A 72,089-nucleotide genomic window follows, 5' to 3' on the forward strand; every position below is an offset into this window, starting at 1 on the left:
TCCGCTCTTAGCCAGGGAGAAGACGCTCCAGTTCTCGCGAGACTTCAGAGAACTGGAGCGATTTCGTCTATCCGGCTAAGAGCGGAGCGCGCTGATTGGATGCGCTCCGTGCCAGGGAGAAGAGAGAAGGCACGCCGAGGAGAACTTTTAAAGCCAGCCCATTTGAGGCTGGCTCATTAGCATAGACGGCGGGAATTATTCCGGGGGGCATAGCGGACAAACGGGGGCACAGTTTGAAAAAAGAAAAAACGATCAACACTTCATGGGGGCATGTAAGTAAAGCTATGGTCTTAGTTTACATTTTTTTTTTAGGTGAAAGGTTCTCTTTAAGGCCGGATCCGGATCAATGCCTTTCAATGGGCATTAATTCCGGATCCGGCCTGCGGCAAGTCTTCAGGATTTTTGGCCGGAGCAAAAAGCTCAGCATGCTGCGGTATTTTCTCCGGCCAAAAAACGTTCCGTTCCGGAACTGAAGACATCCTGAACGGATTTCTCTCCATTCAGAATGCATGGGGATAATCCTGATCAGGATTCTTCCGGCATAGAGCCCCGACGACGGAACTCTATGCCGGAAGAAAAGAACGTAGGTGAGAAAGAGCCCTTAGAGCCACAAATACATGGATCTGGCTTCTGATGTTGACGTTATGTTGGTCTTTAAACTAAACATAGCCACTTCCCAAGACTTGCGTAAGAGGTCATCTGCCTTTCTTTCCATAGGGTCTCTCAACTGAGAAGAGTCCTCAAATGGAAGAGAGGTCTTTTTATTAACCTTTGCTACCTGTACATCAATTTTGGGAATATCAAATATTTTAGATTCAGACGGGTCAAATAGTAACCGGCTTTTGAATTATTTAGATATGTCCAGTTTCTTTTCTGGGTCAAACCCTTCATCTAGAACCATCTCTTCAATGTTTTCATTTATAGGAAAAACTCTAGAGCACTTGGTTCTTAGGCCTCCAAACATCTCCTCCTGTACTGAATGTGGCTTCTGGACCTCTTCAATACCCATTGTGGCCCAGACAGCCTTTAACAGGTCACCCATTTCCTCAACGGAAAAATTGAATTTTTTTGAATCTTCGACAATCTCTCCTTCAGAAAGGGGACCATCATCATCCCACTGTTTAGAAGAAGTAGTAGAAGCAGCCTCATCCATTAGACCATCAGAATCAGAAGAGGAGTGAGCTGCTAATTTTTTGCTGTTTAAAGGGAGTTTGTCACCTCCGTATGGCCATATACAGTGCTTACATAGCAGACCTATACATGAATGTAATGGTACCTTTGTATTTTTCTTTACACTTGCAGAAGCTGGAAAAACGAACTTTGATTTACATGCAAATGAGCACTCGCAAGTGCCCAGGGGCGGCGTTGACTGTGTTGGAGCCCAGGCTGCTCTGCCTTTTTTCATTGTTTCCCTACCCCAGCCTCTGCCCGCCCTCCTATTCCCTTGCGTCATCCTTCGGTCCAGCCGAGATCCTGCGCCTGCACACTGCCTCGCTGGGCATGCACACTGTATCATTTGCATATGAATTAATCTTCGTTTTTCCAGCTTCTGCAAGTCTAAAGAAAATAACAAAGGTACAGTTACATTCATGTATAGGTGTGCTATAGGACAATGTAAGCACTGTATATGGCCATATGGTGGTGACAGACTCCCTTTAAGGGGTTGTGGACCCGGGTTAATATCTCTTAAAGAAGCTAAGGAAGATTTTACTTCATCACAGATTATGGTCCTTAAAGCCTCATGCACACGTCCGTGGAACACGGACCATGAGATGCCGGCCTGGATTCCTGCTGAGTGTAGGAGCGCACAGCGTTATTGGTTGCTATGACGTCGTGCACTTCGTGCCGCTACCGCTGTACAGATCATACGAGTGTATAACTGTACAGCAGCGGCGGCACGAAACGCATGGCGTCATAGCAACCAATGACGACGTGCGCTCCTGCACTCAGCAGGAATCCAGGCCGGCATCTCACGGTCCGTGTTCCATGGACGTGTGCATGAGGCTTAATTTGTCCATCATAGACGGTTGTTCCTCTCTTACAATGCCCAAAATGCATTCCTTGCATAACTTTTTTGTATACTGCTCTGGAAGTTTTTGAAAACATGAAATGCATTTAATACTCTTTTTGGGCCTCTTCTGAGCATCCCTAGACACATATTGGTAAGAGAGGCACAACATCACTGTGTATCCCCTTTACCATATGTGTATACACATCATGTGCATAAACATGAATGTACCCCACACTTCAACTCAGGGTACTTTCACATTAGTGGCAGGGGACTCCGGCAGGCTGTTCCGGCGAGTGAACAGCCTGTCGGATCCGTAGTGCCGCTAGTTCACATGTGCCCCTGGACTGCTGCTCCATCCCAGTTGACTATAATGGGGTGGGGGAAGAGTTCCGGCAGCGGCACGGCAGCGTCGTACTTTAAGTTCGGCTGCCTCTCGCCGCTGGAACTCCGCCCCCGCCACCATTATAATCAATAGGGACGACGTGGCAGTCCGGGGGCACACGTGAACTAGCGGCAGGACGGATCCAACAGGCTGTTCACCTGCCGGAACAGCCTGCCGCTAGTGTGAAACTAGGCTAAGGCCACAGCCTGAGAAATGGTAGCATATAGAATACATCAGCAAACATAGGCTGCCCAATATTCTCCATGTGGGGTCTTACATTTAATGGTGCTGGAGCATCAAGATCTCTGTTTTGCTGCACTTCAGGGCCAGACATTATCCACACCAGACCTCAGATCTGGACCCTCCGTGGCTTGCCTCACCTGCTTTTAACTGCAAACCAGCCACTTGTGAAGTGCATTTCCGGAAATGCTGCAGCGCCATCCCAGACCAAAAGTAATGTCAGACGCCGGCGCACCGCATGTGGGATCTCCTGGCATACACCTGCTTATCCCACCATGGAGTTCATGAGGAGACACATTAAGTACAGAGGGTGGGGATGTGACTAATCAGCAGCAGCTCTTGTATGCAGTCTCCATTACCACAGCCTGTCCTGTCCATCCTCTCTATACTTCATGTCTCCTCATGATCTGCATTCCTACAGAGATTCAGCTGAAGATCTTATTGGCTGTATTCAGGATCATAATCCCTGACAAGTAGGAGAGGAGGATGAGGCAGCTCTTTACCTCAGTGTTGTGAAGTAACTTGTCATGCTGTGCGATTAGGACAGGATTTGTGTATACTAATAAGACGGCTGCCATTTTAGCTCACCCGATGAGTGCCCCCCCAGACAAAAGAAAGCATTGTCTGGGGGGGGGGGGGGGGGCAATAACTAATGAAAGGTATTTGGGAATATATTTATAATAAAGTAATATTTAAGTATTTTCACTTTCTTAATTTCTGGAGAACCTTTTTCAACATGGAGTCCAGACGCTGAGCAGGCACCATGGCCATCGGGTTTCTGCTGTTTTAAACAGCAGACACCCGGGGTTAATGTCTAATTGGCAAGAACAATTACAACATTCAACCTCAGACATTGTGGTCGACTGCGATTAAGGTGTCTGAGAGGCTATGCCTGGGCCCTGACTGGCTCCTCCGCGCTGAGATCAGGGGAGCTGATAGTTCGCTATGGTAGCCGTGTGCCTTATTCACATGTCAGTGTTTTGTCAGTTATCTTCATCAGTGACTGTGAGCCAAAACCAGACATAAGGTATAAGGGAAAGATCTGTTCTATGTTTAGACCCGCACCTAGTTTTGGCTCACAATCACAGCTGGAAACCACTGATCGAACACTCACTGTGTGAATAAAACATTGGGAAGGCCTGGAGGCTACCACAGCAACAGTTCCTATGCAGCCCTGCCTGCATCGACATTTTCTGACAGCCATAACTCTTGTTTTATTTTCGGTCTACAGAATTCCATAAGGGCTTGTTTTTTGAGGGTACATATAAGTTTTTGATCACTGTTATTCAAATTTTTTGGGGACAAGGAGGCTAAGGCCTGTTTCATACTGGAGTTACTCCTTCCAGCAGGGGAATAGCCCGTCGAATCCGTAACTACCGTGTACAGTTGTGCCCTGCCTGAAGTCTGCCTGTCCTCATTCACTATAATGGGGACCGCTGCGTGGTGTTATTCATTTTAAACCTCCATGTGCCTCACATTAATAGTGACACCATCATTAACCCCATTATATGAGGACATGATGCCTTACAATATTACCGGCATATAGCATGAAGCACATACCTGTAAAGACTGCAGGAAACCTCCTGCAGCAAGATCTTACTGGATGCTGATGAATAAAAGGACCTTTGATGATGTCATCACCACGTGACCAGTAAAAAGTGGATGTTATTGGTCACATGGCAATTACATCATCAAAGGTCCTTTAATTTGGCAGGATTCAGCACCACTAGGACTTGGCGAGTTCCCCTCTCCCCTGCCCTCCTATATTCCCCCCTCAACACTTCCCCATCAGTTCACTAAGTGTATTCACTGGTGGCAGTGTCCTGCTGTGTCACAGTGAGGAGGGAGGAAGGCTCCTGACCATGTTCTCTAATAGTGACTGATACTAAGCTATGCAGTAGTGCAGCTTAGTATCGGAAAAATGTAAATCACGGTATCATATCGAACCGGGTATCAAATTATGGAAAAAGTACTCAGACTTCGAAACCCGATGCAACCCTAGTCAGTATATGGTGATACAAAGGGTGGGTTCACATAACGTTTTTCCGATACTTTTAATGTATACAAAAAACATATGTTAAACGGACTCGGACTGCTGCCATACAGTGGCAAGTGACATCCGTTAACCATAGAGTTCCATGGTTACTGGATTGTGCAGGATACAAGAACATGGTGTTCTGTGTTTTGTCTTTTTTTTCTGCAAAACTGAGACATAAAACATGATGTGAATCCACCCAAAGAAAAACTGCTTTTATGTATTAAAACAAAAGAAACTCCATAAACAAGGCATTGCTGCAATTGTGCATATATAACTGAAGGTTAACAAGTCAGATTTTCACATAGGGAACACCGAGAATTGTTGGGGGTTTTATTATCCAATTCCACTCCATATCGAGGTAAAAGCCACTTTTAGCTGGAGTTGCCACAGTTTTGCAATGTGGTTTTTGCAGATACGGGTAAGGCCGAATGTACACTGCCGAGAGCAGTTCGTGGTATGCCGGGCTGGATTCCTGTTCAGAGCAGGAGCGCACGGCGTCATTGATTGCTATGCCGCCACTGCACTACAGTAATACACTCGTATAGTGACGCCGTGCACTCCTGCTCTGAACAGGAATCCAGCACGGCATACCACGGACTGCTCTCGGCCGCGGAACACGGCCATGTGCATTCGGCCTAATGCTCATGATTTCAATGTGCATACCTGTACAAGCCCTGAAACCAATTTGACTGAGCAGTTAAAGGGGTTGTCCACAGAAGATGACATCAGCGGTAAGAGGAGGACTGGAGAACAGCATTGGAAACAGCAGGGGAGAAAGGGGATACGTACCGTATTTTTCATTTTATAAGATGCACTTTTTCACTCCAAAATCAGGGAAAATGGCCGTGCATCTTCTAAAGCAAATACTAGGGAGTGCTTCCATTATGGAAACACTCACTAGTATGCTTTAGGTGCCGGGAGTGAAGCGTTACAAGCGCTTCTGGTACGCACCTTCCCTGGTCTTCCATCCTGGGGGAGGAGCTGCAGTGTCCTGACCACGTAGTGTCAGGACATAGTGCACACACTATGACCTGACGCTGCACGGAGTCAGGGGACAGTACAGCGCGGGCCAGAGAAGACAGGGGAGTACAACTTCTGCAGAGAGTGCTGGACGTGGAGAGGATCCACAGCACAAGAGGAGTTTTTTTTTTCCATCTGATCTGAGGTCTAAAGGTGTTCTAGCAAGGAACTCTGATTGGGGGAGGGGGGTGACATTGAGGGCTGATCTGAGGTCTAATGGGGGTCTGACAAAGGGCTGATATAAGGTATGATGGGGGTCTGACAAAGGGCCGATATAAGGCCTGATACTGATCAGAGGTTTGAGGGGGGTCTGACATTGAGGGCTAATGTGAGGGCTGGCATGATGTCCCGCTATGGGGGTCTGATCGAATGTCCTGATATTTTTAGGGGAGTATGATCCTCTTAAAAATATTTTTTTTCTTACTTTCCCTCCTCCAAAACCTGTGGTGCATCTTATCAAGTGAAAAATATGGTATGTCTTTCTTCATTATTTTAACATGTTTATGATATGCCCAAGTTTTTATTGAACTTAGACAATCCTTGTCTGGGTAACAAGTCTGGGCTGGAGAATGTCGACAGGGAAGCCATCTGAATATGGGAAAGGCTGGTTTCACCAAAAGGATAGACCCCCCCCCCCCCCAATTATAGAACCTTCACACCCAGCAGCTTTTGTAAGCTCCACACTTATGTTCATTTTATTCTTGTGTTAAAAAAAAAAAAACACGTTAAGGGCCAAGTGAAGCGTTTTATAAACGTTTTTTTTTCTTCCAAAACACAGACCATATATCCCTGTTTGCTATTTGGTATGTATTTTAGTTTACAAAGCTGAGAATGCTGCTGAAAAAAAATGGAATAGGAAAAAAAAATGTCAAGAAAATCTGTTATTCTCTTGGAATCAGCTCTGTATTCATCAGCATTATCCCCTGTGAACATGGCCTTCTTATGTCAAACATTCAGACGGGGTGGCCCTTTCAAATGGATTGCTCACCTTGGGGGTTCCTTGAGACAGATCTCTACCACCCCCCAAACCCCCACCACCACAGTGACCTACAGATGAAATTATACTTGCCTGATCTACCACTGCACTTTTCCGGTTTGGCTAAGGACTTAAGGCCATCATATGCCATGTCACATGACCCCCCCCCCCCCCCCAACAGTCACCGGCTGCAGCAACCACATGACCCCCATCGAACCAGATATAGAGAAGGGGAGCCCAGAGAGCTGTTACAGCAGAGCAAAGGTGCCAGAACCCTGCAGCTGGGATCAAGTATATGATTCCCCCACAGGTCTGCCCAAAATGTCCAGGGGACCAAACAACCCCTTTAAGGCTGGGTTTCAACATTGTGGTTTTCTGATGTAGCTTTTGAAACTAAAACCAGACGTGGTTCATAAATGGAGAGGAAGTATAAAGGCCAGATCAACTCTTTTCAGCCCACTTCTGGTTTTGGCTCCAAATACTGCATCAGAAAAACCTGAATGTGGAACCCCAGCGTCAAAGGGGTCTTGCCATCTTATAAAGTGATGCCACATCCTACCCATATACAATCACTATATTACACAAAACAAAACCCCCTTTGGCTAATTTCTACACATGGCTATAGTTGTTAGGCCTCATGCACACAAACGTATTTACCTTTCGTGTCCGCTCCGTTTTTTTTTTGCGGATTGTATACAGAACCAGTCATTTCAACGGGCCCACAAAAAAAATTATTACTCTGTGTGTATTCCGATTCCATATTTACATATAATAGAACATGTCCTATTATTGTCCGCATTACGGACAAGGATAGTATTGTTCTATTAGGGGCTAGCTGTTCCATTCCGCAAAATACAGAATGCACAGAGACGTCATCCGTATTCTTTGCAGACTGCAAAATACATACGGTCGTGTGCATGGGGCCTTAGTGTGTGGCTACAAAATGCATTCCGCTTGGCTCCTAAAGTGGTCAGACTGGTGCAATAATATCACCCCTCCCCCTTCATTTCCCACCTTACTTGCTTCTTTGTGGTATAGCAGAGACAAATGCACAGCCCTATTTTTTGGATGTCTCCCTCTCAGCTAGTGGATGCTACAAATATAAGGCTACTTTCACACAAGCTTTTCTATTTTCCGGAGGGAGGAAAAAAAAAAAAAAATTCTGTTTTCTCCCCATTGATTGTCAATGGGTACAAAACATAACGGAATGCTCCAAAAAGCATTCTGCCATTTATGGACTTTAACTTTTTTTTTTTTTTTACATTTTTAATGTTTAACATGCAAAAGCTGGATACGGTTTGACGGAAAACACGGCGCCGGATCCAGCATTAATGCAAGTCAATGGTAAAAATGCCAGATCCGGCGTTCAGTCAAAGTGTTCTGGATTTTTGTCCGGAGGTAAAAATACTACATGCTACGGTTTTCTGAAAAGCCTGATCAGTAAAAAAGACTAAACTGGATGCATCCTGAACGGATTGCTCTCCATTCAGAATGCATGGGGATAAAACTGATCAGTTCTTTTCCGGTATAGAGCCCCTAGGACGGAACTCAATAATGGAAAAGAAAAACGCTAGTGTAAAAGTGCCCCAACGGATCCAGCAAAAACACTAGTGTGAAAGTAGCCATAGGCACACATGGCGGGATTCCTATGAAGTTTATCTCAAAATCAGAAGGAGCTTTTATTCTGAGGAGAAAGTGGGGGCCAGGTCGCTAAATACTAGCGTGAACAGGGGGGCTCGCACAAGCCAAGTCACTTTCCACATACCCCACTGCAGCTGTAACAGGCTCCCCAGCAAACCATACCTATAGGAGACACACCATCACCCACGAGGGGTAACAGTGGGTGGCATGCCTGGCCAGAGGTATTTTACCCACACGGTACCTCGAACACACCACTAAAATCATGGTGGATTCAGGCAAGTAACTTAGCAAGCGACTTCAGCACTCCATAACCGGAGCCCCTCAGAAACCAGGCATACGTGTGGGAAAGAAAGGCGAGCCACTAAAGTCATGAAGACAAGCTCGCGGTCTACTAAGAGTAAAAACAGCCCCAAACCCCACGGGTCTCTACTAAATAGTACCCACGTGGGAATCCCCCTACTACGCGGCCATCTTGGAGACGGTGGGAAACACATGGTAAATATACCCAAAATGGCTACGAAAGGCGTCGCGGTAGGCTCGCTCATAGGTCCCTGCGAGCCTCACGATTTCATTGGTCGGAGGTGTGCGTTCCAAATGAGATCTCTCGCCTGTCATTGGTTACACGTTCGCACAGGATCAAAAAGGCGGAGAAAGCGAGGGGCGGCTACTATCCCCGTCGTCGCTTACGGATTGGCTACTGGTAAGCACGTGACACGTAGTCTTTATTAGCGCCTTCTCCAGCTCCTCGCCGCCAGTTGGTTTCTTGACACAGACCACTCGTGTCCTTCCGAGCAGCAAAGGTACATAAACTCCGACATCCACACATCAACTGCCGACATGGTGAAACTAGCTAAGGTAAGAACGCGTGCGAGTAGTGTTTGTGCGGAAGGGTACGATTATTAACGCCTGTATTTTGGTGCTTTTACTTTAGGTCCCTATATATAGGCGCAGGGGGTGCATAGCTGATCGCCGGCGACCGTTGTATAATGACGGTAGCGACGTATGGAAGGTGCATCTGGCTGTGGCCTGGTTGCTTTGAGCGCGGAATTGTGTAGTACGCATGCGTGTGTAAGCCCGCGATCTAGAACTGTTGACGTCACTGTTCCGGCAGTATGCTGGTATATTAAGAGTTAATTATGTGACCACAACAGCGGCTGTACGAAGGCTGAGCGTGGGTTTTCCCGCTCGGAGAGCTACTTCCGAGTCGGCTTATGCTAGGCTGCTGTGCCATGCAGACGGAGGGGGGGATTCTTGGTAGAGGTGTGCGCGGCCCTGAAGGCGCCATTTTGTTTTCCCGCTAGCTGAACTTCTCGCGTGTAGTCCGCGGCTCCCACTTCCGCCCCCACGCTGTCCGTGCACGAACACGTGGTTTGAAGCGGGGAGTAACACGTGGCCCCGGAGGCCCGTACCACGCGAGTTGTCGGGGGAGGGGGGATCAGGACTACCACACGTGTTGTCAGCTAGCTGTTCGGTGGCACGTGTTCCCACAATGGATGCCCCCATGTTGTGCTTAATTCGGTGCCTTATGTGTTTAGCTTCACTTACCGATTTGTACGGATTTGAGTGATGGTTTTGTTCTGTTATGAAGTTTATTTAATTACCTTTTTTTTGTTTCAGGGAGCAAAAGCACAAGGCAAGCCTAAGCCCCCTCCCCCAAAGGAGGTGGAAGACAGTGAAGAGGAAGACATGGAGGAAAGTGAAGAGGAGGTGAGTTACCTGTGTGATTGTAGCTTTATGTAAATAAAAGGGGTTATCCTCATCTTAGACAATGGGGGCATATCGCTAGGATATACACCCGTTTTCTGATAGGTGCGGGTCCCAAAGTAGGGAAGTTAATCGAGGGTGTACGCGCTGCCCCTGTAGCGCTTGGTGGTGGACAGACCCTGGGGCCCTCCAGCATAAACTCTCCCTGGCTCTGTTCTCCAAATTTGGGACCCGCACCTACAAGGAGTATAGAAGCTACAGATTTTATAGGGCTTATCCAACTCACAGCATGGCCTGATAGTGTGGGTGATGGTCCTCGGATCCCCTCTACAGGATCTGTTTGGCTCCAGGGCCAGCAGTTCTGCATCACATGGTAGCTGTGGCCTGTGATTGGCTGCAGTGGTCACATGTGCTACCATCAACAGATGTCCTCAGCACATGTGGGTGAGAAATAGCTGGCCTGCTAGCCCAACGGACCCGATCCAGTAGTGGGGATCAGGTGAGAATCACCCCCACTCTAGGTTAGCCAGGCCTAAGGCCACATGCGCACGGCGCGGAATGCGTGCATAGAAACCACAGCATAGTACAGTACCAGACAAGTGTATGAGATTACACATGTGGATTCTGTCAACTGGTTTACCAGATCTGCAGCATGTCAATTGTTTGTGGATTTCACTCTTTTCCAATGAAGGATAAGCTCTGCAGCGAAAACGCATCTAATCCGCGGTTAGAAATTGCAGACTAGGTGCAGAAACCCAACTAAATCTACACGGACACTTGTGCTGATCATATGTGCGTTAACCCCCCACTCGTGTGCAGTCGCCTTTTATCAGCAGCATGTCAGTTTCTGCTGTGTATTTCTTCTGCTGACTTCACACTTTGCCGTGCAGAAGGTGTAATCTGAGCTAGTCTCAGCATGTAAGTACGACTCGGCTGGACACACTATGACTGATAATGAGGTTAATATCAGGGATGAGCACTTGTAGAAATGCTCATTCCTAGTGATCGGACTGTGTGAAAGGTGCTGACGATCACCCGATGGAGCTCATGCTCGTTCATCAGGTGGTGGTGTCTTTCAGTCGGCACCTAAATCGTTGTTTCTGTGCAGCAGATCGTCCTGTCTGAATGTGGATCTGCTGCACTGGAACAGTTATTCTCTATGATCGCTGTATTGGTTGCTTGTCCTGTACAGCAGAGGTGAGTGCCACTTGTAAATGTAGCCCTGTTCTCTGCTGAGAAGCAAGCAGTTATCTGGAATGCTTGGTTCATTCCTGATAGTTCTCTAAGGGTCCATTCACACGGAACAGGTGCAGACCCATTCATTCGCTATGGGCCAGGACGTGAAGCAGAGGGAACACTCCCAGAACTTCCGGTCCGCAGCTCTGTGAAAGATAGAACGTGTCTTATTCTTGTCCGCAGCTGCAGACAAGAATAGGTATTTCTATAGGGGTTGCTGGCCGGGTGTGTTGCGGATCCGCAACACACCACGGATGATTGAATGAACCTGAAGTGTGCAGCTACATGGTCCAGCAGAGTTGACATTTGTGATTGGAGGGGGGTCACTGCATATATAACTCGTGCTTCAACCTTAATCATTTCTATAGGATCCTGCCACGACCAGTTTTACAATGTACTTGTACCCTAAATGCCACCAAATACAGACCAACATATTTTACCCCTTTCCCATTGAATTCAGTCCCAACTGTTGCATAACATGTGCTTCTGAAGTGTGTTTTAAAAAAAACTAAAATACATGCCTATGCTCAATAGGACTTGTATTTCACATTGAAATCTATAGGAAGCTGTTTGGTATATTCTCCAAACCTTTTCCACAGCATACAGACTAATCCACCCACAGCTTCCCCCCTGCCTTGGTGCACTACAGCTAATGGCTGTGGCTGCAGCACACTGACCTCATAACTACAGCTGCCATTGTTTAAAGTCTTCATTTGTCTTATAACGTAAACCTCCTTTAAAGGGGTATTCAATCAGACATTGGGGGCATATCACTAGGATATGTCCCTGTTGTCTGATAGGTGTGAGTTCCACCTCTGGTACCTGCATCTACAATTGAGAATGGAGCAGGGAAATGCGCAGCCACCCTCCATTCATTTCTATGGGTCAGCTGAAAATAGTGCTGGCTCTGCTATTTCCACCTGCCCCATAGAAATCCTAGTGATATGTCCCCATCTGTGATGGGAATACCCCTTTAACCACTAAGAGCATGTTCCTATCTGTTTGGGGGTCCTCTGGAAAGTGCAGACAAAGTCCTGCATGAAAAGTCTGCTAAAGTAGACACCAGTACAGACTCCATTATAGTTAGTGGGGTCTGTTTAGCTCAGTTGTGTGCCGAATCAGTCACTTCTGTTATTTTCGTTGTCCTGCTCTATTAGGGCTGTTTCCCACAAGCACGTTCAGTTCAGAAATCACACGGTGTATGAATGTGATCCTCCATTCTGGGCACTGCTCGTCTGATTTATAATGCGGTGTCTCTGCATGGTCACAATTTTGTCACTATGATTCTGTAGTATAAATCAGTATAATGCTGAGATGAGCAGTGTCCAGAACTGAGAATTGCTCACGGAACATGATTTCCACACTGCACACTTTCATATTGATTGCTAACATCTGGAACTAATGGTGCAGAAAAATGCCCAAAACCTGTTTGTGAAAGCACTAAGGGTCCATTCACACGTCCATTTCTTTCCTGATCTGTTCCGTTTTTTGCTGAACAGATTTGGACCCATTCATTTTCAATGGGTCCTGAAAAAAAATCTGACACTGCTGTCCGTTTTTTTTCAGGACCCATTGAAAATGAATGGATCCAGATCTGTTCAGCAAAAAACGGAACAGATCAGGAAACAAACAACGGACGTGTGAATGGACCCTAAAGGGGTTTCCTATAGACAAACTTGCCTATGCATAGATGTATAATTTCTTGGTTTTCCGACTGCAGAAAACATCCACTGATAATCTGTGGTCAGTCTCCTGTGTGGACCCCAACAAATTTATTTGCAGAGATTGGTATGGGTTACACCTGTAGAATCTGCTCCTGTCTCCAAAATCGGGCACCCCGAGATTAACCAGTTTCCGATGCCGTATGTAGATGATCGGGACTTCAAATATGGTTCCTGCTAGCGGGGACCATAGCCACCGGGTGCATGCTGTGTTTACAGCAGGCACCTGTGGGCTAATGTCTGCAACCAGCAGTAATGCATATTGTGGACACTAACAGTCTGACGCTGTTGTCAAATGTGACCACAGCATCTGCGAGATGGCCGGGAGCACGTGCTCCCTCCATGCTGCTGAGCCTCCTGCCGTGAGGCAGAGTGTGTACAGCAGCCCCTCCCGAGTGAAGTAGTCTGATTGCATGGTATAGTTCCATAGGGAAACTAAATTGTAAAGAAATATAAGAATTCAAATCACCCTCTTCCCCAAAATAAAAGTTAATAAACAAAAAAATTAAACATCCCAGGCATTGTGGTGTACAAAACGTCCTATTAAGACTTATCCCATGCGACAAACTGCAAAATAAAAACTGCCAAAATCCCTGTAATAAGTTATCAAAGTCATACATGTGAATGACCCCTCACACAGCTATAAAAAGTATTAAACCCCACCAAAAATATGTATCGTTGTAATCGTAGTGACATTGCATACAACCATAAATGGGGCCTTTAGAAATATCGACTTGCACCGCAAAAAAAGCCCACGTATGGCTGTGAAGGGTTAATGGAGAGCACACTGCCCATTTGTTAACGTTTGGATCCAGAAGTGTTGGTCAAGGAATGCTTTAATAAACTCCAGATTCAGTAGTTCCTTTATGAAAATGGATATTCGGCTGGTTCTTACATCTAATTATGTCAACAGGTGGAAGTTCCTGTGAAGACACCATCTAAGAAGGCAACCACTCCAGCTAAAGCAACACCAGGGAAAAAAGCTGCCACTCCAGCCAAGGCTGCACTCACACCTGGTAAAAAGGGTGCTACTCCTGCAGGGGCTAAGAATGGTAAAAAGGCAAAAAAGGAAGAAAGTGAAGATGAAGAGGAGTCTGGTATGTATTTGTCAGAATTGTTTAAATTTGTTAGAGAAGTTTCAGTAGTCCAGATTGTACGGTGCAGATCACATGTTCATGATATATATTTTTTTAATTGTAGAGGAAGAATCTGAGGAAGAAAAGCCTGTTGCTAAGAAGCCAGCTGCCGCTGCCAAAAAACCGGTAGCTAAAAAGGAAGAGTCGGATGATGAGGATGATGATGATGAGGAGGATGACGAAGATGAGGGTGATGGTATGTTTGGTTCATAAGCATTTGTGACTTTTTTTTTTTCTTCATAGGGAACCTGTCACCATGAAATTGCAGGCAGCATGTTACAGAGCAGGAGGAGCTGGGCAGATTGAGTGTTGTGGGAAAGACTCGGTATAAGGCTACTTTCAGATTAACTTCTGACAGAGTATGCTCCTACAATAGCTAGTCTAACGGTATAGAAAGGAGCTAAAATTATATACTTTATTAGAAAATATTAAAATCGAGAGAAAAATGTGTAAAAATTTTTTCCTCAAATTGGATATATTTTAAATCTGGAGCAACCACTCAAAAGTATGCACAAGCCAGATGTGTCAGAAGGTGCTGTAACTTTGAATAATGTTATCCAATAAAGCGATTAAAATGCGGTCACCAAAAAGTAGTCGGGCTGATAGTATGATGGGTGTGGGAAAGGAGGTGATCAGTATGCTGCCCTAACAGAAATATGTCCAGATGAAAGGACACGAGTACAACCTCACAGCCAGGGTATAATATGCAATCACGTGTGCCGTGATCCACACATAACCCTGCCACCCATTACCCCTAATGGCTAACACTTCCACATAAAGGGTCTCCAGAATGGCTCGATGTTTCATCATAAGAATAAGCAGCAGCTAGATATATTAATTGCCTGTGGAGAAAGATGGCTGCCACACTAGTGGTGTGACAGCGCTCCGGCGCTATGACTGCCACATTTTAATCGCTTTATGGTGACATTAACTAATGACCGATTAAATTTGAAAGTAGCCTATCTTGTATTTAAAAAAAAATATTTGAAGTCAAGGAGATTGTCTTTCAAACCCAGAATGAGCAGGAATTTAAATACAATAAGTTTTACAAAATCGTTTCTCACTAAACTATATATCAATCTGCTCAGCTCATCCTGCTCTATAACATGCTGCCTTCAACTCAAACACCATGGGGGAGTCTTATCTCCCTTGCGCCTGAAAAGTGGCTTTAAAAAGTTGCAAACTTTACGCCACCCTCGTCGGTTTTCCAAAAAGGTCAGAAATCTACAGCAGCTCTGTGCTGTCATAGATTTCTGTTTTAGGCACATGGTCTGCAGAAGAATGTGCCTAATTTATCATGACGTGGTTCGTCAGCATAAATGTGCGGCCTCTTCTGACAGTGCAAGGGATATCAAGAACCTTGCAGAAAGTGCCTGTCTTGATAAATCCCCCCCCCCCCCCCCCATGTTCAACGTGACAGGTACCCTTTAATGTCTAGAACTAGCAGTAGTTGCAAAACCTATTTAACCAAAAGCACAAATGATGAATATTTATGGGACTTAATACTGAGGAACCTGTGGTGAAATATTTAACTGATGTGCTGTTCAGTGTTGGCAACCAGGCATCTCATTCATTATTGCAGCAATTTGTGTTCACATAATGCAATCATTATATGGCAGGGATGTTGTCATCTGTTCATGGCTTATTGCAAACAATCACTAGTATATTACTGATCTTATGTATTTCAACGTTGTTAGAGTCTGAAGAGGAAAAGCCTACTGCCAAGAAACCCGTTGCCAAAAACCCCGCTGCCAAACCAGCAGCAAAAAAGCCACCCAAGAAAGAATCTGAGGATGAGGAAGGTGAGCAAACCTATTGCATTTTTAAGTTGGTACACAAAATGCAGACTGTATGAAGAAAGTATAAACTTTCCATGCAGGAAAGCTGTTGGCTAACTTCATGGAGAAAGTGGTTTCTGCTGTTGCATTATCCACTGCCATAATTTTATTAAGGTCTTGTTCAATTGACTTTCTAGTGTGCCATTAGATTTTTCACAAATGGCATACTGACCCAGTCAGGACTGAATACGTCTGGTTTTGTCTAGAGCGGCTGCATATGGCATGTAATATAACACTGAAAAAAACATGCAGTCAATATGCATCAACTGGTGTGGATTTTACACTCCTCATTGTAGAAGAGAAGATTTGATCAGGAAATATAAAATTGACATACTGCAGATTTTAAAAAGTACAGAAAATATCTGCATTGTGCATGACAATTTCAAATTCTCATAGAATACAATGTACATGACCTATGGTGCAGATTTTCCATGCGCAATCCTGATTGCTTGTATTTAGCCTAAAGCACCATTTCCCAGCAGGATGCAGACCAGCCACTATTAGGGAGGTTAAACAATACTGAATAAAATCCACTCGCATCTGTCATTCATGTTGTCTGCCTAGTATCCTTAATGTGAAAGCACACCAGGCTTCTTCTAGGTTCCAATTACATGTAATGCACCATGCTGGTTAACATCCTATTGGTCTCACCCATATTAGATCAGGTCTGCCTATTGTCAACGTGTGCTGACACTGTTCTCTACCTACATCACAAAGCAAGGCTGTATGCATTTTCGTAAGAATGAAGTCTCCATAAAGGCCATATAACTCTTTAGATATTTAAAATTGGATACAAAGATGACTTGGCCATTCACATAAACAGGTAGTACTCACTAGGAGTTCCATGGAGTTCCATGGAGCCGTTTGGGAGCAAGAAGTTTAGGCATATTACTGTGCTGGTGATGGCTGTTAATCCAAGAGAGGGGAACGTACTCCTTGGTTAAGACCAAGAGAGGGGAACGTACTCCATGGTATACAGATACATTTTAGAGGTATGTAGACGCACTATTGAGGCTAGTCAGTAGTTCTAGCAGTCCTGATCCCCCTTTTGATCATGTTGCCTTCAAAGTCTTGTGCATATACATACAGCATAGTTTGACTTATGTTAACATAATCTCAATTTTAATGCAGATGATGAAGAGGAGGCAATGGAAGTGGCACCACCAGTAGCTAAAGGAAAGAAAGCTGTTGCTGCTAAAAAAGAAGAATCGGAGGAGGAGGAGGATGATGATGATGATGAGGATGATGACGACGACGAGGATGAAGAGGATGATGAAGGTTTGTATGACAAAATTTAGGGAGGAGCAAATCAACTTTGGATGAAACATGCCAAGTCTATTCTGTTTCAATACTGTGTGGAGCAGGAGCTCTGTACAGTTTTTAGAATGTATTGAGACTTCGTGTAATTTCATAAATTTCGACAATTTCTTTTTTTTTTCCTGAACTCTGGATATGCTCATCCCTAATGAAATTCCTTTTTAATTGATTTTTGTTTAACCTTTCTCCTGTTTAGAAACTGTAAAGGAATCTGGAAAGCGCAAAAAAGAAATGCCAAAAAATAAAGCTACTCCAGAGGCAAAAAAACTGAAAACTGAAGGCTCAGAAGGTGTGTGTGTGTATCTATCTCTATCAGATTTTTTTTCCTGCCATAGCATTGAGACTGCAATTGTTTTGTATTGGCCAGGGACATGGTAAAAAACACTACAAGTTTAATAGCAGCCAGGTTCAGCTGTCTCACTAGTGGCTCTGACTGTCACTGCACTGGTTGCCCATTCACAATAGAATACAGTTGAAACTCACCTGCAAAACTGTCCACAGTGCTGCACCTAATATAACCTTCATCTTTTGTCTACAACTCTTCCTCTGGATCTGAAGCTCATACTCTTAAAATGAGCATCACTGTAGTTCTATTATTGAGGTTGTGCGTATACACATAATACTAATTGCTGTGCTTTTTAGCTAAATCACATGAACTCACAGGTGACCAGATCGGAGTTTGGCAGATGGCCATAATTGGGGTTGTGTTAATGTATTATGTTTATTTAATCATTGGTGCAACCCCTATTTTTACATAATGGCAAACGCGGAGCCATGTCAGGAGGCACTTTTTTTAAAGGTGTATCTAACAGTTTTCTTTCCTCTTTACAAGGCCTATCAGTATTTGTTGCCAACTTGAATTCTGCTAAGGATTATGATGAGCTAAAGGATGCTCTGAGAGAGTTTTTCGAAAAGAAGAGTCTACCTGTCCAGGATGTCCGTATTGGAGTTAGTAGGTGTGTGTGTTGGAGGGGAAGGTGCTATATATGCTCTTGGGCACTTTAGAGTCTGAAATCTTTCATAGGCCTCTTTTAAACATACTCTATTTGTACTCTAGGAAATTTGGCTATGTGGATTTCTCTACCATAGAAGAGGTTGAGCAGGCACTGCAACTGTCTGGGAAAAAGGTGCTTGGCTTTGAGATTAAAATAGAGAAGGCAAATTCTCCTGCTGAGAAAAACAAAAGTGCTGAAAACAGGAAAGGTATATGATTTAGAAATGTACTTTAATTACGTCCCTGCACATTTAAAGGTTCTGCACACTTAACTTTATCACAATTTTTTTTATGACAGAAAGAGATTCACGTACTCTATTTGTGAAGAACCTGCCCTATAGTGCTGAAGTTGAACAATTACAAGAGATCTTTGAAAATGCCAAAGAAGTTCGTCTCCTCACTTCAAAAGATGGATCCAGTAAAGGGTGAGATGATGAATGTGTAAACGGTGTATATAACGGTGTGGCTATGACAGTTGATCTGTTGAGATTAGGAAACTTAATATGTAAGTCAAATCATTTAATGATGCATGGCTTGTAATCCAAAGCTACTTCATTTGAATAACTGTCGCCATTTTCCAAATTCTGATATATTTCCATTCAATTTGTTTATACTCCATGAGGTCATAGTGCCTCTTTTGTATTTTAATATGCTTATACGCTGCTTCAATCAAAATGTTTAGCTCTAAGCAGAACAAGAAGCTGTTGATTTAATCCTGTGTTTTTTGGTCAGGATTGCATATGTGGAATTCAACTCTGAAGCAGAGGCTGATAAAGCCATTCAAGAAAAGCAAGGTACAGAGCTTGAAGGCCGGTCTATGTTCATCGATTACACTGGAGACAAGAGTAATTCTGGAGGCAAAAGAGGAGCACCAGGTGGAGCAGGTTGGTGCTGAACATACTAACATGACCAAAAATTCCATGCTTACAACTGTTAATCCTTTTTAAGGGATTCCCCCAAGATATCTACTTATCCCCTACCCACAGGATAGGGCATAAGAATCTGATTGCTATGATCTTCATCAATCACTAGAATGGGAGTCCTGAGTCTGCCCAAAGGAATGAAGCAGTGGTTGAGGTGTTGTGCGGTCTTGCCATTAATGCCCTATGAGACTGCCAAAGATAGCTGACTGATGCAATCTGGCATTCCCCAAGAGGGTGAATGGAGCAGCAGATCGCATGCTCCTCTAATTCAGGTGGACTCTGGACCTTGTTCTTGGGATTTGGAATCCAGCCTCCAGACCTCTACTGACAGATTAGCTTTAAATTGTGTCTCAATTTGATATTCCTTACAAAAGGCTAAAAAAACAACTGTTCTGCTTCAAACTCCTTTTTCCTTTCAAAATTCTGGATTGATATTCCTTGTACAGTGGCCCTAAACCTTGTAGTGAAAGACATGTCTTGCCCTTAATTTGAATGAACTTATTGACTAAAATTGAATGTTTTATTTCTCTAGTTGATGTGAAGGTACTTGTAGTAAACAACTTGGCATACAGTGCCACTGAAGACAGTTTGCAGGAAGTTTTTGATAAGGCAACTTCGATTAGAATACCACAAAACCATCAGGGGAGGCCCAAAGGGTAAGTATTGGCATTGTCGGACACTTGTTGCTTAGCATATGGCTCCTACCTAAATTTGAGTGTAGTTTGCAACCTGCTATTCCCAAGCTGATGAAACCTTTTTTCATTCACAGGTTTGCATTTGTGGAATTTTCATCTGCAGATGATGCAAAGGATGCCCTAGATTCTCATAATAACACAGAGATTGAAGGCAGGTCAATACGTATTGAGTTAAGCCAAGGAGGTGGTCCTCAAGGTGGAGGAAGAGGTGTGTTCCCCAAATTAGTATTAGCATTGAACATTGTATACTTGTGCTGGAAAGGATGAAAAGATTGTCTGAATCCTCTGTTGATAACTTATTTTTCTAGATAGTCAAGTACTGATCCAGCTTTTGGCATTGCATGTCCTAAAATCCTTGTTACTGGTTTGATGCAAATTATGTTTTTTTGCTGTTTCAGGATCAGCTCAATCAAAAACACTGTTTGTCAAAGGCCTTTCTGAAGACACAACTGAGGAGACCTTAAAGGAAGCATTTGATGGCTCTGTTAATGCTAGAATAGTAACAGACAGAGACACTGGTACCTCAAAGGGGTAAGTGATATGGTATACTAATTATCAATGCAATTTTTGCCAAAAGTATAGATGTGTCATGCCTTCAAAGCTCATTGAGCTCTGTCCAGCCTTTTGTGGCTGTTGATGGATTCACACGAGAAGGAAAAAAATGCACATTTGGCTTAATTCAAACCTCACCTGAGGGCCTTAACGTGCAACATGCTAACTAAAATGGCAATTTTTTTTTTTTTTTTTTTGTCATTAATATAAGCCATCTTGCATCCTTCCAGGTTTGGTTTTGTAGATTTCTCTTCAGCCGAAGATGCTAAAGCTGCCAAGGATGCAATGGAGGATGGGGAAATTGATGGAAGCAAAGTTACATTAGACTTTGCAAAGCCCAAAGGAGAAGGCCAGCGTGGTGGCCGTGGCGGTTTCGGTGGCAGAGGAGGTGGCCGTGGCGGATTTGGTGGCAGAGGAGGTGGCCGTGGCGGATTTGGTGGCAGAGGAGGTGGCCGTGGTGGATTTGGTGGCAGAGGTGGTGGCCGAGGTGGATTTGGAGGTAAGTTTAATACCTATCCCAATACTTTTGTTGTTTAAATTTTTGGAAAATGATTATTTTTTTAATGTACTTTTAGGTAGGGGAGGTGGAGGATTTCGAGGTGGAAATCAAGGAAAGAAAATAAAGTTTGATGACTGATTGGTTTGATTCTTCTGTGTCCACGCCTCAAGCCATCTCCCTTAACTGAATGGACTCTGAGGGTAGGAGGGGGCCTACTTGTTGCCTTCTCCATGCCCAAATGAAACTAGCATTTGCAGAGCCTTCTGTATGGACATTCCAATGTGGAGACATACCTTTTCCTGTTGACACCTGGACATCGTCATTTCATGGAAGATGTGACTATCTTACAGACTTTTTTTTTAAGAGTGTGTGTGAGACCCCCGTACTGAATTTGTCAACTTGTGTTTTACCTACTGTACATTTATATATTTTTTTTTTCCCCTCCAAATCCTGTAGTATTGCTCTAAATGCAAAATGTTCTGGTTTGTGCTTCAGCAGCTTGTCTTCAGATTAAAGAACCTCATCTGGTTATGTACTTTTATTATTAGAACTGTTTTCAAATACTATGCCCTTAAGTGTGCAGTAATTTATCCTTGTAGTTTGTACACCAAAACTTTTCTTCAAGCGCACTAACTGCCCTCTGCTTGAACACTGTGGACACCGGTGGGGTCTTTTTATTGCATTGCAATCATTTTGAGCTAGAACTATTTTCAATTGGTTTTTATTAAAAATTGAGATGTTCTGTGTACAGCCCAGAGATTCTAGAGTTGTAGGAGATCTGTATTTTTACTGTTCTGCCAGGCAGCTCAGCTGATGGCTCCTGATCGCTAAACTTATAAACCAGGCATCCTCAAATATCAGCCATCCAGCTATTGTAAAACTACTACTTCCAGCATGCCCAAACGGCCTACAGCAGGACATTGTGGGAGTTGTAGTTTTACAACAGCTGGAGGGCCGCAGTTTGAGGATGCCTGTTACAAACACTCGTAGCTCAGTTCTTACTGATATGAATGTGGCTTAGGATATTCACACGACTAAGTGTTTTGCAGTCTGCAAATTGCGCATCTGCAAAACACTAATACCAGTCATGTGTTCTGCATTTTGCAGACCATGACCATGCAGTCCACATATTTTGCGGCTCTATTGAAATGAATGGGTACAGATGTGGACCCAGAATTATGGTTGTATGAATGGACACTAAAATAGCTGTTCATGAACTTTATGAGCCTTATTAGGTGCCTCAAAGTGAAATATACAATTCAAGCAGCTAGACAGTTAACACTTCATGACAGAACGGCAATATATTTTAATAGACCAATTGAAAAAAATGATTTATAGCCCAAATTGAGTAAAATGTAATTACAAATAAAATTTGCCCCAAAGGTATACATAGACTTTAAAGAAATCACTCCAGTAATCGCCAAAGGGGTTTACTGGTACTTTTATATAGATGGCTTGCCAGCAATATCTGGCCATCCTGAACCCCCCCCCCCCCCCCCCCCTCCGATTAGCTTTTTTTGCAGCATCGCTAGAACTTTTCTGCCCTGTCCATTATGTGTAGTGACCACTGCTGGTTATAATGCAACAGTGCTCATATTTGCTTTAGTGGAAGCTGCACTGTAGTTAGAGGTAATGCAGAACAGCTAAGCGATAAGTATCAAGACTCCCACTGATAAAATACGGATGGCCTATACTCGGGATAAGCCATGAGTTAAAGGAGTGGAAAACCCAGTTAATGAAAAGCTGCACTTCTATAGAGCCAATTTGAAAGTCTGATATAAATGTTGTTGCACAGTTTGCTTCCTAAATACTTATATCTTGTGTATGAAATGTTAAAGCCGTTACTACAATTCTGAACTATTTGCAGTAATACATTAGTAGTACATGCACATAAGGAATAACTGACCTGTTACCCTGCCATAAACACTTGGCTGTGCTGAAATGCATGGTCAGGACTACTGTGCTGACATAACTGTAGACGACTTGGGTGCTTGTGGACTTGGTACAGTAGGACAACAAAGTAGCTATTTGGACTCCTTAAAGGGAACCTGTCATCAACTTTTTGCTAACCTCACTGAGGGCAGCATAAAATAGTAACAGAAATGCTCATGAGCTAAGTCGCATCATAACCATTGCAGTCCAGGCAAATCTACTTAAGAATCATGGTTATTCAGAATACCCTGCTCTCCCAATCAATCTGATGATTGGCAGTTCTCTTCTAGAGAGAAAGGGAGAAAACTTGGCAGAAGACTGTCAATCAGCAGGGAGAGCAGGAATTCATGACTTCTCAGGTGGCTGACTTTTCCAGGCCCAGTCTGCAGTGATGTTGGTTCTTGGCAACCAGTTTGCTGAAATCAACTTGCCTGTCTCTATTTTATACTGCTGTTAATATGGGCAGCATAAAGTTGATGACAGGTTCCCTTTAATTGCAGTTCTACTCTTGTATTACAGCAGATAACTGTCCCAAAAATGTGGTGACCGATTTCCTTTAAACATGTATTCGCAAAGTGCTCAAGGTGTGGTTAAAAACTGCATCTGAAAGCTGGTGTGATTTTTGCAGTGCAGTAGTTGTACTTACAGGTTTCCACAGCCAAATGGCTATGCTGCAAAAGCCACCACATGCTGTTGTACAGTGCATTGACATGACCGTAAGTGTGTTGCTGTCTGCAAAGAGCAGATCCACCGAACATGGATATTGGCTAAGTGCAAGCCGCATCACTGTGTGGACCTGTTAACACTAAAGGTTCCATAGTCTGCATGTTGTGGCCAAGTATGAATGTGCCACAAAAGATAGGATATGTCCTATACTTTGCTGCAACGTGCGGACATTAAAGTGAATGGCTCTGCTGAACAGGCGTATGAATGCTGGCTTATGCTGCAGCACAACAATTTTATGAATAAACAGTTGAATTAAAAGGTTTAGAAAGATTGCTAGTTTTTATTTCTAGATTTAACTCTTGAAAGGAGGCATTTACATTGCTAAAAATGGATGTGGCAGCCAGTGGGTGTGTTTCAGAGCTGCTTAATGAAAGAGCAACTTTATTTAATTAGTGCTAGCACCTAGAATATTGTACTCTAGAAAAATGTTTTAACAGTAAAAGTAGGTTAATATTTTAACCATAGTTCTTTAGTGTGCTGTGTTCATTGGTTGCTGGTATGTATTAAGTCTGTCAGTACACTTTCATATTAAATGTGCTGTTGAGCAAATTCATGTGATAGTCATAAAAACTGTCCGTGTTACCTAAATGTACCTAACATTTCAACAAACATTGCATTAATCAATAGTACCATGTGTGTACATAAGGAATAACACCATTTCCATTATGCACTATTACAGCACCTGGCCAGGAAACAGGAACCCACGTGGATCCCTTTTAAAAGGCCCTTCATCTGCCTCCCCTTAAGTTTGCAGGTGGTTTCATGCCAAATTGTGTTACCTCCCCAGATCACCAGCGGACACTGTCACATCCCACGGTGACCGGCTGGAGATATTCTTCCCTGAAGCCCATTTCTCTCCAGTGCCATCATGCAGGAAGGAAAAGGGAGATCAGTGTGCTGAATTCCAGAGTGTGAGTCTCACAGTGGTTTACACCCCTATATTGCATAGGGAGATTTTTTTTTATTATGCAGTCCCATACAATTATTAGAGATGTTATTTCAGGGCACTTTGGCTACCCCAAAGAAAGGTACTCCAATATAGGCGGGAATGTGTAGAAAGAGACTGAGCCCGTCCAAAGTCTGTCTTGTCTGGACAACATTTTGAGTGAAGAATCTCAAAATATCCAGGACATGATTAGATCTGAAGTCTGTACCCTTGTAAGTCGATTTCTTCAGCTAAAGAGAAGTTCTGACCCGAGTGATGAAGTTCAGCAGAAAGGTCAGATTTTCATCTTCCTAGGACCCATCTTGGAAACCTTTTAGGTTCCACATACAGATATTCCATTAAAAGCGGTACTATGGAATTAGAGGATGCCCATGAATCCAGATCAATTCAGTTGCAGATGTTTTAAAGTCTTAAAGGGGTTTTCCAGTTGGTTAAAGTTATTACCTATCCACAGGATAGGGGATAATTATCTGATCGGTGGGGGTCCTACCACTGGTACCCCGATCAGAACAAGGGCCCTGTAACCTCTGCATCTCCCTGGAAAAGAACGGAGCGGCCATTCATTCAAGCATGCAGCTGCTCCATTAATTTCTATGGGAATACTGGAGATAGCTCAGTACATACAGCACTTAGAAATGAATGGCCCGGGGGAGCCTTTGTACGTGAGTGGTATGAGGCTGCTGAGCGTTGGTTCCTATGGAGAGCATGATGGTTGGAGCTAATCCGTATAGGAACTATTATAAAGTGTAAAAAGAAAAGTTTTAAAATGTGTATATATATATAAAAATTCAAATCGCCCCCTTTTCCCAAAGTAAAAAAATGGGTATTTCCACGTGCGAAAACACATTTACTATTGAAATATAATACATCCTTTACAGCGAAATGGAAAAAGGCTGATTTGCCAGGCATACTGGCATACTTTTTTTTTTTTTTTTTATATAATGCAAGAAAAACTACATATGTGGTATTGTTATAATCATACCACCTGGAGAATAAAAATAACAGGTCAGTGGGAATTGGTGTAAAAAAAAAAGAAGAAAAAATGGTGTTTTGGTTTTTAAGAATAATTCCCACCATATTGTAAATGGTGCCAATAAAAAGAGCATCTTGCTCTGGAAAGAACAAGCCCTCATGGCAATGTGAATAAAGAAAATCGTTCATTTCTAACGATAATTTGTTTTCCCTTAGGCCTCTTTCACACTTGCGTTGTCCGGATCCGGAAAAACGCAAGTGTACTGAAAGCATTTGAAGACGGATCCGTCTTTAAAATGCTTTCAGTGTTACTATGGCACCCAGGACGCTATTAAAGTCCTGGTTGCCATAGTAGTAGGGGGGAGCAGCATACTTACCATCCGTGCAGCTCCCGGGGCGCTCCAGAATGACGTCAGAGCGCCCCATGCGCATGGATGACGTGTCCATGCGATCACGTGATCCATGCGCTTGGGGCGCCCTGACGTCACTCTGGAGCGCCCCGGGAGCCGCACGGATGGTAAGTATGCTGCTCCCCACTGCACTTTACCATGGCTGCCAGGACTTTAGCGTCCCGGCAGCCATGGTAACCATTGAGAAAAAGCTAAACGTCGCATCCGGCAATGCGCCGAAATGACGTTTAGCTTAAGGCCGGATCCGGATCAATGCCTTTCAATGGGCATTCATTCCGGATCCGAGCTTGCGGCAAGTGTTCCAGGATTTTTGGCCGGAGCAAAAAGCGCAGCATGCTGTGCTATTTGCTGCGGCCAAAAAACGTTCCGTTCCGGAACGGAAGACATCCTGATGCATCCTGAAGGACGGACTGTCCATTCAGAATGCATTAGGAAAATCCTGATCAGTATTCTTCTGGCATAGAGCCCCGACGACGGAACTCTATGCTGGAAGACTATAACGCAGATGTGAAAGAGCCCTTAGTCCTAACAGCAGCACAGATGGGGTTAACTACCCCCCCTGTGGACTGGTAGTACCGGCGGAAGTTTAATGAGCCCAAGTGCCAATAATAAACTTTACTCCCCTACAAAGGGAGGGAACCGCCCCCCAGCCCACTGTGTTTGTAGCAAGAATAACTACTAGGGTGGGATATTTGTGTGCTGCTGTTAGGACTAAGGGAAAACAAATTATCGTTATAAATTAATGATTCCCTTACGTCCTACTAGCAGCACAGATGGGGAAGAAGATAGCAAGAAGAACCCCTAGGGAGGGCCCTCATGCCTGGCAGAACTAAGCAGTCTGCCGAAAACTCGGCTACCCTGGCGTCCAGTCTGTAGTGGGAGATGAAGGTAGAGTCAGAGCTCCAGGAGGCAGATTTACAGATTTAGATCCAGAGGAAGGACACTTATTTCAGCAAAAGAAGTAGAGACGGCCCTAGTGGAATGGGCCTCCACAAACTCTGGAGGATCCAATGCCTGGGAAACGAAGGACTCTCTTATGGCCTCCTTAATCCAGCGACTAATAGAAGTCTGACGCCCACGGCATTTAGACTTACCGCCAAAAAGGATAAAGAGGTTCTCATCTATCCTGAACTCCCTAGATCTATCCACATAGATTTGAAGGCATCTCGAGATATCCAACGGATGTTTGACTGGATCTCTGGAGGAGGTAGAAAGAGAATACAAAACTGGCAATGAAATAACTTGGTTGATGTTTTGAAACGATGGAACCTTGGGCCTGTAGTATGGAAGAAATCTTAGGAGAACCCGGTCTTGTAGAAAAATGGTAGAGTTCATGGGCCTAGAAAGCTTGAAGCTCCGAGACCCTCTTGGCTGAGGTTACCACCAGTGGGAAGACCAACTTCAACGTCACAAATTTCAAATCTACCTCCTCCAAAGGCTCAAACGGGGGAGATGCTAACCCCTTGAGTACAACTGATAAATCCCACTGAGGGATGGGCTTCAGTACTGTAGGCTTAATCTTTCAGCTCCTTTGAGGAAGCGTTTGATGAGTGGGTCCTGAGAATAGAATCGGTTTTATGTCCCTCTCATCTCCGGAGGAAGAAGCCCTACATTCATTGGACATTTCAAGAAATATCAATCTATCTAAACAGAACTGCGGACTTAAGAAGATCCAAACACCTCCTTCTGTACCTGTCGGAAGGGAAAACGAAGGTCTAAAGGACTCTAAACCCTCTTTGAGTAGATGGGTAAAAGGCAATCCATGAAGCTTTTCTAGCTCAGGGGTTGGCTCCTCCATCCTTTTGTCACTGCCCACTCTACAAGGGCAGTATCTACTTCGTACGCGGAGAAAAGTTTGCTTTCGCTGGAACAAATCTGTGCTGCAGCCTCTTGGAGCTCCCACAGCACTTTTATAAAGCATTACTGCCTAGATTTATGTTAAAATTAATGCAACTAATACAGCTATTTTACCGGAGATGGGGCCTTGATTGTTTGGATCTGAGGCCTCTTGCACATGACCATATGTCTTTTGCGGGACATTTTTCACTGATCCGTTTTTACTTCCCTTTTTCCGAAAACAATCTCCGTATGGTTTCCGTATGCGATCTGGTTTTTGCGGATCACAAATGGAAACAAAATTTGTAATCATTAACTGTAATGTTTGTAAACGCATCACGTGGGCATGGATCCGCAAAAAACGGATGACAATATGGAGGTGTTAAGTTTTTTTGCGGACCCATTGACTTGAATGGAGCCACGGAACTTTATTTGCAGACAATAATAGGACAAGTTCTATCATTTAGCGGAACGGATATATGGAAATACGGAAACTGAATGCATACAGTAAAATTCCTTTTTTTGCGGAATCATTGAAATTAATGGTTCTGCAAAAACGGCACTGAAACGGAGAAAAAACGTTTATGTGCAAGAGGCCTGAGTTTGAGATATTGCATGTTGAGTCTAGTTTTAACTAATGATGGGTCAGAAACGTTATTTTTAAAGTAAATTAGTTTTTCCTCAGTCCTAACAGCAGCACAAGTGGGGATTCCTCCCCTGTAAAGCCGGTCAGGACAGGCAGAATTTTTGTTGAAAGAAAATTACTGCCAAGTATCAATAATTTAATTAATTAAACCCACCCCTATATAGGATTCCCAGCCCTAGCAGGAGGTGGTGCTTTTTAGCAAGTAGAACTAATAACTGGGATGGGGTGGGAAATTTGTGTGCTGCTGTTAGGACTAAGGGAAAACAAATTTGCGTTAAAAATTAACGTTTCCCTGTCGTCCTAACCAGCAGCACAAGTGGGGACTTGGCAAAGGAGTACTACACACAAATTGGGAGGGACCCCCTTACTCATTATTTTATTTTTATTTTTTCTAAAGAGACAGCGGCACTTAGAATACACTGTCCAAAGGCCACTCCCTCAGACTAGACTAGAATCTAGACGATAATGTTTAATAAAGGTGCTCTGGGAGTTCCATGATTCGGCAGCACAGATCTGGTCTAGCGGAATCGGCTTCTTCTCGGCATAGGAAGTGGAGACAAAAGCTCTTCAGAAGGTAAGAGTAGGGAGATGTAAAGGAAGAAACTTATATGCTTTTTGCCAGACAATTATAGAGAAAGTCATCAATGGTGTATCCCTTCTTTCTGTTCTGCTCTACCCCTCTCTCATGCTTGAGCACAGGTATCCTCAAACAAGTAGATGTTGAAGGTTAGCCATTCAAGATTCTGGTTGGATTGTTCTAGAGGCTGTGACGTTAAATTCATTGTGAGAGTTCAAGATGGGTCTAGTGTAATTATATTATAGGTTACTGTTAATAGAATTCTGGAGAAGGGTTGTTGATCCAGGGAATTATTCTGATTGGAGTTGGAATTTTTTCCCTAAAATGAGGAAATAAATGGCTTCTATCTCATGTTTTTTTTTTGCCTTCCTCTGGATCAAGTGTGCAGGCTAATAAGCTAAACTTGATGTATGAATGTCTTTTTTCAGCCTTACAAACTATGGGGGGATTTATCATTTGCAGTGGGGATTTTCTTGTCTATTTTAGAGGGGTTTTCTTTGCCTTTTATGCTGATGACTAGTGTTGAGTGAACTTGGAATTTACAAGTTCAGCGTTTGGCTTCAGGTTATCTAAGAATTCTGTAATTGATTCCGCTACCATGGACCATAATGGAATTCTATGACACCATTCACCACAAAAGCCTTATAAGAGGCATTCCATATTGTATTCCATCGTAATAGATATTATGACGGAATGTCTCTTAGGCTTCCATGGTGCATGCAGTCATAGAATTCTTTTATGGTCCGTGGTAACGGAATTCTTAACTAACCCTAATGCGGAACTCGCAAATCACAAGTTCGCTCAACACTACTGATGACCCCTGGATAGATCATCAGTATCTGATTGGTTGGGGTCCGACACCCTGGACCCCGACCAGCTGTTTGAGAAGGCAGCAGAGCACACTGCAGTAATTCTCTCAGCTCATCAAGCACAGCGCCGTACATTGTATAGCGGCTGTACTTGGTATCACAGCTCAGCCCCATTCACTTTTTAATGGGGATGAGCTGCGCCTAGGCCATATGACAGATGAACGTGACATCACATGGCCTAGACAAAGCTGTGAGCGTGGCATTGCTGCGAGCACCGGTGTCTCCTCATACAGCTTCTCTGTGGGGATCTCTAGTGTTGGACCCCTATGATTATATCCAGAGGATAGATCATCAGTACAAAAGTCTCAAAAAAAAACTTTAAGTCTGTCTTTAGTTTGTGCTGGTGCGCCAAATTATTCAAATGGCACACAGTAATAATAAATTTGGCGCAAGTGCAATGTGGTTTACGTCTATATTTTTTAAAGTGTGCCTGGGTCTTGCCTGGCAAGGAGTTGCGATATTTTGTGACTTTTGTGAATGTTGCAGAAGATAAATACATTTGAAACATTTTGTGGCAGCAGCTACAACATTTTTATGCCTGAAAACTGGCGTACCAGATTTCCCAAATGTCCGCCCGTGTTACTATGTTACCCTCCTGGGAACAACTAAATAATCCTGTGCAATCCCTACAGGTAGAATGGATTGTATTGCGTTCACCAGGTAACTACTGTCAGGTGGTAAGGACAGGCTAAAGGGGTTGTCTCACCTCAAACATTGGGGGCATATCGCTAGGATATGCCCCCACTGTCTGGTAGATTGCAGCCTGCAAAGTGAAAGAGGGGGCACCGTGCATGTGCGACCACCCTCCATTCATTCCTATGGGAGCGCTGAAAATATTTGAGCGCTGGCCTGGCTATATCCATCAGCCCCATAGAAGTGAGTGAAGCGATGGCTGCACTTCTGCGGTGTGCTTTCTATTCATTTCAATAGGACTGTCGAAAATAGCCAAGCACTGAGCTCAGCTTTTTTCAGAGCTCCTATAGGAATGAATGGAAGGAGGATGCACATGCTTCACTTTGCAGGCTCTGTTATAAAGATAGGTGTGGGTCCCAGAATTGGGACCTGCACCTATCAGACATTGGGGGCATAACCATTTAAGTAGCTATAGTAGCCAGGGTCAAAAACAGCACAAAAGGCCAAAGCTAAAACAGTGTCGGAAGAAAACCAAGTTAGAACCAAGAGAAAAAACTGCAGAGACACAAAGGCAGGAGAATGGACACTAAACACTCCAGGGCTAAACATAGTAGCAAGTAGTATTGAATCGAAATGAAACAAATTGAATTTGATCAGAATTTCATGAAAACTTCGATTTGCCACGAATACTAATTTCTTCATGGTAATGTATCAGGTTTTTTTCTTCCTAAAATGGCAGCCTACATGTATTACAAAGTAAAAGTAAGAAGCCTAGGAACATGATATACTTAATCTGTTCTGTTCTACAAAGACTGACTGTGCATCAGACTTAGAGCTTATTCAAATGGCCATATGATCGAGTCTGCATCCGTGCCGCAATTTTGCGGAACAGATGTGGACCCATTAATTTCAATGGGGCTGCAAAAGATGCACGTGGTTCCGTTCTTCGGCCCTGCGGAAAAGATAGAGCATGTCCTATTCTTGTCCACAATCAGACAAGAATAGGCATTTTATATTATGGTTGTGGCCATGTGCGGTCTGCAAATTGTGGAACGCACACGGCCGGTATCTGTGTTTTGCAGATCCGCAAAGCACTATGACTGAATGGGCCCTTAGTCTCAACAGGCGGTCTAATATATAGTTCATCTGCTGCGCCAACTCAGAATGATGTTCAGCTCGTTCTGCAGTTCTGTGAGCCAATCGGGGAAAGCCCTTCCATCCCCACATTCTTTCAGGGTCAAGTGAGCAACCTTCTTATTCCTCCATTGTGCTCTTTTTTTTTTTTTTTTTTTTTTTTTTTTTTTTTTTTTTACTGGATTTGGCCAAAGAGTATCCTGAAACGCTTTGGGTTTGTCTGGCGGACAAATTTTTGGGAAGTTCATGGTATTAGACTAGGAACTAGGAATGAATTCAAAGGGATTTTTTGGATCCCTGCCAATATCAGTGCTAGTGCTGCCTTCTCTTCATTGCTTACCTGCTCACCATCGACATTGTAGCGGTGAGCAGTGTAATTACAAGCCATCCCATTCACTTCAGTGGTATGGCCCGTTCCTATGATGGCTTGTTCCTATACACTTGAATAGGAAGGAGCCATCCCATTTAAGTTGACGGCGAGGATAGGTCATCAATATTAAAATCCTGGAAAACCCCTCTAACCAAATCAAAGTGTCTCCTTGTTGGGGCCCCTCAGTCAGCTGTAATCTGAGGAAACCTGGCAGTATGTGTTAGACTTTTGTCCCATTAGTGCCACCATGGGAGGTATTAAGCATTACACAGTTCCAATTTAAATCAGAGATTGTCACTGCACGGTGTGGGTAGTAAATTTCACACCGAACAAAAGAGGGAAGGAAAAAGGTACTAGGCCTGGAAACTAGGGAAAGGTCACCACCTGGTGAATCCCTGCCTAAACCAAGCCCTCACTACTATCAGTATGAACAGACCTCGATGGTAGGAATGGTCATACGAATGGAAATAGTGCCAGGACAAAAGATGTCCTGTTGCTTCCCAGCTGAAGGAACAAGAGACTCCCTCAAGCCTAATACCGAAAGATAGGAGAAAACAAGAAATAAGGAAAAGACACTTAACTCTGAAGTACGCTGACGAGCAGGAACTCAGAGGAGAACCAACACCAGCACTTCCACAACCAGAAATGAGCTATCAACCACAGAGCATGATGGGTGAGAACAGACTAAATAGAGGAGTTGGAAAGCTACACCTGAGACAACAGGTATAGTCATACCCAGCAACAACACAGAAACAAGTGAAACCAAAGAGGCTGTCAGATCACATCATGTGCAGCCAGTGTCTTAGATCTTCAGACCCCTGTCACGGGAGAGACCGTGACAGTAATATAGGACATGATAAAACCTCTAGAGCAGGCATCCTCAAACTGCGGCCCTCCAGCTGTTGTAAGACTACAACTCCCGCAATGCCCTGCTGTAGGCTGATACCTGTAGGCTGTTTGGGCATGCTGGGAGTTGTAGTTTTGCAACAGCTGGAGGGCCGCAGTTTGAGGATGCCTGCTCTAGAGTGTGATCCTCTTTCTAACCATTTTCCACACCAAGAGATAAGGATCCAGAAGAGGAGGCCGCTTCAATTAACTCAGAATTTCATTATAGGGTGTATGACAAAAGGCTTTCTAAACAGGAGACCCCCTTTAACCACCTCAGCTCCCCTAGCTTAAACACCCTTAACCCCTTAGGGACACATGATGTACCGGTACGGCATGTTTTCTGAGTCCTTAAGGACCCATGACGTACCGGTACGTCATGAGTTTAAAATAAGATTGCGGCACCCCGGGGGTTAATCCGAACGGGATGCCGGCTGAAATCGTATCGGCGATCACAACAAACCGCAGGTCAATTCAGACCTGCGGTTTGCTGCGTTTTCAGACGATTCTGATCCTTTAAAATGCCCCAAATAAAGTTTTATTAAACCACCCCTGAATGATATGTGGGCGGGTGTCGCAGGCACTGAGGCAGGCGGGATCGCGATCCCCCGCCCGCCTCCCCTTGAATAATCGTTGGTCTGCAGTGATATACCAGGGTGTCAGCACATTGCTGACACCCTGGTATAAACGGCTGACATCGGTGATGCGATGTCAGCCGTTTAACCCTTTCCATACCGCGGTCCGTACTGACCGCTGTATGGAAAAGGTTAACAGCTCAGGGAGCACCCTCCCTCTCCAATCGGGGGGCTGCTGTGCCTTTAAAGCCCCCCGATGGAGAGGGAGAGAGCCCCCAGACAGCTCCGTCCTTACCCTTCCCCGTCTGCGCAGTTGTGGCTACAACTGAGCAGATGGGGAAGGATCCCATGGCAACAGGACGCCTTCTCAGGCATCCTGCTGTCCATGGTGCTGAACAGATCTATGCTAAAGGCATAGATCTGTTCAGCCAAAGTGTAAGTAAAATACAGTACCCTATATAGTGTACTGTACTGTATTATACAGACATCAGACCCACTGGATCTTCAAGAACCAAGTGGGTCTGGGTCAAAAAAATGTGAAAAAAGTTAAGATAAAAAAAAAACACATTTATCACTGAATAAAAAAATACACTACACATATTAGGTATCGCCGCATCTGTAACGACCTTATCTATAAAATGGTCATGTTACTTTCCCCGCACAGTGAATGCCAAAAAAATAAAAACTATGAGAAAATTGAAATTTTGCCCACCTTACTTCCCAAAAAAGGTAATAAAAGTGATAAAAAAAGTTGCATGTACGCCAAAATAGTACCAATCAAACCGTCATCTCATCCCGCAAAAATCATACCCTACCCAAGATAATCGCCCAAAAACTGAAAAAACTATGGCTCTTAGACTATGGAAACACTAAAACATGATTTTTTTTGTTTCAAAAATTAAATCATTGTGTAAAACTTAAAATAAATAAAAAGTATACATATTAGGTATCGACGCGTCCGTATAGACCGGCTCTATAAAAATATCACATGACCTAACCCCTCAGGTGACCACCGTAAAATAAAAACGGTGTAAAAAAAGCCATTTTTTGTCATCTTACATCACAAAAAGTGTAATAGCAAGCGATCAAAAAGTCATATGCACCCCAAAATAGTGCCAAACAGTCATCTCATCCCGCAAAAAATGAGACCCTACTTAAGATAATCGCCTAAAAACTGAAAAAAATATGGCTCTTAGACTATGGAGACACTAAAACATTTTTTTGTTTTAAAAATGAAATCATTGTGTAAAACTTACATAAATAAAAAAAATTGTATGCATATTAGGTATCGCCACGTCCGTGACAATCTGCTCTATAAAATTACCACATGATCTAACCTGTCAGATGAATGTTGTAAATAACCAAAAAAAAACGTGCCAAAAAAGCTATTTCTTGTTACCTTGCCGCACAAAAAGTGTAATATAGAGCAGGGCTGGCCAACATGTGGCTCTCCAGCTGTTGTAAAACTACAATTCCCACAATGCCCTGCTGTAGGCTGATAGCTGTAAGCAGTCTAGGCATGCTGGGAGTTGTAGTTTTGCAACAGCTGGAGAGCCGCAGGTTGGCCAGCCCTGATATAGAGCAACCAAAAATCATATGTACCCTAAACTAGTAACAAAAAAACTGCCACCCTATCCCGTAGTTTCTAAAATGGGGTCACTTTTTTGGAGTTTCTACTTTAGAGGTGCATCAGGGGTGCTTCAAATGGGACATGGTGTCAAATAAAAAACAGTCCAGAAAAATCTGCCTTCCAAAAACCGTATGGCATTCCTTTCCTTCTGCGTCCTGCCGTGTGCCCGTACAGCAGTTTACGACCACATATGGGGTGTTTCTGTAAACTACAGAATCAGGGCCATAAATAATGAGTTTTGTTTGTCTGTTAACCCTTGCTTTGTAACTGGAAAAAAAATATAAAAATGGAAAATCTGCCAAAAAAGTGAAATTTTGAAATTGTATCTCTATTTTCCATTAAATCTTGTGCAACACCTAAAGGGTTAACAAAGTTTGTAAAATCAGTTTTGAATACCTTGAGGGGTGTAGTTTCTTAGATGGGGTCACTTTTATGGAGTTTCTACTCTAGGGGGGCTTCAAATGGGACATGGTGTCAAAAAAACAGTCCAGCAAAATCTGGCTTCCAAAAAACATACAGCGCACCTTTCCCTCTACTCCCCGCTGTGTGGCCGTACAGTAGTTTACGGCCAAATATGGGGTGTTTCTGTAAACGGCAGAGTCAGAGCAATAAAGATACAGTCTTGTTTGGCTGTTAACCCCTTGCTTTGTTAGTGGAAAAATGGGTTAAAATTTAAAATTAGGCAAAAATATGAAATTCTCAAATTTCATCCCCATTTGCCAATAACTCTTGTGCAACACCTAAAGGGTTAACAAAGTTTGTAAAATCAGTTTTGAATACCTTGAGGGGTGTAGTTTATAGAATGGGGTTATTTTTGGGCGGTTTCTATCATGTAAGTCTCACAAAGTGACTTAAGACCTGTAGTGGTCCCTAAAAATAGTTTTTTTGTAAATTTCTGAAAAATTTTCAGATTTGCTTCTAAACTTCTAAGCCTTGTAACATCCCCAAAAAATAAAATATCATTCCCAAAATAATTCAAACATGAAGTAGACATATGGGGAATGTAAAGTCATCACAATTTTTGGGGGTAGTACTATGTATTACAGAAGTAGAGAAACTGAAACTTTGAAATTTGCAAATTTTTCTAAATTTTTGGTAAATTTGGTAATTTTTTAATGCAAAAAAATATATATTTTTTACTTCATTTTACCAGTGTAATGAAGTACAATATGTGACAAAAAAACAATCTCAGAATGGCCTGGATAAGTCAAAGTCTTTTAAAGTTATCAGCACTTAAAGGGACACTGGTCATATTTGCAAAAAATGGCCAAGTCCTTAAGGTGAAATAGGGGTGAGTCCTTAAGGGGTTAATGACCAGACCACTTTTTACAATTCTGCACTACACTACTTTCACCGTTTATTGCTCGGTCAATTTTTTAAAAAAAAACGACATCTATATATACAAACCGGATTCCATAAAAGTTGGGACACTAAACAAATTGGTGGAGATGGCAAATGTCAATATTTTATTTGTAATAGAACGTACATGACAGATCAAACGTTTAATCCGAGTAAATGTATAATTTTAAAGGAACAATACGTTGATTCAAATTTTCAGTGTCAACAAATCCCAAAAAAGTTGGGACAAGTAGCAATAAGAGGCTGGAAAAAGTAAATTTGAGCATAACGAAGAGCTGGAAGACCGATTAACACTAATTAGGTCAATTGGCAACATGATTGGGTATAAAAAGAGCTTCACAGAGTGGCAGTGTCTCTCAAAAGCGAAGATGGGTAGAGGATCACCAATTCCCACAATGTTGCGCAGAAAGATAGTGGCGCAATATCAGAAAGGTGTTACCCAGCGAAAAATTGCAAAGACTTTGCATCTATCATCATCAACTGTGCATAACATCATCTGAAGATTCAGAGAATCTGGAACAATCTCTGTGCGTAAGGGTCAAGGCCGTAAAACCATACTGGATGCCCGTGATCTCCGGGCCCTTAAACGACACTGCACCACAAACAGGAATGCTACTGTAAAGGAAATCACAGAATGGGCTCAGGAATACTTCCAGAAACCATTGTCAGTGAACACAATCCACCGTGCCATCCGCCGTTGCCAGCTGAAACTCTACAGTGCAAAGAAGAAGCCATTTCTAAGCAAGAGCCACAAGCTCAGGCGTTTTCACTGGGCCAGGGATCATTTAAAATGGAGTGTGGCAAAATGGAAGACTGTTCTGTGGTCAGACGAGTCACAATTCGAAGTTCTTTTTGGAAATCTGGGACGCCATGTCATCCGGACCAAAGAGGACAAGGACAACCCAAGTTGTTATCAACGCTCAGTTCAGAAGCCTGCATCTCTGATGGTATGAGGTTGCATGAGTGTGTGTGGCATGGGCAGCTTGCATGTCTGGAAAGGCACCATCAATTCAGAAAAATATATTCAGGTTCTAAAACAACATATGCTCCCATCCAGACGTCATCTCTTTCAGGGAAGACCCTGCATTTTTCAACAAGATAATGCCAGACCACATTCTGCATCAATCACAACATCATGGATGCGTAGGAGAAGGATCCGGGTACTGAAATGGCCAGTCTGCAGTCCAGATCTTTCACCTATAGAGAACATTTGGCGCATCATAAAGAGGAAGGTGCAGCAAAGAAGGCCCAAGACTAGGGATGAGCGAACTCGAACTGTATAGTTCGGGTTCGTACCGAATTTTGGGGTGTCCGTGACACGGACCCGAACCCGGACATTTTCGTAAAAGTCCGGGTTCGGGTTCGGTGTTCGTCGCTTTCTTGGCGCTTTTGTGACGCTTTCTTGGCGCTTTTTGAAAGGCTGCAAAGCAGCCAATCAACAAGCGTCATACTACTTGCCCCAAGAGGCCATCACAGCCATGCCTACTATTGGCATGGCTGTGATTGGCCAGAGCACCATGTGACCCAGCCTCTATTTAAGCTGGAGTCACATAGCGCCGCCCGTCACTCTGCTCTGATTAGCGTAGGGAGAGGTTGCGGCTGCGACAGTAGGGCGAGATTAGGCAGATTAACTCCTCCAAAGGACTTGATTAACTGATCGATCTGCAGCTGTGGATCATTGAGCTGCTGATCCTCAATTGCTCACTGTTTTTAGGCTGCACAGACCGTTTGTCAGTCACATTTTTCTGGGGTGATCGGCGGCCATTTTGTGTCTTGTGGTGCGCCAGCACAAGCTGCGACCAAGTGCATTTAACCCTCAATGGTGTGGTTGTTTTTTGGCTAAAGCCTACATCAGGGTGAAGCTGTCACACCAAGTGCATTTAACCAGCAATAGTCTGTTCATTTTTTGGCCATATACAAAATCAGGGGCAAGCTGCGCCTGTCACCAAGTGCATTTAACCCTCAATGGTGTGGTTGTTTTTTGGCTAAAGCCTACATCAGGGTGAAGCTGTCACACCAAGTGCATTTAACCAGCAATAGTCTGTTCATTTTTTGGCCATATACTAAATCAGGGGCAAGCTGCGCCTGTCACCAAGTGCATTTAACCCTCAATGGTGTGGTTGTTTTTTGGCTAAAGCCTACATCAGGGTGAAGCTGTCACACCAAGTGCATTTAACCAGCAATAGTCTGTTCATTTTTTGGCCATATACAAAATCAGGGGCAAGCTGCGCCTGTCACCAAGTGCATTTAACCCTCAATGGTGTGGTTGTTTTTTGGCTAAAGCCTACATCAGGGTGAAGCTGTCACACCAAGTGCATTTAACCAGCAATAGTCTGTTCATTTTTTGGCCATATACAAAATCAGGGGCAAGCTGCGCCTGTCACCAAGTGCATTTAACCCTCAATGGTGTGGTTGTTTTCTGGCTAAAGCCTACATCAGGGTGAAGCTGTCACACCAAGTGCATTTAACCAGCAATAGTCTGTTCATTTTTTGGCCATATACAAAATCAGGGGCAAGCTGCGCCTGTCACCAAGTGCATTTAACCCTCAATGGTGTGGTTGTTTTTTGGCTAAAGCCTACATCAGGGTGAAGCTGTCACACCAAGTGCATTTAACCAGCAATAGTCTGTTCATTTTTTGGCCATATACAAAATCAGGGGCAAGCTGCGCCTGTCACCAAGTGCATTTAACCCTCAATGGTGTGGTTGTTTTCTGGCTAAAGCCTACATCAGGGTGAAGCTGTCACACCAAGTGCATTTAACCAGCAATAGTCTGTTTATTTTTTGGCCATATACTACATCAGGGGCAAGCTGCGCCCGTCACCAAGTGCATTTAACCCTCAGTAGTGTGGTTGGTCAAGCTGTGACACCAAGTGCATTTAACCAGCAATAGTCTGTTCATTTTTTGGCCATATACTACATCAGGGGCAAGCTGCGCCCGTCACCAAGTGCATTTAACCAGCAATAGTGTGGTTATTTTTTGGCCATATCCCAGTCTAATTCTGTCACTAAATCCATACCGGTCACCCAGCGCCTAAATACTAGGCCTCAAATTTATATCCCGCTAAATCTCTCGTTACCGCTGTCCTGTTGTAGCTGGGAAAGTTATTTAGTGTCCGTCAAAGCACATTTTTTGTTCTGGGTTGAAGTACAATTCCCAATTTAGCAATTTCATAATTTAGTGGTTTCTGCTATATCAGAGCTATTTGAAATCTATCCCTAAAAGGGTATATAATATTCAAGGTGCACATTGGGTCATTCAGAATAACTTCACACACACCCGCTACTGTGTATTTCCAAGTCTAATTCTGTCACTAAACCCATACCTGTCACCCAGCGCCTAAATACTAGGCCTCAAATTTATATCCTGCTAAATCTCTCGTTACCGCTGTCCTGTTGTAGCTGGGAAAGTTATTTAGTGTCCGTCAAAGCACATTTTTTGTTCTGGGTTGAAGTACAATTCCCAATTTAGCAATTTCATAATTTAGTGGTTTCTGCTATATCAGAGCTATTTGAAATCTATCCCTAAAAGGGTATATAATATTCAAGGTGCACATTGGGTCATTCAGAATAACTTCACACACACCCGCTACTGTGTATTTCCAAGTCTAATTCTGTCACTAAACCCATACCTGTCACCCAGCGCCTAAATACTAGGCCTCAAATTTATATCCTGCTAAATCTCTCGTTACCGCTGTCCTGTTGTAGCTGGGAAAGTTATTTAGTGTCCGTCAAAGCACATTTTTTGTTCTGGGTTGAAATACAATTCCCAATTTAGCAATTTCATAATTTAGTGGTTTCTGCTATATCAGAGCTATTTGAAATCTATCCCTAAAAGGGTAGATCATATTGAAGGTGCACATAGGGTCATTCAGAATAACTTCACACACACCCGCTACTGTGTATTTCCAAGTCTAATTCTGTCACTAAACCCATACCTGTCACCCAGCGCCTAAATACTAGGCCTCAAATTTATATCCTGCTAAATCTCTCGTTACCGCTGTCCTGTTGTAGCTGGGAAAGTTATTTAGTGTCCGTCAAAGCACATTTTTTGTTCTGGGTTGAAATACAATTCCCAATTTAGCAATTTCATAATTTAGTGGTTTCTGCTATATCAGAGCTATTTGAAATCTATCCCTAAAAGGGTATATAATATTCAAGGTGCACATTGGGTCATTCAGAATAACTTCACACACACCCGCTACTGTGTATTTCCAAGTCTAATTCTGTCACTAAACCCATACCTGTCACCCAGCGCCTAAATACTAGGCCTCAAATTTATATCCTGCTAAATCTCTCGTTACCGCTGTCCTGTTGTAGCTGGGAAAGTTATTTAGTGTCCGTCAAAGCACATTTTTTGTTCTGGGTTGAAATACAATTCCCAATTTAGCAATTTCATAATTTAGTGGTTTCTGCTATATCAGAGCTATTTGAAATCTATCCCTAAAAGGGTAGATCATATTGAAGGTGCACATAGGGTCATTCAGAATAACTTCACACACACCCGCTACTGTGTATTTCCAAGTCTAATTCTGTCACTAAACCCATACCTGTCACCCAGCGCCTAAATACTAGGCCTCAAATTTATATCCCGCTAAATCTCTCGTTACCGCTGTCCTGTTGTAGCTGGGAAAGTTATTTAGTGTCCGTCAAAGCACATTTTTTGTTCTGGGTTGAAGTACAATTCCCAATTTAGCAATTTCATAATTTAGTGGTTTCTGCTATATCAGAGCTATTTGAAATCTATCCCTAAAAGGGTATATAATATTCAAGGTGCACATTGGGTCATTCAGAATAACTTCACACACACCCGCTACTGTGTATTTCCAAGTCTAATTCTGTCACTAAACCCATACCTGTCACCCAGCGCCTAAATACTAGGCCTCAAATTTATATCCCGCTAAATCTCTCGTTACCGCTGTCCTGTTGTAGCTGGGAAAGTTATTTAGTGTCCGTCAAAGCACATTTTTTGTTCTGGGTTGAAGTACAATTCCCAATTTAGCAATTTCATAATTTAGTGGTTTCTGCTATATCAGAGCTATTTGAAATCTATCCCAAAAAGGGTATATAATATTCAAGGTGCACATAGGGTCATTCAGAATAACTTCACACACACGCTTCTGTGCATTTCCAAGTCTAATTCTGTCACTAAATCCATACCGGTCACCCAGCGCCTAAATACTAGGCCTCAAATTTATATCCCGCTGAATTTGAATACAATACATTGGGCCAAATAATATATTTGTTGTTGTGGTGAACCATAACAATGAGAAAAACATCTAGTAAGGGACGCGGACGTGGACATGGTCGTGGTGGTGTTAGTGGACCCTCTGGTGCTGGGAGAGGACGTGGCCGTTCTGCCACATCCACACGTCCTAGTGTACCAACTACCTCAGGTCCCAGTAGCCGCCAGAATTTACAGCGATATATGGTGGGGCCCAATGCCGTTCTAAGGATGGTAAGGCCTGAGCAGGTACAGGCATTAGTCAATTGGGTGGCCGACAGTGGATCCAGCACGTTCACATTATCTCCCACCCAGTCTTCTGCAGAAAGCGCACAGATGGCGCCTGAAAACCAACCCCATCAGTCTGTCACATCACCCCCATGCATACCAGGGAAACTGTCTCAGCCTCAAGTTATGCAGCAGTCTCTTATGCTGTTTGAAGACTCCGCTGGCAGGGTTTCCCAAGGGCATCCACCTAGCCCTTCCCCAGCGGTGAAAGACATAGAATGCACTGACGCACAACCACTTATGTTTCCTGATGATGAGGACATGGGAATACCACCTCAGCATGTCTCTGATGATGACGAAACACAGGTGCCAACTGCTGCGTCTTTCTGCAGTGTGCAGACTGAACAGGAGGTCAGGGATCAAGACTGGGTGGAAGACGATGCAGGGGACGATGAGGTCCTAGACCCCACATGGAATGAAGGTCGTGCCACTGACTTTCACAGTTCGGAGGAAGAGGCAGTGGTGAGACCGAGCCAACAGCGTAGCAAAAGAGGGAGCAGTGGGCAAAAGCAGAACACCCGCCGCCAAGAGACTCCGCCTGCTACTGACCGCCGCCATCTGGGACCGAGCACCCCAAAGGCAGCTTCAAGGAGTTCCCTGGCATGGCACTTCTTCAAACAATGTGCTGACGACAAGACCCGAGTGGTTTGCACGCTGTGCCATCAGAGCCTGAAGCGAGGCATTAACGTTCTGAACCTGAGCACAACCTGCATGACCAGGCACCTGCATGCAAAGCATGAACTGCAGTGGAGTAAACACCTTAAAACCAAGGAAGTCACTCAGGCTCCCCCTGCTACCTCTTCTGCTGCTGCCGCCTCGGCCTATTCTGCTGCTGCCGCCTCGGCCTCTTCCTCCGCCTCTGGAGGAACGTTGGCACCTGCCGCCCAGCAAACAGGGGATGTACCACCAACACCACCACCACCTCCGTCACCAAGCGTCTCAACCATGTCACACGCCAGCGTTCAGCTCTCCATCTCACAAACATTTGATAGAAAGCGTAAATTCCCACCTAGCCACCCTCGATCCCTGGCCCTGAATGCCAGCATTTCTAAACTACTGGCCTATGAAATGCTGTCATTTAGGCTGGTGGACACAGACAGCTTCAAACAGCTCATGTCGCTTGCTGTCCCACAGTATGTTGTTCCCAGCCGGCACTACTTCTCCAAGAGAGCCGTGCCTTCCCTGCACAACCAAGTATCCGATAAAATCAAGTGTGCACTGCGCAACGCCATCTGTAGCAAGGTCCACCTAACCACAGATACGTGGACCAGTAAGCACGGCCAGGGACGCTATATCTCCCTAACTGCACACTGGGTAAATGTAGTGGCAGCTGGGCCCCAGGCGGAGAGCTGTTTGGCGCACGTCCTTCCGCCGCCAAGGATCGCAGGGCAACATTCTTTGCCTCCTGTTGCCACCTCCTCCTTCTCGGCTTCCTCCTCCTCTTCTTCCACCTGCTCATCCAGTCAGCCACACACCTTCACCACCAACTTCAGCACAGCCCGGGGTAAACGTCAGCAGGCCATTCTGAAACTCATATGTTTGGGGGACAGGCCCCACACCGCACAGGAGTTGTGGCGGGGTATTGAACAACAGACCGACGAGTGGTTGCTGCCGGTGAGCCTCAAGCCCGGCCTGGTGGTGTGTGATAATGGGCGAAATCTCGTTGCAGCTCTGGGACTAGCCAATTTGACGCACATCCCTTGCTTGGCGCATGTGCTGAATTTGGTGGTGCAGAAGTTCATTCACAACTACCCCGACATGTCAGAGCTGCTGCATAAAGTGCGGGCCGTCTGTTCGCGCTTCCGGCGTTCACATCCTGCCGCTGCTCGCCTGTCTGCGCTACAGCGTAACTTCGGCCTTCCCGCTCACCGCCTCATATGCGACGTGCCCACCAGGTGGAACTCCACCTTGCACATGCTGGACAGACTGTGCGAGCAGCAGCAGGCCATAGTGGAGTTTCAGCTGCAGCACGCACGGGTCAGTCGCACTACAGAACAGCACCACTTCACCACCAATGACTGGGCCTCCATGCGAGACCTGTGTGCCCTGTTGCGCTGTTTCGAGTACTCCACCAACATGGCCAGTGGCGATGACACCGTTATCAGCGTTACAATACCACTTCTATGTCTCCTTGAGAAAACACTTAGGGCGATGATGGAAGAGGAGGTGGCCCAGGAGGAGGAGGAGGAGGAGGAAGAGGGGTCATTTTTAGCACTTTCAGGCCAGTCTCTTCGAAGTGACTCAGAGGGAGGTTTTTGGCAACAGCAGAGGCCAGGTACAAATGTGGCCAGCCAGGGCCCACTACTGGAGGACGAGGATGAGGAGGAGGTGGAGGAGGATGAGGATGAAGCATGGTCACAGCGGGGTGGCACCCAACGCAGCTCGGGTCCATCACTGGTGCGTGGCTGGGGGGAAAGGCAGGACGATGACGATACGCCTCCCACAGAGGACAGCTTGTCCTTACCCCTGGGCAGCCTGGCACACATGAGCGACTACATGCTGCAGTGCCTGCGCAACGACAGCAGAGTTGCCCACATTTTAACCTGTGCGGACTACTGGGTTGCCACCCTGCTGGATCCACGCTACAAAGACAATGTGCCCACCTTACTTCCTGCACTGGAGCGTGATAGGAAGATGCGCGAGTACAAGCGCACGTTGGTAGACGCGCTACTGAGAGCATTCCCAAATGTCACAGGGGAACAAGTGGAAGCCCAAGGCCAAGGCAGAGGAGGAGCAAGAGGTCGCCAAGGCAGCTGTGTCACGGCCAGCTCCTCTGAGGGCAGGGTTAGCATGGCAGAGATGTGGAAAACTTTTGTCAACACGCCACAGCTAACTGCACCACCACCTGATACGCAACGTGTTAGCAGGAGGCAACATTTCACTAACATGGTGAAACAGTACGTGTGCACACCCCTCCACGTACTGACTGATGGTTCGGCCCCATTCAACTTCTGGGTCTCTAAATTGTCCACGTGGCCAGAGCTAGCCTTTTATGCCTTGGAGGTGCTGGCCTGCCCGGCAGCCAGCGTTTTGTCTGAACGTGTATTCAGCACGGCAGGGGGCGTCATTACAGACAAACGCAGCCGCCTGTCTACAGCCAATGTGGACAAGCTGACGTTCATAAAAATGAACCAGGCATGGATCCCACAGGACCTGTCCGTCCCTTGTCCAGATTAGACATTAACTACCTCCCCATAACCATATATTATTGGACTCCAGGGCACTTCCTCATTCAATCCTATTTTTATTTTCATTTTACCATTATATTGCAAGGCTACCCAAAGTTGAATGAACCTCTCCTCTGCCTGTGTGCTAGGCCTAAATATATGCCAATGGATTGTTGCAGTGGTGGCTGACGTGAAGCCTCATTCTCTGCTATGACATGCAGACTGATTCTCTGGTGACATGAAGCCAGATTGTCTGTTACGGGACCTCTCTCCTCTGCCTGGGTGCTGGGCCTGAATTTATGACAATGGACTGTTGCAGTGGTGGCTGACGTGAAGCCTGATTCTCTGCTATGACATGCAGACTGATTCTCTGCTGACATGAAGCCAGATCCTCTGTTACGGGACCTCTCTCCTCTGCCTGGGTGCTGGGCCTAAATTTATGAAAATGGACTGTTGCAGTGGTGGGTGACGTGAAGCCTCATTCTCTGCTATGACATGCAGACTGATTCTCTGCTGACATGAAGCCAGATTGTCTGTTACGGGACCTCTCTCCTCTGCCTGGGTGCTGGGCCTAAATATCTGACAATGGACTGTTGCATTGGTGGCTGACGTGAAGCCTGATTCTCTGCTATGATATGAAGACTGATTCTCTGCTGACATGAAGCCAGATTGTCTGTTACGGGACCTCTCTCCTCTGCCTGTGTGCTAGGCCTAAATATATGCCAATGGATTGTTGCAGTGGTGGCTGACGTGAAGCCTGATTCTCTGCTATGACATGCAGACTGATTCTCTGGTGACATGAAGCCAGATCCTCTGTTACGGGACCTCTCTCCTCTGCCTGGGTGCTGGGCCTAAATTTATGAAAATGGACTGTTGCAGTGGTGGGTGACGTGAAGCCTGATTCTCTGCTATGACATGCAGACTGATTCTCTGGTGACATGAAGCCAGATCCTCTGTTACGGGACCTCTCTCCTCTGCCTGGGTGCTGGGCCTAAATTTATGAAAATGGACTGTTGCAGTGGTGGGTGACGTGAAGCCTCATTCTCTGCTATGACATGCAGACTGATTCTCTGCTGACATGAAGCCAGATCGTCTGTTACGGGACCTCTCTCCTCTGCCTGGGTGCTGGGCCTAAATTTATGAAAATGGACTCTTACAGTGGTGGGTGACGTGAAGCCTGATTCTCTGCTATGACATGAAGACTGATTCTCTGCTGACATGAAGCCAGATCCTCTGTTACGGGACCTCTCTCCTCTGCCTGGGTGCTGGGCCTAAATATCTGACAATGGACTGTTGCATTGGTGGCTGACGTGAAGCCTGATTCTCTGCTATGATATGAAGACTGATTCTCTGCTGACATGAAGCCAGATTGTCTGTTACGGGACCTCTCTCCTCTGCCTGTGTGCTAGGCCTAAATATATGCCAATGGATTGTTGCAGTGGTGGCTGACGTGAAGCCTGATTCTCTGCTATGACATGCAGACTGATTCTCTGGTGACATGAAGCCAGATCCTCTGTTACGGGACCTCTCTCCTCTGCCTGGGTGCTGGGCCTAAATTTATGAAAATGGACTGTTGCAGTGGTGGGTGACGTGAAGCCTGATTCTCTGCTATGACATGCAGACTGATTCTCTGGTGACATGAAGCCAGATCCTCTGTTACGGGACCTCTCTCCTCTGCCTGGGTGCTGGGCCTAAATTTATGAAAATGGACTGTTGCAGTGGTGGGTGACGTGAAGCCTCATTCTCTGCTATGACATGCAGACTGATTCTCTGCTGACATGAAGCCAGATCGTCTGTTACGGGACCTCTCTCCTCTGCCTGGGTGCTGGGCCTAAATTTATGAAAATGGACTCTTACAGTGGTGGGTGACGTGAAGCCTGATTCTCTGCTATGACATGAAGACTGATTCTCTGCTGACATGAAGCCAGATCCTCTGTTACGGGACCTCTCTCCTCTGCCTGGGTGCTGGGCCTAAATATCTGACAATGGACTGTTGCATTGGTGGCTGACGTGAAGCCTGATTCTCTGCTATGATATGAAGACTGATTCTCTGCTGACATGAAGCCAGATTGTCTGTTACGGGACCTCTCTCCTCTGCCTGTGTGCTAGGCCTAAATATATGCCAATGGATTGTTGCAGTGGTGGCTGACGTGAAGCCTGATTCTCTGCTATGACATGCAGACTGATTCTCTGGTGACATGAAGCCAGATCCTCTGTTACGGGACCTCTCTCCTCTGCCTGGGTGCTGGGCCTAAATTTATGAAAATGGACTGTTGCAGTGGTGGGTGACGTGAAGCCTGATTCTCTGCTATGACATGCAGACTGATTCTCTGGTGACATGAAGCCAGATCCTCTGTTACGGGACCTCTCTCCTCTGCCTGGGTGCTGGGCCTAAATTTATGAAAATGGACTGTTGCAGTGGTGGGTGACGTGAAGCCTCATTCTCTGCTATGACATGCAGACTGATTCTCTGCTGACATGAAGCCAGATTGTCTGTTACGGGACCTCTCTCCTCTGCCTGGGTGCTGGGCCTGAATTTATGACAATGGACTGTTGCAGTGGTGGCTGACGTGAAGCCTGATTCTCTGCTATGATATGAAGACTGATTCTCTGCTGACATGAAGCCAGATTGTCTGTTACGGGACCTCTCTCCTCTGCCTGGGTGCCGGGGCCTAAATATCTGAGAATGGACTGTTCCAGTGGTGGGTAACGGGAAGCCAGATTCTCTGCTATGATATGAAGACTGATTCTCTGCTGACATGAAGCCAGATTGTCTGTTACGGGACCTCTCTCCTCTGCCTGGGTGCTGGGCCTAAATTTATGAAAATGGACTCTTACAGTGGTGGGTGACGTGAAGCCTGATTCTCTGCTATGACATGAAGACTGATTCTCTGCTGACATGAAGCCAGATTGTCTGTTACGGGACCTCTCTCCTCTGCCTGGGTGCCGGGGCCTAAATATCTGAGAATGGACTGTTCCAGTGGTGGGTGACGGGAAGCCAGATTCTCTGCTATGGAACCTCTCTCCAATTGATTTTGGTTAATTTTTATTTATTTAATTTTTATTTTAATTAATTTCCCTATCCACATTTGTTTGCAGGGGATTTACCTACATGTTGCTGCCTTTTGCAGCCCTCTAGCCCTTTCCTGGGCTGTTTTACAGCCGTTTTAGTGCCGAAAAGTTCGGGTCCCCATTGACTTCAATGGGGTTCGGGTTCGGGACGAAGTTCGGATCGGGTTCGGATCCCGAACCCGAACATTTCCGGGATGTTCGGCCGAACTTCTCGAACCCGAACATCCAGGTGTTCGCTCAACTCTACCCAAGACGATTGAACAGTTAGAGGCCTGTATTAGACAAGAATGGGAGAGCATTCCTATTTTTAAACTTGACAAACTGGTCTCCTCCGTCCCCAGACGTCTGTTGAGTGTTGTAAGAAGAAGGGGAGATGCCACACAGTGGTGAAAATGGCCTTGTCCCAACTTTTTGGGGATTTGTTGACACCATGAAATTCTGATTCAACATATTTTTCCCTTAAAATGGTACATTTTCTCAGTTTAAACTTTTGTTCCATTCTGAATAAAATATTAGAAGTTGGCACCTCCACATCATTGCATTCAGTTTTTATTCACGATTTGTATAGTGTCCCAACTTTTTTGGAATCCGGTTTGTACATTTTTCTCTGAATTTATTGTTCTACATGTCTTTGATAAAAAAAAAAAATGTTTGGGTAAAAGTTATAGCGTTTACATACTATGGTACAAAAATGTGAATTTCCGCTTTTTGAAGCAGCTCTGACTTTCTGAGCACCTGTCATGTTTCCTGAGGTTCTACAATGCCCAGACAGTAGAAAAACCCCACAAATAACCCCATTTCGGAAAGAAGATACCCCAAGGTATTTTGTGATGGGCATAGTGAGTTCATGGAAGCTTTTATTTTTTGTCTCAAGTTAGTGGAATATGAGACTTTGTAAGAAAAATAAAAAAAACATCATTTTCCGCTAGCTTGTGACAAAAAATAAAACATTCTAGGAAGTCGCCATGCCCCTCACGGAATACCTTGGGGTGTCTTCTTTCCAAAATGGGGTCACTTGTAGGGTAGTTATACTGCCCTGGCATTTTAGGGGCCCTAATGCGTGAGAAGTAGTTTGAAATCAAAATGTGTAAAAAATGCCCTGTGAAATCCTAAAGGTGCTCTTTGCATTGTGGGCCCCTTTGCCCACCTAGGCTGCAAAAAAGTGTCACACATGTGGTATCGCCGTACTCAGAAGAAGTAGGGCAATGTGTTTTGGGTTGTCTTTTTACATATACCCATGCTGGGTGAGAGAAATATCTCGGCAAAAGACAACTTTTCCCATTTTTTTTATACAAAGTTGGCATGTGACCAAGATATTTATCTCACCCAGCATGGGTATATGTAAAATGACATCCCAAAACACATTGCCCAACTTCTCCTGAGTACGGCGATACCACATGTGTGACACTTTTTTGCAGCCTAGATGCGCAAAGGGGCCCAAATTTCTTTTTAGGAGGGCATTTTTAGACATTTGGATCCCAGACTTCTCACGCTTTAGGGCCCCTAAAATGCCAGGGCAGTATAAATACCCCACATGTGACCCCATTTTGGAAAGAAGACACCCCAAGGTATTCAATGAGGGGCATGGCGAGTTCATAGAATTTTTTTTTTTTTGGCACAAGTTAGCGGAAATTTAGTTTTTTTTTGTTTTTTCTCACAAAGTCTCCCTTTCCGCTAACTTGGGACAAAAATTTCAATCTTTCATGGACTCAATATGCACCTCAGCAAATACCTTGGAGTGTCTTCTTTCCAAAATGGGGTCATTTGTGGGGTGTTTGTACTGCCCTGGCATTTGAGGGTCTCCGCAATCATTACATGTATGGCCAGCATTAGGAGTTTCTGCTATTCTCCTTAAATTGAGCATACGGGTAATGAGATTTTTTTTTTTCGTTCAGCTACTGGGCTGAAAGACAAAAATGAACGGCACAGATTTCTTCATTCGCATCGATCAATGTGGATGAAAAAATCTCTGCCCAAAAAGAAAAAAGGAGGGGAAAGGCGTCTGCCAGGACATGAGCTCTGCCCAACATCCAAACCCACTCAGCTCGTATGCCTTGGCAAACCTGATTTCTCCATTCACATCAATCGATGTGGATGAATAAATCATTGCCGGGATTTTTATTTTTTATATATACAAAGTGTTTGCCAAAGCATATGAACACCGCCGCCCCCTCAGCTCATATGCCTCGGCAAATGTATCTTTTACTGCAGAGGAGAAATCTCGTCTTGCAGCGCCGCATACACCAACTTTTGTGTAATCTGACAGCAGCGCAATGCTTCTGTCAGAATGCACATCAGTGCTGCAGCTAGTCGATCGGTTGGTCCATCTGGAAGGTAAGAAAAAACCAGGCCGCAACGCAATAAATTTATTAACTTTATAATAACATTTGAACGGAACATATAAACTTTATTTAACTTTTTGAACAGAACGTTAACTTTTTTGCTTACCGGTGATTTATTTTTATTTTTATTTTTTTACCTTTATAGGACAAACCTCTCCTTCCCCATGGGACAATGTGCAAAGCGCAAATCTCCCTAGAGATGTGGCGAAGTACATTATGCTCTTTGTCCCAGGTGAAAGGAGAGGTTTGCAGCAGCTCTGTGTGAATGGGCCCTAATAGCCCTGTGTGCCTGTCCTGTGAGATGCAATCCCTATGCTAAGTGTACCCAGGGCCGGTGCTACCATAGAGTCAAGGGGGGCAATTGCCCCCGGGCTCCCGACTCCTTAGGGGCCCCCAGCACCGGCCACAACTACTACTATATATATAATTCTATTGTGTGCCATGTGGGGGGGGGGGCCCCTTATTGTTTTCCGCCCTAGGGCCCCATTTCACCTAGAACCGGCCCTGAGTGTACCTGTGTGTGGTACTTCCAGAAACACTCCCCAAAGCATAGGGCAGGGTGGTCAGGGCAGTCAGGACAGAAATAGCGGGTGTCACGCCTTATTCCACTCCTGCTACAGACACAACATCTTTTTCGGGGTGGAGGTTGGTTTGAGGTACCGGCAACGACACTGGGGAAATGTCGCTCGTGTAGACGGCTCACTACACTGGTCCTGAAATTTGAGGAAGGATCTTGTTCTCCCAGACTTACTGTAGAGAACAAAACTATTATATACAGCCAATTGAATCAAATATACAGACACCTTCTTATACCAGCGTCTGGTGCGGCGGGAAAGTAAATAGGGAGCCAACATCTGGTCATTGAAGTCCACCTCTCCCATGATGCGAATTATAGTCGTGGATACAGAGGGGCTTTTCCATGACACTGGTTGCTCGTTCAATTAGGATTGTCGTGTCTGCGTGAATGGAGGAGAGCATGTAAACGTCACGCTTGTCTCTCTATTTCACCGCAAGCAGTTCTTGGTTACACAAGGCAGCCCTCTCCCCCCCCTTCTTGCAAGACGGGTGGTAACGAGCCGTTGGGGGAAGCCCCGGTGACTAGGTCGCGCGGTGCCACAGCAGCCAATCTGTTCTAGGAACAAATGCCTGAAGAGGGGCACACTTGTGTAGAAATTGTCCACATAAAGATGGTACCCCTTGCCAAATATGGGTGACACCAAGTTCCAGACTGTCTTCCCACTGCTCCCCAGGTAGTCAGGGCAACCGACCGGCTCCAGGGTCTGATCTTTACCCTCATAGATCTGAAATTTGTGGGTATAGCCTGTGGCCCTTTCACAGAGCTTATACAATTTGACCCCATACTGGGCGCGCTTGCTTGGGATGTATTGTTTGAAGCCAAGGCGCCTGGTAAAATGTATAAGGGACTCGTCTACGCAGATGTTTTGGAGTATTGAAGTGGTCTATGAGGGGCCGAATTTTGTGGAGCCGGTCAAAAGCTGGGTGGCCTATGGGACGGGAGGTGCTGTTGTTGCTAAAGTGCAGGAAACGCAGGATGGTCTCAAATCGTGTCCTGGACATGGCAGCAGAGAACATGTGCATGTGATGAATTGGGTTCGTGGACCAATATGACCGCAATTCATGCTTTTTTGTTAGGCCCATGTTGAGGAGAAGGCCTAGAAAAGTTTTAATTTCGGAAACTTGGACGGGTTTCCACCGAGAAGACTGGGCATAAAAGCTTCCCGGGTTGGCGGCTATAAATTGAGTGGCAGCTCCGCAGTCAAGAACAGCTAAAAAAAAAACAGTGCCGAACCGATCTGAGCTGTCTCAACCCGAACTCCAGACTGGGCGGTAAAAGGGGGAACTACTGGTGCGGCTGGAGTTGGGGGCTGCCAATCAGGGTTTGCCAACACCTTAGGGGCTCTACGGGCCTGTCTGTGCGGTGGCTGCGACGGGGGAACTACTACACGTGCCACCGTACCAGCTTCAACTGCCCTTCTGGTGCTCGCCACTTCACCATGTTGTACGGCAGTGCTGGTATTAGGTCCAGGATGGGCTGCGCTGCTGGTGTATGCCTCACCACGTAATCCGACAGCGCCAGCCCCACTGCTGCCCTTGAAGCGGATCCTGCGCAACCTGTGGTCTAGCAACACGGGGTCAGGTACGCCTGGTGGTATCAGGGACCTGAACCTCCTCGTCCGAACTTTGGGTCAGACTGCCACTGCTTTCTGCAGGTTCATATTCTGACCCGCTGGATTAGTCAGATGAGGGTTCCCATTCCTCATCCGACTGGGTCAGAAGCCTGTAGGCCTCTTCAGAAGAATACCCCTTATTTGCCATTTGGACTACTAAATTTAGGGGGTATTCCCTGAGACTACCCAAGAAAAAAAAGCAAGCCTGTCTTACAAATGGGAGGCTAGCGAAGTACCGGAGGCCCCTGTGATTGATAAAAAATATCACAACAGATTTTTTTATCGCCGCAGCGCTTGTAAAGTGATTGTTGAAATTTTTTTTCACTGGGGCGGGCGTGGGTGAACGCACGTGTGTGCGACCGATCAGGCCTGATCGGGCAAACACTGCGTTTTGGGTGGAGGGCGAGCTAAGGTGACACTAATACTATTATAGATCTGACTGTGATCAGTTCTTAACACTTACGGATACTATAACAGTAAAAATGCTGATTAGCGATACGCTAATCAGCGAATCAGTGACTGCAGTGCGGTGGGCTGGGCGCTAAACGATCGCTAACTACCTAACCAAGGGGCCAAAACTATCCTAAAACTATCAGTCAATACCAGTGACAGTTTACACTGATCACTTTTTTCCCTTTCACTAGGTGATTGACAGGGGTGATCAAGGGGTTAATGGGGGTGATCTGGGGCTAAGTGTAGTGTTTGGTGATTACTCACTGTGAACTCTGCTCTTATGCTGGAACCAACCAACGAAAAGGACCAGCAGAGAAGCCATTTAACACATATTTATAAATATAATGTGTTAGATGGCTTCTGATTCGATTTTTTGAAAATCATCAGCCTGCCAGCGACGATCATTGGCTGGCAGGCTGATGACGAAATTGTGTTTTAACTTTTGCGAGATGACGCGCCGGCACGTCCAGGAGGAATTACAGGGCCGCCGCAAAGACACATTCCTGCGTGCGGCGGTCCTGAGGAGGTTAAAATGTGTTGTCAGAAAATCACTCATTGTGATGTCCTTCAGGCAGCACAGAAGGGGTTATGCTTCTTTCATACCTGACTGGACACAAGGATAAAAAGGCAATTAGAATCAATATTGGGATGTTCATCTCCCACATCCTACAGTCTAGAGAACTACTGATTTAGCTGTAGAAGTATATTTTGACGTTGGATATTCACAGCAGGAATCCTTTGTATGGCTGTGTTCTTGGATTCCTAAGAGTGGTCTCTGCATTAGTGTCCCCACAGCCATCTGCTACAGTGTACTAGTGCTGTGTTCTGGCATCTACCGTGTTTGGGCGGTCATGTCACAATCTACTAATCTGTCCTGTGCGGTTGGGCTTTATTGACCGAATGACAATTGGTTTCTTAATTATGAGCATAGAATCTCCAGGTATCACAGGATCTTGATGGTTTTTGTATCCTGGCAAACAATTCAACATGTGTGTGCACTCCGATGGGCAGCATAACATTGCAGCACCTTAGATGTCCATTCAACATCAGGCAAAGTAGAAAAAGGAAGCGAAAGATACATCACTGTTTCAGGTGTGACCAACCTCTACCTAAGGATTTGTCTGGTGGTGTGTGTAGTTAGTACTTCTAGCAGGCATAATAGCTGTGCTGAGGCTAAGGAGTTTCTGTCATTGTTTAAAAATGATTAATTTCACACTTTTCAGCGGGTGATTTCAGTTAATTAGACAAACCTGCAAACCAGATGTTGCCAACTCAATGTTCATAATGTATTACCATTAACTGTCCACAAGATGTCACTGATGACCTGTATCACTGGATGGTTTCAGTAGCTTTATTTGAAACCATCCAGCCTCAGGATCTGTATTTCAAAGATCCAGAATACTTCTCGTTGTTGCAGTTTAAAGCTATTATAACAGATGATGTGGTCTAGCATGCATCACAAGTGCCCCTTTTTGGAGGGACAGTCCCTCTTTTTGACCCAAGTCCCTCTGTCCATCTTTGATCTTTAAATAGATAGTTTTTTTGACCTGGGGAATTAATGCATAAATGTGCATTAATAAATTTACTAAATTGCTCCTTTTTAAACTATCTGTATGGTTTCTACCTGTATATTAGGCCATAACTACATTATTTTGTGCAATTTGGACTGTAAAATATCTATCATCTGATGATTTATGTGCTAATATTTAAATGGATATTGAAGTGCAAGAAAAAAAAGTTGTCCCAGAGGCCCCCTTATGCTGTAAAAAATAAAGGAAATTATACTCACCTAACCGATCCCCGGCTGCTGCAGTAATTATACTTTGGACGGAGTTGGAGGCGTAGCCTAGTATGAAAAAAAACTGCTGCGATGTGTACGGCATCTATTGTCCCTCTTTGCGATTTTCAAAAGTTGGGCGGTATGGGTATAGTCATTCAACAAGCTCTGGTCCATCAGTATCGGCTTCCCACCACTCGACTGGAGAGGCCTTTGTCTGTGGCCTCCGTAAATGGACTACTGCTTCCTGAACCAGTGCTCACGGTTACTGTGCCCCTAAGTTACAAATTGGGCTTTTGATCTCTTTTTATGTGCTGCCAGTCTGTGTGAATCAACAGATATACTTTCCTCCATGAGGGTGCCAGTGATGCGTGTCCCGTGCTGTACAGCTCAGGCGGCACAAGGGCGTGGCATAGTGCCTGCAGCCTATCAGAGGAACGGGTAAGGAAGACGCCTCTTCCCTGCCCCGCAGCATCCATCTGTCTGCGATACAGATCACTATGGGGATGAGGGCCTCCACAATGGAAGCGCTCATCTCCCTGTGCTCTACTGCCGCCCCCCACTTGTTACCAGGGCATAAGTGTCCATCGCATCCAATATAGGTTGCTCCATAATCAGAAATAAAATGTATAAAACAGCCTTTAGTACGTTGCCTTTCTTTTGGTGCGTCGCAAGTTCCAATTGTGAAGTGGGTACTGTTCACATCTATAAAGAGAGAATGTTATGCGATTAGTCCAGATATATTTGTATGTTAACTATTTATTGTGATGACCCGAAGGAGGTCTTTCTGTGATATGTATTTTATGAGTGTATTTTATGCACCCTATTGGGTTTTAATTTTTGTATTGAGCCGTGGTAGATTCACACCGGCAGGTATATAAAGATCGCCCCTAGGTAGGCGGAGGAGATACCCCTTACGAAGCTTTCTAAAGCGAAACCCGGGTCGGGTGAATGATTAGTACATACTGCCTGTTACCATATTCATCTTGTAAGTACAATAAAGCCTTGCAGTTTGAACTTTTGTGATTGTACTTCACTATTTGTGGCAACCTTGATTTCTCATAAAGGTTCCCAAAGGAAAGGTGAATCCGAGTGAACTGATCGCTTTCCCATATCCACAGAAGTTTTGTGGGATCTGGAAGGGAGGATTTTTCTGTTTTGTCCTGGGGCAGCGCGGTCCATTTACAGAAATGCTCCATAATCAGGACTATCTGATTGAGTACTGCAGGATCCAAGATCCCTTCCCCTGTAAGGATTTATTTGCAGCTGAAGTGATCTGCCTTGGAGTTTAGAGAACTCCTGAAATGAACCACCAACACCACTGTGTTGTGTTGTGCCCAGTACATCAGACTTCTGGATTCCATGGCTAACCGGGGGCTCTTGGTACCACCCTTCTTGTTGATATAATAAACCATAGGAAGGTAGACTGGATGAGAACTTGTGCCCTGCAAAGGTAACACAAAAAAATATTGTGAAAAGCGTGTCTTAGTGTCCGAGTTCCATCATGTTGGAGGGTAGGCCCATATCTCCCTCTCTATGGCTTATGCACCCACACTTTGCCCACATGAGCACTCCAGGACCAGAAGGAGGCATCTGTAGTGAGTATTGCATGGATTAAAAGAGGCTTGTCTAGACTCCTGTGCGACCAGTTCCAAACAGAGAAGATGTTGTTCTGCAATGAACTAATATGGCCATTGGAATCATCACTTTGGGGTGAGTAATAAGGTGATCGACGTCTTTAAGAGGCTTTTGCATTCTTTCTATAGAGAGCTTGATTGTCATTTGATAGGAGTCTATCATGAATCCTAAACACGTAAGACTTTGGGTTGGAATTAACTGAGGCTTTTCATAATTGATGATGAAACCGTGATCTTGCAACAGGAAAATGGTAGTCTGTAGATCCGCAGATAACATGGGTCTTTCACCAGCCAGTTGGCTATCTAGGTAGGGATTCAAACATCCCCCTAAGGCCTCATGGACACGACCGTTGTTTTGGTCCTCATCCAAGCCGTAGTTTTTGCGGCTCGGGTGCGGACCCATTCACTTCAATGGGGCCGCAAATGATGCGGACAGCACTCCGTGTGCTGTCCGCATCTGTTGCTCCGTTCCATGGCCCCTCCAAAAAAATATAATATGTCCTATTCTTGTCCGTTTTGCACACGGGCAGCTTCCTTATTTTGCGGACTGCAAAAAACGGAACAGTCGTGTGCATGAGGCTTTAATCTGAGAGCTGGTGTTAAAGCCAACTTTACAGAATCTTGAACTGAAATGCGGAGGAACTTAAGGAGTCTTAAAGATTTATGGTTGCCAGGTAATCACCCATTTGAAGATGTAGTATTGCAGAATGTATGGTTTCAACCTTGAAACGTATTAATCAATAATCTCCAAGAATCCAGTGCACAAGAGAAAGGGAATTGCAGCATTCACCTTCGGATGTAAAAAAACTTTTTTATTCTTCCATTGTTAAAAACTGGGTCAGCGGGACAGACAACATAGAATCAGGGCCCGTGCATTTAAATTAAAAGAACTGCTATGTTTCCCATAGGGTTAATCAAGCTTCTTGTAGCTGTCTCCCTGACATCCGCTAGAGGTGCTTCCGCGATTCTCACTGAAAATTACAGTGGGAAGACGGGGAACATAGTTTTGAATGCGTGTGCATTCGCAGCTGAGAGGAGGATCGGGGAGAAGAGTTCCCAGTGCTGGCGCTGGAGAAAGGTAAGTGGCTGAAGGACTGAGTACTGTCTCAGTACACCTGAGACAGTACTCCCCCAGCCAAGATCGCTTAAAGTATCTTAGAGGTTGAAGTCAGCACGCAAAATCATAAATGAAGAATCTATATTACAGAACACACACTTTGGAGATTGCTACTCACTTCACTGGGGGGCTGTCAAACAGGTTAAGCTCAAGACGCCTGAGACAGTACCCCCTCCCCCGGCCAGGTTCGCTTGTAGTGTCTTAGAGGTTGAAGTCAGCACACACAGTCCAGGGCTTCTCTTCACTCTCTTTAATCAATAAACAGGGCTCAATGCGTTTCGGGGTGTACATAAAAGACCCTTTCCTCAGGAGCAGACTATTAAACATTACACATACATTACTCACATGTTTATATGGTCCCATGTATCCAACACATCCCATTCCCGCGCTTCTGAATCTTGAAAAACAGGAAGTCGCGTGTATTCCGCGACTTCCGGTCCAATGAAACGCAGATTCTTTATTTATGATTTTGCGTGCTAACTTCAACCTCTAAGATACTTTAAGCGATCTTGGCCGGGGGAGTACTGTCTCAGGTGTCTCGAGTATAACCTGTTTGACAGCCCCCCAGTGAAGTGAGTAGCAACTTCCAAAGTGTGTGTGTTTTTATAATTCTCCATTCATGACTGTATAGAGAAATATCATTTTTTTTACCACTGATTCTTATCATTAATGTTTTGGGGGATTAAGCGCTTTTTGTGTAGCTGTTAATTAAGAAGGTTGATAACATTATAGACCAAAATTTTATATGCACTTTTTCTCCTGACTATCGAAGCGTTTAGCCTGCTGCTAACGCTATTTTTTAGCAGCCTCCCATATTGTTGTTGTTTTTCCTTTTTAGAGATTTATATGTTAATAATCTACCAATAGTCCTATCACCGTTGGCTCCTTTTGAGTGGGCTATTTCTTGTCTAAAGGTCTTCCTAACCTCCTCCTTTATTGTTTGTTTTACTTTTCTCTGCAGGAACAGGCTATAGACACCAGTACCACTACATCAAACTGTAGTGGTTCTGGGACTATAGTGTCTGTTTAATGTGAGGTAAATTAGTTTCCAATGTAGTATTAATAACTAAACAATTAAATTATAAACATATTGCATTGTCTACTTACTGCCAGGACAATAAGATGATCTGGTCTCTGGCTGCAGTCTGGCTCTGGGGACTCCCTTATCACTCTCTTCTCCCCCCTCCTCCCTTGTCACTCTCTTCTCCCCCCTCCCTTGTCACTCTCTTCTCCCCCCTCCCTCCCATGTCACTCTCTTCTCCCCCTCCCTTGTCACTCTCCCCCCTCCCTTGTCACTCTCTTCTCCCCCCTCCCTTGTCACTCTCTTCTCCCCCCCTCCCTTGTCACTCTCTTCTCCCCCCCCCTCCCTTGTCACTCTCTTCTCCCCCCCCTCCCTTGTCACTCTCTTCTCCCCCCCTCCCTTGTCACTCTCTTCTCCCCCCCTCCCTTGTCACTCTCTTCTCCCCCCTCCCTTGTCACACTCTTCTCCCCCCCTCCCTCCCTTGTCACACTCTTCTCTCCCCCTCCCTTGTCACTCTCTTTTCCCTCCCTTGTCTCTCCCCCCTCCCTTGTCACTCTCTTCTCCCCCCCCTCCCTTGTCACTCTCTTCTCCCCCTCCCTTGTCACTCTCTTCTCCCCCCCTCCCTTGTCACTCTCTTCTCCCCCCCTCCCTTGTCACTCTCTTCTCCCCCCCTCCCTTGTCACTCTCTTCTCCCCCCCTCCCTTGTCACTCTCTTCTCCCCCCTCCCTTGTCACTCTCTTCTCCCCCCTCCCTCCCATGTCACTCTCTTCTCCCCCCTCCCTTGTCTCTCTCCCCCCCCCCTTGTCACTCTCTTCTCCCCCCCTCCCTTGTCACTCTCTTCTCCCCCCCTCCCTTGTCACTCTCTTCTCCCCCTTCCCTTGTCACTTTCACTCCCCCCCTCCCTTGTCACTCTCACTCCCCCCTCCCTTGTCACTCTCACTCCCCCCTCCCTTGTCACTCTCATTCCCCCCTCCCTTGTCACGCTAATTCCCCTCCCTCCTTTGTCACTCTCACCCCCCTCCCTTGTCACTCTCATCCCCCCCCCCCCCCACACACACCTCTAGTGTAGCGTGGCCGAGCTCTGTTAGGGCGGTACAGAGCATTTGTTTCCTGTACCCGGCCGGACTGAAAGGAAGTGTACACTAAGTGAGCACTTCCTGTCAGTCCAGCCGGGTACAGGAAGGAAACAAAAGCTCCTCTACCGCGGACTGAACAGAGCTCGGCCACGCTACATTAGAGGCGCTTCCCTCCTGTAAGTCCCTCTCTTCAGGCTGCGCCCGGGCTGTGTGGCAGCCGCCCGGTGCGAGGGAGGGCCCGCCGCCGTACTTAAAAAAAAAATAACTTGCAGCAGGACTGGCCCGACCGCCACTTAACCAATGCTTTTTTTTTTAAACCGCACGGGGCCGGCGCCCCTTGCTAAATTGCGCCCTTGCAATGCAGGTCTTAATACCACACCTGGTGCTCAACCTGCCCACAGGTTAACTAGCAGTAAAGACCGAAGTGCACCACATATATCCACAGACCCTTTTCACAAAAGAACGCCAACCTGATGTTCAAAACCAACACAGAAAAACAATCTCCAAAAACACTCCCATGTCCAATTTTTCATTAAGTCCCAGGGGTCCCGTCGCTCAGGAACGGAGTATCCACCTTCCTTTTCTCCTCAGTAGTTCCCACTCTCTGTCGCCCCCTTGTGGTGGAGGTGGCACTACCTCCATTCCTGCAAACCTCAGGACTCTACGATCTCCACTATGGGCCTCATTCACATGTTGTATAAGACGGGGGACCCCCCTGCCAGTATTTAAGGTATTTAGATGTTCACGGAACCTCTCAAACATACTGCAGATGGTTTTTCCAATATAGAATCTCCCGCATATACAAGATATTACATACACAACAAACTGCATTCGGCAAGTAATCAATGTATTCACCCTGTGCCTCAAACCCCCAAAGGATAACATGTCCCACTGGGGGTTAAAGGCACAGAATGAACAGTTTCCACAGCATCTATTGCCAGAATGAACAGTTTCCACAGCATCTATTGCCCTTAGGGTGAAAGCTGTCCAGCCATGTATTCGCCCCACTTACATAAGCGACTACGGATCAACCTGTCCTTCAGCGTATGACATTTTCTAAACGCAATTAACGGGCGAATATCCCTTATACTCTCCAAGCTCTCGTCCTGCTTCACGACTCCCAGTGGGTCATCACTACTTTTTTAATAAAAAAAATAAGAGCCACCATCGGGCTGAACTTAAATGAGAAAACAAAAGGTTTTGAAGTAATACGCCATTTTTTCTTAACTTGTTGTCTTTCTGTGGATTTTCCTGAATTCACATCAGTAACCCTAGAAAGGGCCTCATTCAATTGGGCCGAGGGATAGCCCGTAGCAGACAGGCGGCCCCCTTAGGTCCAAAGCCTGTCTCCTGAAACCCTCCTTGGTCCCATTGATGCGCCGCAGTCTGACAAACTGACCAAAGGGGACAGACTTTTTTTTACGTGAATTGGGTGGTAGCTAGAAAACTGTAACAGAGAGTTAGTTGCTGTGGGCTTGCGATAGCCCTCGGCAACCAACCCCCCCCCCCCCCCCCCCGTGTGGATATGAGGACATCCAGAAACTCTAACCTGTCACCTCCATATTTGTATGTGAATTTCATGTTCATGGCATTTACGGTGTTAAGAAGTTTGACGAAATCCATAAATAGGATCTTCATCCATGACCATGCCATGAACACGTCATCAACATACCTCAGGTATAACTTAATATATGGGAGGAAAGGGTTGGTTGTGGAGTAGATGAAACGATTCTCGAACTTTGCCAAAAATAAATTGGCGAAGGTGCATGCGACTCGGGTCCCCATCGCCATACCAGACTTTTCAGTATACCAGGAATCTCCCAAGACGAAGGGGCATTATTTTTCAAAACCAGGCCTAAGCCTTCTCGGATAAAGTTCAGAAAGGCTTCAGTTTTATCCATATTTTTAAAATCGTGATTGCGGCTTCTATGCCTTCGTCTTGGGGGATCCGAGTATATAGGCTTTCCACGTCTAGGGACACCAACCGATACTCCCCCTGCCACACAAAGGATTTCAGTGCCTGGAGGAGATCAGCGGTGTCCCTGAGGTATGAAGGTGCCTTACTGACCATAGGCCTTAACAACCAATCAAGGTATTTTGAGAGTGGTTCGGTCACTGACCCGACCCTCAAGACAATGGGTCTGCCCGGGGGCCGTTTCGGCGACTTATGGATCTTTGGGAGGACATACCACGCTGGCTTTCTGGGGAACAGTGGGAGGAGAGATTCGGCTTTTTTCCTAGCTAATACACCTCCCACAACCTGTCTGTGCAAAAAAACTGCGTAGTGTGTTCTGGATCTTAATGGTCGCATCTGACTTCAGTTTTTTACGTAGACGCTCGTGTCTTCGAGTTGCCTCCTCGCCTCTGTTACAGTTTTCTAGCTACCACACGATTCACGTAAAAAAGGCTATCCCTATGGTCAGTTTGTCAGACTGCGGCGCATCAATGGGGCCAAAGCAGGTTTTAAGAGACAGCCTTGGACCTAAGGTGCCGCCTGTCTTCTAGGGGCTATCCCTCGGCCCAATTGAATGGAGGCCCTTTCTAGGGTTACTGATGTGAGTTCAGGAAAATCCACAGAAAGACAACAAGTTAAGAAAGAAACCTTTTGTTTTCTCATTTAAGTTCAGTCCGATGGCGGCTCTTATTAAAAAAGTAGTGAGGACCCACTGGGAGTCGCTAAAGCAGGACGAGAGCTTGGAGAGTATAAGGGATATTCGCCCGTTAATTGCGTTTAGAAAATGTCATACTCTGAAGAACAGGTTAGTTCGTAGTCGCTTCACTGTACGTGGGGCGACTATGTGGCTGGACAGCTTTCAGCCTAATGGTAATAGATGCTGTGGAAACTGCTCGTTCTGTGCCTTTAACCCCCAGTGGGACGTGTTATCCTTTGGGGGTTTGAGGCACAGGGTGAACGAAGTTGGTTGTGTATGTAATATCTTGTATATGCGGGAGATTCTATATTGGAAAAAACATCCGCAGTATGTTTGAGAGGTTCTGTGAACATCTAAATACCTTAAATACTGGCAGAGGGGTCCCCCGTCTTATACAATATGTTAATGAGGCCAACAGTGGAGATCGTAGAGCCCTGAGGTTTGCAGGAGTGAAGGTAGTGCCACCTCCACCACAAGGGGGCGACAGAGAGTGGGAACTACTGAGGAGAGAAGGAAGGTGGATACTCCGTTCCGAACCGACGGGACCCCTGGGACTTAATGAAAAATTGGACATGGGAGTGTTTTTGTAGATTGATTTTCTGTGTTGGTTTTGAAAATCAGGTTGGCGTTCTTTTGTGAAAAGGGTCTGTGGATATATGTGGTGCACTTCGGTCTTTACTGCTAGTTAACCTCCCAGTATAGGGAGTGACGATCTCACCTGTGGGCGGGTTGAGCACCAGGTGTGGTATTAAGACCTGCATTGCACTCACATACAGACAGAGTGACCCAGTTTTTAACAATGGAAGAATAAAGAAAGTTTTTTACATCCGAAGGTGAGTGCCGCAATTTCCTTTTTCTTGTGCACTGGATTCTTGAAGATATTGCCTGTCAATGCAGAGCACCACCGGATAATTAATTATATATGTTTTGGTTTGCATTTGTGACGCTATCAGTATAAGACTGTCATGATATTCACATAGTGCCACTCAAGCTTTTTCTATGGTCTGATTATTATCAATAATCTGTTGAGATAGGTGTGGTCTATTACTAATAAACACCAGTCTCCAGGTTTGGGCACCGAGAACGCTCTGATGTAGACTACATTACCCTGCTCCACTTGACGGACCTTCAATAGAGACGCTTTTTGGACAAATTCTTGCAGTTGAGATATCACAGATTATTTGACTACATCAATATACAATCAGGAGGAAATACCTCAAACAAGGTTTGTTTAAACACTGGGTAATTCATCATGATAGAAACCCAAGCTGTGCTAATATCATTCCAATAAATGACATTGCAGATGGTACTTACCAAAGATTTGAGGTGCTGAGAAAATGTGAAGTTTTTTTGCATTTACAAAATTCAGTCCATTCACCCTGAGATCACTATAAAGCAAATAGTTTAGTTCATGTTGTGATATTATCCAATAATTTTTTGGGAACTAAATCAAGTATCTGTTTTTTGTTTCAGGTGTTCTACTGCTACCCTGTGGCCATTTTAGTATAGTTTAGTTTAGTATTCAATATAGTCTATTCCCCTTATCTTAAAAAATCAACTAGATAGCCCATATACAGTAGCAGAATAATTACACTGAGCAACAATATAAACACAACACTTTCGGTTTTGCTCCCATTTTGCATGAGCTGAACTCAAAGATCTGAAACATTTTCTACTTACACAAAAGACCCATTACGCTCAAATATTGTTCACAAATCTGTCTAAATGCAGGTGTGCCTTAGACTGCCCACAATAAAAGGCCTCTCTGAAATGTGCAGTTTGATCACACAGCACAATGCCACAGACGTCGCAACATTTGAGGGAGCATGCATCTCACAGCCACAGACCCCATGTAACCACACCAGCCCAGGACCTCCACATCCAGCATGTTCACCTCCATGATCATCTGAGAATGAAAGTGTTGAAACCGAAAGTGTTGCGTTTATATTTTTGCTCAGTGTATATAATTCATAGTCCATATACGTGTGAGTAACATAAAAGTTATATCAGTCATAATTTCCCAAATTCAATTTTATCATTTTTTATTTCAAATTTATCCCATTAACATGTTATTTATGTTGTTTTATCTATTTATTTATTGATACCTTTTAACCTATGCATCATAATGTTTATTATTAAATTATTATATTTAGAAAAAGTATATATTATTATTACATACGGTACATAGAAGTGATATATCTACATCATTTTATGTACTGTGCTGCTATTGTTCCTGCTCTGCCAATCAGTAGGTGGGGGTGTTTCTTACCTGTCCTCTCTCTCTCTTAAGAACTTTTAACTCCAAAATGTCTCTTTAAACTGTGTGATGTTGTATTATGGGGTGTTTGACCAAACAAAGGGATCTGTCCATTCACCAATAAAGCATTCTTCACCTTTATCAACTCATCCCTGATGCATCACCACTACTGGTAGCACCACTACTGGTATTGTTTTCTCCCTACCTGCCATTACAGGTTATACCTGATCTAACTGTTTTTGACAGGACCTGGAGCTCTACGTATGCATTCCACATTCATATGTAACTATATATAACTAAAAAGCTCAAAAAATATCTCTGATAATGAACTCCATCCATACAATAAAAAATCTTATTTTCATTACATTTTTAAAAATATCAATGGTAACATAAATGTAAATCATATGCATGCATGAGTAGTGTAATGGATTTGATATACAAGGGCATATATGTGGAGATTTAAAAAAAAAAATCCGTTCCCAACTGAAATTTATATGGTAGCAAATTCTAAACTCAAACTTCAATACAGAATGTATCTTTCTGTAACTTGCCTGGAAAATGTTTGGCTTGTTTTATGCCTGTAAAAACTTAACCACTTCAGTGCTCTAGGACAGACAACTTACTGTATAAAAAAGGTTGAACATGCAGATTGCAAAGGGTTATCAGCATCACCAGCCAAGTAAAGCACTAAATGTTAGGTTTGCCAATGCTGTATGATACGAAGTAACAGGCTACTTAAGCACAAAATTACTTTCTCTAATATTTTTATAATCTTTATCACTACTAACATACTAATCTCTGAAGGCTAATCACATGTGCTGCAACAGAATATATAAAATTAGTTTTATAAAACTCTTACTAAGAAAAAATAATAATAGTGGTAGAACAATTTACAACAGGTGAATTACCCTGTTAATTAAAAATGTCCCATTGTTTTGTGTCATCTGCTCCTATGCGGGCATATATGCCTCCATGCAAATTGACTGCAAACAAAATCTGAGTAGTCTGATCCCATAGTCATGTTGTATCCATGTTGTACACCTACTTCTTGTGAACCTATTGAATATGTTAGTAAGGATTACACTATGCTTCAGCCTTAAAGGGAACCTGTCATGTGGATATTTGAGTATAATCTAACTGATTATATACAATCATTAACTACTAAAAAGTGCCTTAGATGTATTCACTTACTGCTGTGACAGATGGTCACCTCATAATATACACACGAAGATGCCGTATGCTAATGAGCTGTTTCGAGTCCGGCGTGAGGTCATCGAGTCCAGCGTATATTTAATTCAGAGCTATAGCCACTCCCCTGCCCACCTGCTGCTGATTCATATGGAAAATAACTGTCAATCATCAGCAGGTGGGCGGGGAGAGTCAGGAGCTCATGAATATTCATGACTCATCATTATCAGCTGGAGCTTTTCAATACAAGATGTGGGCAGATTGACTGGGTCAATTAAAGAAAGTGACCCAGCATTTTGCTAAGCGAATCAGTCACTTATTTATGTTGCCCTTAGTTAGGACACCATAAAACCGGTGACAGGTTCCTTTTAAAGGGCTTCTGTCATCCAACTAAAGTTGGCTACTTATAATCCCTATACTGCGATATATCAATACATTATGTTATTAATCATTTTGGTTCAGTAGTTAATAAAAAAAAAACTGACTTTTATCATATGCAAATTACATGTCTACCAGCAAGTAGGGCGACTACTTGCTGGTAGCAGCCGCATCCTCCTTTCATAAAGACGCCCCTTCCTCATGTTGATTGACAGGGCCAGCGAGTGCTCTCCTCCTTTGGCTGGCCCTGTCTGCGTTCAAAATCTGGCGCCTGCGCCGTACCTGTCTTCAGTCGGCGCAGGCGCACTGAGAGCCGGCCGCTCCATCCTCAATGCGCCTGCGCCGGGTGTAGATGTGACGTCATCGGCGCAGGCGCATTGAGGATGGAGCGGCCGAGCGAGCGTCCTCCCCTCAGTGCGCCTGCGCCGACTAAAGACAGGTACGGAGCAGGTGCCAGATTTTGAATGCAGACAGGGCCAGCCAGAGAACGAGCACGTTCGCTGGCTCTGTCAATCAACATGAGGAGGGGGCGTCTTTATTAAAGGAGGATGCGGCTGCTACCAGCAAGTAGCCGCCCTACTTGCTGGTAGACAGGTAATTTGCATATGATAAAAGTATGTTTTTTTAATTAACTACTGAACCAAAATGATTAATAACATTGGCCCAGATTCAGGTAGATTTGCCCATTACTTACACCTGAGCCGCTCAGCTGAATTTCTCTGCGCTGGAGCAATTTTGCCAAATTGCCACCTGATTCAGGAATCGTTTGTTCATTTAATTTGCTCCTGTTTAAGGCAAAGCTGAGGGCGCAAGGCCGTGCAAGTCAAAGTGGGTGTGCCCCTATGTAAATGAGGAATTTTCGGCTCAGCAGAGGTTTGCTAGCATAATTTCAGGGCAAATCCTGCTCAGCTGCTTGCACTGAGCAAATAAATAGGAGCAGACTTGCGCAGGTTCTTTGCTGAATTTCATCCTGCTTTTTCCTACCCCCCCTGAGCAAGGAAATTCAGCCCTTTTGCAAGACATGGCACCTCCCAAAGGGACCAAAATAAGGAAGGCCAACTTTGTGGCTGCAGAGATGGACATCCTGATTGCTGCACTCCAGCAGCATAAGGAAGTCCTATATGGTGCCCAGCGGGCAAACACCACCATTGCCCAAAGGAGGGCTATATATGAAGCCATTGCCCTGGACATCAATGCCCTGGGTAATGAAGTGCGTACCTGGGATGACATCCAGAAGAAATTAAATGATATGAGACATTTGGCCATCTTTTGCTAACTTGCCCCTGCTTTTAACAGGAGCAAGTTTGCCCAGGGAAAAAAGCTTGCACGCTTTCAGCGCAAGATGCGCATCACACGCGCATGTTTCTGAATCATCGGCAGTACCTAATTTGCATATTCGCTGAGGGAATTCCATGAAGGCGCAACTTACACCCCGCGCAAAATTGCACGAAACTTGCGCAGGAACAGCTAGGCTGCGTGCGCGGGAAAATGGCCGCTTTTCAGGCTTAACTGGTTTACAGAATCAGCCGCAAATTTGCATAGGAGCAAATCAGTACTTGCGCGGCGCAAATCACACTTGTTCCCGCGCAAGTGCTTCTTGAATCTGGGCCATTATGTATTGATATATCGCAGTATAGGGAATATAAGTAGCAAAAAAAAAAGACTTTAGTGGGGTGACAGAAGCCCTTTAATTTATAAATAAAGTTTTCTCAATGTCTACCTCTGATGGAGCAGTGTGCCACTATATCACCACTAGGCTCCCATTGTGAAAAATAGGGTATGCTGACACATACAGGCCGGGCATAGGCTGGATAAATGAGACCCTATGGATATGTTCAGCAGCTGCATCGGGAGCCTTCACAGTACATACACCAAATGCAGTTCACAAACATGATGTAAGAAGAGCCTAAACTCATGTAAACCTGCTCAGGATTATGTCAAGATTTAGCACAAATTCCATACCCTATTCATATGCTTGTGGGAATTATAAACTTGCTGCAGATTTTAAAACGTTCAGGATGTTCATTACAGTACTTAAACATGACCTCGATGAAATGTACTTAAAGGGGTGGTCTCACTTCAGCAAATAGTATTTATTATGTATAGGAAGTTAATACAAGCCACTTACTAATGTATTATTATTATCCATATTGCTTGATCCATTTTTTCATTACTTATAGTCTGCTCGTTTCCATGGTTATGTCCACCCTGCAATCCAGTGGTGGTCGTGCTTGCACACTATAGGAAAATGCACTAGCCTATGCATGCTCCCATGGTCTCGGCCACCAGAGAGGCCGGTGCTTTTGCCTATAGTGTGCAAGCACGGCCACCACTGATGGATTGCAGGGTGGTCATAACCATGGAAACGAGCTGTGTATAATGTGATGGAAAAATGAATGAAGCCATACATCAGGAAGCGTCTTGTATTAACTTACTCTACATGATAAATACCACTTCCTGAAGTGAGACAACTCTTTTAAAGGGACACTGACAGGCCTTCTGAGGCATAATTAGCTCTTTATATGCCCCCTAGGTCTTATAATAAGTTCCCAATTCATATAAGTATTATCCCTGTGCGCATTGTTAAACTGTGAAAAATCATCTTTATAATCACCTCTCCTTTCTGCCCAAGGGGTGTTCTTTGTGCCCAGCTCGCGCCCGCATGCGCGGGATCTCCGAATGTCAGGGACAGGAAAATACCGCCAGCGAAGTGAATACTAATGAGATTAGCATGTCTAAGGATCCGGCAGTTGGGGCGCGGGCTGGGCACAATGCAGCACAAAGAACGCCCCTTGGGCAGAAAGGACAGGTGATTCTAAAGATGATTTTTCACATTTAACAATGCGCACAGGGATAATACTTATATGAATTGGGAACTTATTATAAGACCTAGGGGGGCATATAAAGAGCTAATTATGCTCAGAAGGCCTGTCAGTGTCCCTTTAAGCATAATTACAACAGTTCTTTATTTTATATATATCTTATATGTGTTGTTATAGTACTGCAATTCAGTGAATTAAATGATGTGTCATTAGTGCTTTCTGCTTTGACAGTTTCCTTTGACAAGTTCATTTGATAACAGATTTTTGGGAGGGGTAGGTATGGGGATGTGTTTTCTATGTAAAAAAAAACTACTTAACAATCTTTCAATAAAAACTTATATTAAAGGGGTTTTCCGGAGTTACTTAAACATTTGAACAGTTAGGAATCATGAAAAATAACAAAAGAGGCTGTACTCAACAGTTTAAAATGGTTATCCCATGATCAGGGGAGTACACAGATCTCATAGGGCCCCATAGCAAAACTTAGTATGGGCCCCCTGCCGAACCGAGTATGCGTGTGTCAATCACTTCAAGGCAATGCAAAGGACAACGCCCGAGATTGATGAGTTTACATTTTTTTTATTAAGCGTAAGAAAATGTAATTTGAAAAAATTGTCAAAAAAAATCACATCCGACCTCACCAAATTTAATTTGACTTCTATGTAAGAAAAAGTGAAACAGAAGATGCTATTCTGTCCTCATGTGTGAGTGAAAATAAGTTGATAGGCAGCTAAACATCCTCTTAGCAACTCATTGATTTAGGAGTAACGTTCAGGTCAACATTTATTGCAAGGATAAGGTGAAACTGAAAACAGACAGAAAAGGTGCTTACTATAGTGAATGAGCATGCGGTAATATGATATAACATATTACAATACAAAGCTATGCAAAAAACAGACATCTTCAGGTTACATGCATTGCGCTGGTAGATTTATTTCAAGCTGGCAGCTCAGCGGGTGTGTCCTGTAATTGTCACAGCTTCTCAGAGCAGATACGACTGGTGGCAGTAGAAGGAGGGCACTGAGCATATGTGTTAACCTCAAGGGGGTGGACAGAGAGAAAGGGAAAATAACAAACAGTGGGTGGTGCTATACAGATAGATTTTATTGAATAACTCAGGGGCTTTACTAAATTTTTTATTGCCTACAATTATAAAAGTATTCGTATCCATATAGAATATTATTCTGGGGAAAACAACTTTAATCCCTACCGATTTCAGCACAGTGCTTCAATCTTCCCCGACTTTGTTTGCATGGCTGCAGCAGAGGCATACCCAAACATCCCATGTGACTGCTGCAGTCATTAATTTGCCCCAGTGGTCATTTGAGGCCAGTGATAGGCTACAGCAGTCATGTATGATATACGGGCATGTCACTTCTGCAGCCTTATAAACAAAGACAAGGAGGGCTGGAACATGCTGTTGAGTATAGGCTCTCTAGTTACTTTTTCACAATTCCTAACAGTGTGTACATTTTTAAATAACTCAGAAAATCCCTTAAAAAGCTGATTCTCTAAAAAAAAAAACCTCCATGGTGGACTTGCCTAAAGCAAATCTGACCTATGTGAACATGGCCTAAATATACACAGAAATTAAGAACACAAGGGGGGTCATTTATTAAGACCGGTGTTGTAACTGATGGTCTTAATAGCCCTTTACCTGGTGGTGGATGCGCTGAATTTATATAGAGGCGCCGGCTCCCCCGCTGGCTTAGAAATCTAGACCATTTTGTATGCCTAAAACAGGTGTAGAAAATGATAAATGAGATGGGTCTAGTGGCCGGCCCCCTGTCCACGCCACAACCCTTTTCTTAGACCTGTCGTGAGTGGGTAAAAGTCGCAGATTGGGGAGACAATTAAATGGGTTATCCAACCCGTATAATGACCCCCCAATGCCTGGGCACCTCATGTAGGTTTTACTTACCACATTCCCCGACACTTGCATTGCTCCTGCTCCCCACACAGCCACCACTGTACCTCCCAGTCAAATCAAAACATTCGGGGGGGGGGGGGGGGGGTTATGAACGGGAATCCAATAGCAGGCTGCATCAGGGACGATCCTCCGAAGCATCAACCGTGATGCTAGGGAGGCTAGTTCCTATTGTGGCCTGCTATTGGTTGTCCCTGTCGCCGGATGGTTTGATCTGCACCACGGGGAGATCCAATGGCGGACGTGCGGGAAGCAGGGTAAGTATAACCTACATGAGGTGCCCGGGCATTGGGAAGGGGGGGTCATTATAGGGGTTGGATAACTCCTTTAATATTTGCACCACCATCTGCACCAGATATATGCCAAAAAATGGCATATATCTGATAATAAATGACCCCCAAAGTTCTTTCTTCAGGGCTACAACAGTAAATGTCTTAATGGTTTAAAAATGTGACAATTAAACATATGATATTCACAACATGTTGCATCTTATCAGTAAGCACTCACCTTATAGCTCTTGAAAGTGGTAAAAAGTTAAAGTTCCATTAGTTTGCATGTGAACTTTCCTGTGATTGGAAAATGTGTTGTTCTATATAAATAAGCCCTTCTTCTCTATAACGATGTATTGCTCTAGATCATGTTCTTTAATAAAGCATCAATTCTATCTCCACAAAAATGATACTGTATCTCTGGACCATGTCCAGGCAATTGGTGGATGTTGTCTGTGCAGTCTGAAGGAGATTAATCCTAGAGATGCTCTAGTGAACACAGATAAGAGGTCTATTAACACAGAACCTCTATGTTAGGCAAAGGGTGGTGATGGGATCACTAGCTTTCAAGTCCGGGAAAATATCTTCACGCATTCTTTTGCCTTCCTGGCAGCATGAATAGGTAAATATGTGCAGGATCATTCCCTTGTCAGCACAGGTTTAGAGTGTCATACATCAATACACTGCAAATGATTCCAGAAAAAAAGAGACAACTGTTATTTGTATATTGTAAAATGCAAAACTATAATTGTAAAATATTACATTGCTGCACATGGCTTTGGTAACTTATAGGGCTCATTCACATTATGAAGC

The 72,089-nt window shown here is 44.5% G+C and overlaps 1 protein-coding gene, 1 long non-coding RNA gene and 2 other non-coding genes across 4 annotated transcripts in view; 3 read left to right on the top strand and 1 right to left on the bottom strand.

Moving 5' to 3' along the window:
* Nucleotides 1-9,008: 9,008 nt before the first annotated feature.
* Nucleotides 9,009-23,843, top strand: NCL (nucleolin). The gene is made up of 16 exons (XM_044289075.1): nucleotides 9,009-9,163; nucleotides 9,926-10,015; nucleotides 13,883-14,066; nucleotides 14,170-14,301; nucleotides 15,803-15,907; nucleotides 17,075-17,221; nucleotides 17,457-17,549; nucleotides 18,093-18,216; nucleotides 18,318-18,463; nucleotides 18,553-18,679; nucleotides 18,987-19,138; nucleotides 19,710-19,833; nucleotides 19,947-20,080; nucleotides 20,271-20,403; nucleotides 20,655-20,923; nucleotides 21,000-23,843. Exons 1-16 carry the CDS (start codon nucleotides 9,146-9,148, stop codon nucleotides 21,059-21,061), a joined length of 2,040 nt encoding a protein of 679 aa, XP_044145010.1. The 5' UTR covers nucleotides 9,009-9,145; the 3' UTR covers nucleotides 21,062-23,843.
* LOC122937037 lies at nucleotides 15,578-15,646 on the top strand. Its single transcript, XR_006389459.1, has one exon. It is a non-coding gene; the product is annotated as a small nucleolar RNA SNORD82 (small nucleolar RNA).
* LOC122937039 lies at nucleotides 20,128-20,200 on the top strand. The gene has a single exon (XR_006389461.1). It is a non-coding gene; the product is annotated as a small nucleolar RNA SNORD20 (small nucleolar RNA).
* Nucleotides 23,844-69,410: 45,567 nt separating the features above from the next.
* The window catches only part of LOC122935935, a 7,062-nt gene continuing 4,383 nt past the window's right edge, over nucleotides 69,411-72,089 (bottom strand). The window contains exons 2-3 of the long non-coding RNA XR_006388856.1: nucleotides 71,515-71,959; nucleotides 69,411-69,885 (exon numbers count right to left, since the gene is read on the bottom strand). This is a non-coding gene — a long non-coding RNA (uncharacterized LOC122935935). The remainder of the gene's footprint in view (nucleotides 69,886-71,514; nucleotides 71,960-72,089) is intronic.

Source organism: Bufo gargarizans, chromosome 4 (genome assembly GCF_014858855.1).
Source record: "Bufo gargarizans isolate SCDJY-AF-19 chromosome 4, ASM1485885v1, whole genome shotgun sequence".
In the NCBI taxonomy this organism is placed as follows: Eukaryota; Metazoa; Chordata; class Amphibia; order Anura; family Bufonidae; genus Bufo; species Bufo gargarizans.

Coding starts and splice junctions, on each gene's coding strand:
- NCL (XM_044289075.1), top strand. Junction 17,550..18,092: donor GAAAACTGAAGGCTCAGAAG/GTGTGTGTGTGT, acceptor CCTCTTTACAAG/GCCTATCAGTATTTGTTGCC. Junction 20,404..20,654: donor GACACTGGTACCTCAAAGGG/GTAAGTGATATG, acceptor GCATCCTTCCAG/GTTTGGTTTTGTAGATTTCT.